The following is a 56,644-nucleotide window of genomic DNA, read 5'->3' on the forward strand; positions in this document are numbered from 1 at the left end:
GCCACTGCTTGAAGGGGCACCAGTATGTGAGATGGAGATTATAGGCAGTCTGAATGGGTCTGGAGATATTTCTCAGAATAAGAGACTTATTTGTCTCCCCCCTTATTTACAGACCAATGTGCCTTTGGGGGAATAGTAAAGTGCAACATTTTGTGTGTATTTTATGAATAAATCTTATCTCTTCTTTACATATTTGGAACTAGCGTCAAAACGCATATCAAATGGTGTGATCATGTTTAACCTAGAAAAGTAATAAATAAATCGTAAATTTACCCGCTTGACTGTGTCACAGCTCTTTCTTAATTCTACTTTGGTATTATTTGGGATTATGTGCTAACTATTATTGAGAAATAGTTACAAAATACCTACAACCAGAAAAATTACTAAGCTTTTGTCTATATGCTAAAGCTGTATAGACTGAAGAAACAAGAGATGGGGGAAGGGGTTGGAAAAATAGATAGACTATAAAACACTCTGATAGCAAGAACGAAGCTGTTGGACACGCCCTCAGTGTGGGGTGTTTACTCTTGTACTTAATTCGAATTTACTAAGGTTATGACTGTTTGCACTGCAAACGGGGGTACAATTAGAGAGATAAGTCGTCAAACGGAGGGTAATAGGAGATGTTGTAGAAAATTAGCATTGGCGTCACATCATATCTATCGGTGAGAGGTTGTAAGTTTTCCCAACTGGTGCTAGAACTCATACATGAGGAATTATTTTGGATCTTTAGAGTGATGCTACCCGGTGTTTGTGAGCACCTTCAAAACACAAGTATTTATTGGGGACATTCGTGAAAAAGAAAACTAAAAGGATATAATGTAAAAACTTTTACTGATGAAAAACTCGAACGATGAATGACATATGCGAAGCACTCTAAAATATAAGAAAACAATTGTAAAAAGTCCATTCTTTTGGGGAAGAAGTAATGATAATGCTGACACAGTAGAACTCCTGTGCTTATGCGTAAGGAGAACAATGATAAATGTGAAGGCTCAGTGCTCAGTAGAAAATAACTATCATCAAGTATTTCCTCGTAGTGCATTTGAAACTCTTTTTTTAGACCAGAAGCATTCAGACTCAAAAAACAGATCATATTGTGCAGATGGATGGAGCCTAGTTTGCAGTTATGAAAATGACTGCAGCTGCTTTCAATACGTTGACGGTTACGTTCGCTACGAAATTGCTGAACAGATTTGTAACGGTTTCGGAGGAGATCTTCCTTCAATCCATTGAGAAGACAATAACAGGTTCCTTTACGTGTTTCCAGACGACTTACGGCGCGGTGCCTGGATAGGACTGAGAAGAATTAATAATATATCTAAATGGGTTGATGAAAGCGATTTTGACTATACCAGCTGGAACGATGGTGCACCCACAAATGGAGCCAATTCCAGTGACTGTGTTCATTATATGGGATACGAAGACGAGGGCTATACCGTGCCCTTCAAATGGCGTGATAGTCCTTGTACTGAATTGCCACCAATCCTCTGTGAGATGCCGCTTTCTATACCAACAACTACAGTTCCACCAACAACAACACTACAACCCGATCCATGTCCTCAAAACTATACAGAAAAATGCTTCCAAAATAATGTCTGCTATTGCTATTCAGTGAAATCGAGTATGTATTGGGGAGATGGTGTAGCCGCTTGTAGAAGTGAAGGTGCTGATATGGTCTCAATCCATTCTAGTGAAGAAAATAACTTTATCCGAGAAATTATACCAAGCAGAGCTTGGATTGGCTGCTTGTATAACTCAATTTATTGAATAGATGGTACCTATATGAATTATGAGAACTGGTATAGTTCCTATTATAGCTACTCCTTAGGTTATATTGACTCTAGTGGATATTGGCAGGCTAGTTCGTCTACTAGTAACAGTTATATTGTTTTATGCAAGGTGCCAAAGTATAGTGATGTAAAAATAATCCTGCATCATTAAAATAAGAATTGGAATTCCTACGTTTACCTTAGAACAACTCTTTAGCCGAAAACCGTTTAAAAAAGAGCTAGATGTTAAGTGTTTATCTTTTAATACTTTTTGTGTTGTTAAGTTTGCAAGGGTATGTCATTTTCAGCAAAAAATAAAACATTCATGGCTCATGGCTTATTACAGCCTTTTGCTTCTAATCAACAAATACAAAGGAAATGAGAAAAAGATTTAGACTTAATAGTATTATTGATAGAGGAAAGATAATTTTGTCCCATCCCTCCAAAAACCAAAGTCACCGTGCCTACTCCTCCCCTATCCCTGAAATATTGTGCCTGAGAGTTTCATCTCGATCTCATAGCCGTGAGAAAAAACAGGATAGAGACACAACAACCAGTACTTTGGATATGCTCATTGTGTTGCGAGAGCAACACTTTGGTTTTGTCCCGTTTTTTTTGTTTTTTTTTTTACCTATGCCGCCGATCTCACTTATTCCTGGAAACTGGTAAGGGTCTAACTTGCGCGGTTCTAAAGGAAAGTGTGGACCTCAGGTCGGATTGATGAATACGAAATTACATTTTGGAAAGCTCCGCAGAACTCTTTCCTGGGGCCAAAAAGTATGGTTTTTGCATGTCCACGAGCCAGAGCCTATGGTGTGCAAAGTGAAGTGGAGTTATATAGACTATGTCAGAGAGGAGTATCCGAACTTGTGCAGCCAAGCTTATGTTTCATCAAACCATGTTTCTGCTTTCGAGTGGAAAGCCTCGTTCTAGCAGGCAGGCACCAGTTTCAAATTGAAGATGGACTAAAATCTATAAATGCTAAATATCTGCAGCAGTTATCCGGCACCACAGCCAATATATCTTCTTTGAGTGATAAATAGAAATATTTACACAAGCAAAAATGTGACATTTTCCCATGGGTCCAAAAGTGCTGCCATTTATTTTTCAACCCATTTCTGTTTGTGATTTCAGCTGAGTTTATCATTCGGTTTTTCGGACTTGGGATTGCGGTAGAGAAATGGTATCAGATGTGCCTAATAAACTTTAAAACTTCTCTCACTGCTAAAGAAATTGGAGCTTATCCTTTGCTCCTTTCTAAGTGGTGACGTTAGAAAGTTAGCCTACGGCAAAAAAAAAAATCAACTTTTGAACCAAGACAGATAGACTATTTTTTCGATGGCAGTCGATAGCTTTTGATGAGCTGATCCAAGTATATGACATCCGTTTTTTGTAAAAAAAATTCCTTCATGAGGTATACCAGTTTGAAAGTTTTAAGGGGTTGACAACTTCAGTAGTAAGGTACACACTGAAACGAAATCCAGGCCGATACAAATAGAGGATACAGACGTATAGAGGACTTTTAAGCAACAGTCGGCTGTTAGGTAATAATCACCCTGGGCAATGAGGGGTTAGCAATTTTTGCTAGTTGGTGTATCAATTATTTGTTTCCAGTGTATTTGATGGTAAAACCAATTTGGTTCCAGTATTAAGACATGTAGGGGACTTGTAAGTAATAATCTGCTATTAGGCAACAGTCAACTTCAGCGATGAGGGGTTTGCAACTATGCTAGTTGGTATACCCATTTATTCGTTTCCGCTGAACTTGCTAATATAACGAACACCAAAGATGGTTCATCGAATTTTTCGACCAAACTAAAGTAAAATTTTCGGCACAACGACATACTACAAACCATCTGGTATTTTTTTTTTTTTTGTAATCCTGTGGTCTAAGGTCTATGGCAAAGAAAAGCGCACGCAAGATATTTGAATTTCAAGACATGTGGTGGTGGGTTGGATTGGATTGGTGAAGATGATTGTTCGATGAAATTTTGAGATTTAGAGGGGTCTCATGTTTTTTTTGTTGGTGGTGAACGGTGAGAGAATTTTTCTGTGCAATTAGGCCTGGCCCTCTCAACCATAGGCAATGGTTCATGGTTCAAGAACTGGTTGATAGCTACTAAACACCAGCTAGACGCCAAACCGAAACTCCAAAAAATTTTGTGAAAAGCTTATGCTGATCAGATATTGTTTTCTAATCTACCAAAATCTATAACTGGTGGCTAGTTACAGCTAGGGATTCTAGTTTTTGGTAGACACTTCATGAATTGCAAGCCTTTCCCCAAAGACAAAGGCTAGCTTAAAGGATGCTCAGTGCCACTAGGGAAACATCCCTGTTTTGGCAATCTCTGGATGGCTGTCAGCCAGTTCTTCAAACTTGTGTTACTCTGAGAGAATGACTATCTTAAATTTTGTAATTTGTCCTTGGAGTGTATGGTCAGCCTGCTGCTGACCATTACCTCGGTGAGGTAAAGGTGGAGCCCCAGCACAACATCAACATCACAGGAGATAATAAAGATAAAATTGGAAACCTTTTCATGAGCTGAACACAGTCTCTGGAAACGAACCTGTGGTGAGAGCTACATTACCTTCCATGAGGATACATCTCTCAGGGAACTCTGTTCAGATTGTATTCTTTTTTTTTTCTCCAAACCGGAGGTAGGCTCAGGGTTCCTTCTGTGAGGATATTGGGGCGTTCCGTGTCAGTTCAACACTGCTCACCAGTGCATTGCGAGACGTCTCGATCTTTGGAGTGCTCTTGTTTTTCGTACTAGCTTCAGCAGAAGACCGCCAAGTTGCTGCAGACAAAATCTTGTTAAAAATGAAAAACCCGTTCACGAAAGAATATTTGCTTTTTCTTAAGTATGCTCTCAACGACTTCAACTCCTTCAACGCCTTGTTCCAATCGGCAAAGATTCTAACCGGAGATTTGCAGTCTGAGTGTGAAAAGTTCATCAAGACTCTATGTAGCAGCTTCATCCAAAGAAGGTTTCCAAGAGACTCTACAAAGATCAATCCGTCAAACCCAAGTCATTTCTGATCATTAGAAGATGTCTTTTTAGAAGGTGAGTGTGCTCAATATCTTTTGACATCAGTTCAGAGTGGTAAAATAGCCCCTGAGGACGTGAGCACTTTTTGAAAAAGGTGTTTAGGTTTCTGATTACCGCAGCGACACAGACGCTCAAGCGATTCCCGCACGGTGATCCTTATTTGAAGTCCCTTCAGTTTGTAAATCCCAAGATCGCCCTGGGAACTGAAAGAACCAGTATTCCGTCAGTAGGTATCGTAGTGAACCGATTCCAAGTCTCATGCCAAAACTCATAGATATTGACTCCCAGTGGCCCAAGCTGCCATATGCTTTTAGTGACTCCGAAAAGATGAGCAAAATTACTACAGACTTGATGTGGAGAAAAACACGCGAAATGAGAAACTTTACAGACGAAAGAGTTTTTCCGGATCTGGCAGAACTCGCCGAGAGGGTGCTCTCCCTACCACATTCGAACGCATACTCAGGAAGAATTTTTTCTTGGATCAGTGATGTCAAGACAAAAAAGCGGAATAGGTTGAAGAAAGAAAGTATTGAAGCCGTGCTTGTCACAAAATCGCGACTAAGAACAAAAGATATAGTTTGCTAAAAATATGTCCCTACAGACAATCAGATCAAGCTCCACAATTCCGAGAACCTCTACGTAGCCACCCCACCCCCTGGACAAGAAGTCGAATCCGAAAGCGAAGATGAAGAAGATCACTGAATATGAACCGCATTTTTTCCTTCTTTTTTAAATGTATCTGAAGTAAAATTTTGATGATCATGTAAGACACTATGTTTTCCAAATGCCACCAACCGCTTCGAGAAGAAAGACGACTTGGGAAAAAAGACGAAAAACGTGAACCAAATTGTGAACCAAGATCCTTCCCCTGGACCAAAAAAACCTTTTTACTTATTTTACCTTTTACCTTAATTTTACCTTTAACCTATTTTACCTTTTTCTTTGCCTTCTTTGTTTATACCCCGCTTTTGTTCCCTTAGCGGCTTAAGAATAAATTATTAGGCTATTATTATCAGATTATATTATATTCAGAACCTTTATTAAGATAAGATAGAATTCGACTTGTCTTAACTGATCAACTTTTTCGTGAAACCTGGGAAAATATAGAAGCGTAGCATAAATCTGTCCAAAAAAGCATAATTTTTTGCTCAAGGAAGCATAATCCTCTCCCTCCGATCTGGCAACACTCAGGATATCACCTTTTTTGTACGGAAGATATTGATTTCTCTAATACATCTTAAAAAGATGTTTAAGGGCTTATTTGAAAGCTACTTTTTAAATATATGGGTTTTTTATAAGGAACAAAACATAATTTTGAAGAGGTTTCTTTTCTTTGTGTTATTTATATCTTCTCTTTAAGTAGCCTAAGCTGTATCCTATTTTTTTCAAATTGGAATACTGAGATTTTCTGCCCTAAAAAAAGCGATCTAGATAGGTCCCAAGTTTGTGAAAATTTGTTTAGGGCCTTAATATTGGATATTTGCATCATTCGTCCCAGTGGTGACCGTACGATATATGTTATCTATGATGTACGTGAAACTATACAGAATGACGAACAGCTGAAGCAAAAGGCAAGGAACAAGGAACAGCGAGCCTTTGGTGTCTATTATGCATGCAAGGTTATGCAAGATTAAACTGAAAAAAAAACACATCAAAAATTACATATTTACAAGGCGGATGAGAGTTAAAATCCTGAAAACCTCCCCCCGTGGAAACAGCCTTATTCTGAGGTAGTTAGAATTACCTTCGGAAAGTTAAGTGTCTGAGACAATTTGAATTATTTTCGAAGTTGGGGATATAGACCCTCAGCAATATAATTCCCTGTACTCCACATCACATCGGCTATTTTGGGGTCATGGAGGACGCCTTCAGTTTTTGTTTTTATGGCATTCGTAATGGATATACGATGTAATTTTGTATTGAGAGATAGCGAGCGTCTCTCAAAATCACATAAGTTCACAGGGGACGCCTTGCAACATCTAACAGCCTCCATAAGAAGATGCTCCATAAGGAGCATCTTGAAACATTTTTGTGCTTATATAGCTAGGAATCCCTATGCCATCATGTTATTTATTTACTCTTAACACAGACTCAAGCCTTAAAAAAATTTTGTAGACAGGTCATATTGCCTATTTTATTCCGCTTACGTTCGTAAAATAGCCTTTGTTTGATAAACTAAACGAAAACTTACCAATTTTGAAGTTGGATTATAATTCTACTCCAAAGGAGGAGAGCCAGCGTAGCTGAGCGTTCAACTGAGCTGGACGCACGCATTTGCCTCGATTGACCAAAAGCAATACATATAGTTTAAACTCATTGTAGTAATGATGGTTAAGCTCATGATGAAACACTGAGATTTCAACAGGAAGGGAAACTGGGAGACCAGTTGAAATCTCAGCTTCACTGGCGCTTCGTCTTTGGAGTAGAATTACGGTCAAACTTGGTGAGTTTTCGTTTAATTTATCAATTCTTCCCCAAAAGGAGTGCATTTGCTCCGCTTCGAGTTAAAATGAGATTTTAAAGTTCAGCATGAGCTAAACCAACATTAATGATCAATAATAGCGGTATTCATAATTATCATATCATAATTATCACATTATCATATAATATCATGACCTTTAATGACTTTTAATTGGTTTATTATAGAGTTTTATAACGCCGCCCAAACGTATTATAACGTTTTAGCATCTGTCGAGCCTGTATATCTTACGATTTGATCCACATCGACTCCTCTTGCTCTAAGGTGGGAGGTTGAGGCAGACAGTGCGCTATGAACACCATAAACACTGATATCTACACCTGCAATAAAAAGTACTTCTTTTTATTGCAGGTGTAATAATCCATGGGAAAATAGATAACTTGGGAAAATAACCTAGCTAGATGCATCACTGGACATAGGGAAGACTCTTGAAAAGGCCAAAAATTTAACTACTAATTTGTGGTTACCCGGTTTAGTTGTTTTTAACAACACATTGGTTTGAAAATCGAAACTTCCCACGTCATTATGTATCATATTACTCAGTGAGAAACCGGCCAAAATCAAAACTCTTTCATAAGCTGATAGAATCAATAAAACTGCGAATTGTTGTGCTATGTCTCCGGTATCCCATGCTGGCAATCTCAAGAGATCGAATATACGTTTTAAATTCCAAATGCTAGAAATCTTGGATACATTAGGCCTTCTATTAAAAACTCCTGTCATAAACTTTTTAGTGACGTGATTACTGCCTAACTGAAGGCTTGGTGATATTGCTGATAAAGCACTCCTCGTATTATTAATCGCAGTGTATTCAACACCTGAGTGAAAAGGTTCCAAAAGAGAAGTCAAAGTCTCTGGTAGAGCTGCTTCCAAGGCCTGGATTGTGTTTTGTTCCTATGTTCCACCTGTGAATATATATATATATATATATATATATATATATATATATATATATATATATATATATATATATATATATATATATATATATATATATATATATATATACGGTCTTCTGCTGAAGCTAGCACGAAAAACAAGAGCACTCCAAAGATCAAGAAGTCTCGCAATGCACTGGTGAGCAGTGTTGAACTGACACGGAACGCCCCAATATCCTCACAGAAGGGACCCTGAGCCTACCTCTGGTTTGGAGAAAAGAAAATAAGAATACAATCTGAACAGAGTTCCCTGAGAGATGTATCCTCATGGAAGGTAATTTAGCTCTCACCACAGGTTCGTTTCCAGAGACTGTGTTCAGCTCATGAAAAGGTTTCCAATTTTATCTTTATTATTTCCTGTGATGTTCATGTTGTGCTGGGGCTCCACCTTTACCTCACCGAGGTAATGGTCAGCAGCAGGTTGACCATACACTCCAAGGACAAATTACAGAATTTAAGATAGTCATTCTCTCAGAGTAACACAAGTTGGAGGAACTGGCTGACAGCCATCCAGAGATTGCCAAAACAGGGATGTTTCCCTAGTGGCACTGAGCATCCTTTAAGCTAGCCTTTGTCTTTGGGGAAAGGCTTGCAATTCATGAAGTGTCTACCAAAAACTAGAATCCCTAGCTGTAACTAGCCACCAGTGATAGATTTTGGTAGATTAGAAAAAAATATCTGATCAGCATAAGCTTTTCACAAAATTTTTCGGAGTTTCGGTGATAGTTTGGCGTCTAGCTGGTGTGTAGTAGCTATCAACCAGTTCTTGAACCATGAATCATTGCCTATGGTTGAGAGGGCTAGGCCTAATTGCACAGCAAAATTCTCTCACCGTTCACCACCAACAAAAACAACATGAGACCCCTCTAAATCTCAAAATTTCATCGAACAATCATCTTCACCAATCCAATCCAACCCACCACCACATGTCTTGAAATTCAAATATCTTGCGTGATTTTCTTTGCCATAGACCATAGACCACAGGATTAGAACAAAAAAATACCAGATGGTTCGTAGTATGTCGTTGTGCCGAAAATTTTACTTTAGTTTGGTCGAAAAATTCGATGGACCATCTTTGGTGTTCGTTATATAAATATAATGTTATGAGTTGTTCTACATCATCTTAGATTATGCTACAATTATGCTATCTTAAGGAGGATTATGCTTGGATGATTTTGGTTCCTAATTATGCTACATTCCGCATAATTATGCTACATCTGGCAACACTGGATATCCTTTGTCATTCAATATAGGACATTCACAATTCTCTTACATCGAGGTTTTCGGCTCGGAGGATTTCATTGGCGTGAATTCCATTGTGATTCAACATAATTTTTGCTTTAGGCTATTTTTCGAGACTCTCATAGATTGGTTTTTATGGCACCTGGTATTAACCAAGTGACATATAGCAATCGCCAATTCTGTCGGTCTGTCTGTCTGTCGGTCTGTCTGTCGGTGCCGGTTTTGCTACTTTAGGCACTTCCAGGTAAGCTAGGACGATGAAATTTGGCAAGCGTATCAGGGACCAGACCAGATTAAATTAGAAATAGTCGTTTTTTCGATTTGACCATCTGGGGGGAGGAGTGGGGGGCCGGTTAATTCGCAAAAAATAGAAAAAATGAAGTATTTTTAACTTATGAGCGGGTGATTGGATCTTAATGGAATTTGATTTTTGGAATGATATTGTGTTTCAGAGCTCTTATTTTAAATCCCGACCAGATCTGATGACATTGGGGGGAGTTGGAGGGGGGAAAACCTAAAGTCCCGGTTTTGCTACTTTAGGCACTTCCAGGTAGGCTAGGACGATGAAATTTGGCAAGAGTATCAGGGACCAGACAAGATTAAATTACAAATAGTCGTTTTTCCGATTTGACCATCTGGAGGGGGAGTAGGGGTCGGTCAATTCGGAAAAAATAGAAAAAATGAAGTATTTTTAACTTATGAGCGGGTGATTGGATCTTAATGAAATTTGATGTTTGGAATGATATTGTGTCTTAGAGCTCTTATTTTAAATCCCGACCGGATCTGATGACATTGGGGGGAGTTGGAGGGGGGAAACCTAAAATCTTGGAAAACACTTAGAGTGGAGGGATCGGGATGAAACTTGATGGGAAAAATAAGCGCAAGTCCCAGATTCATGATTGACATAATCGGAACTGATTCACTCTCTTTGGGGTAGTTGGGGGGGGGGAGTAATTCTTAGAAATTAGAAAAAATGTGGTATTTTCAACTTACGAACGGGTGATCGGATCTCAATGAAATTATATGTTTAGAAGGATATCGTGTCTTAGACCTTTTATTTTAAATCTCGACCGGATCTGGTGATGGGGGCGGGGAGTTGGGAGGGGGAAACCTAAAACTTGGAAAACACTTAGAGTGGAGGGATCGGGATGAAACATTGTGGGAAAACTAAACACAAGTCCTAGATAGATGATTGACATAGCCAGAACGGATCCGCTCTCTTTGGGGTAGTTTTGGGGGGAGGGGTTAATTCTGAAAAATTAAAAAAAATGAGGTATTTTTAACTTACGAACGGGTGATTGGATCTCCATGAAATTTGATATTTAGAAGGATATCGTGTCTCAAAGCTCTTATTTTAAATCCCGACCGGATCTGGTGACATTGGGGGAAGTTTGGGGTGGGGAAACCTATAATGATGGAAAACGCTTAGATTGGAGGGATTGGGATGAAACTTGGCTGGAAAAATAAGCAGAAGTCTTGCATACATGATTTACATAATTGGAACGGATCCGCTCAATTGCGGGGGGGGGGGGTTAACTTACGAATGAGAGATCGGATCTTCATGAAACTTCATATTTAGAAGGACCCCGTAACTCATATATCTTATTTTAAATCTCAACCGGATCAAGCGTAATTGGAGGGGGGGGCAGTTGGGGGGGACTGGAAATCTTAGAAAATACTTAAAGCGGTGAGATCAGGATGAAACTGGATGGGAAGAATAGAAACCTGTCTAAGATACGTGACTGACATAACTGGACCGTATCTGCTCTCTTTGGTGGAATTGGGGGGGGGGGGGTAATTTTGAAAATTGAGGTATTTGTAACTTACGAAAGGGTGACCAAATCTTAATGAAATTTGATATTTAGAAGGATCTTGTGCTTTAAAGTTCTAATTTCAAATTCCGACCAGATCCTGTGACATTCGGGGGAGTTGGAGGGGGAAACCAGAATTCTTGGAAAACATGAAAATTGGGGTAGGGGAGACCGGCCCACATTCGCCACTTTTTTCGGTCTTTATTTATTGTAACCACAGTTTTCGACTTAAAATAATTCTGAAAATCCTGGAATATAGGCTAATCTATGGGGTATCTAGGAAAAAAATCCCCAGCAGTCAATCTTTTTCGATGCAGCAAAAAAAGAGCCACAGTGAGATTCTCCAAAGATGGCTAACCTGGGCCAACCTGGTTCACGTTCGCCATACATTAGCCCACGTCCGCCACCGTCTTGCATCATGGTTATTAAAGCATCTATTGCTCTAAATATAGCGCTAGAATAGATGTTTATGTATAGTTATTTCAGATATTTATTTGTCACGCAGCTACAAAAGGAATTAGGTATAGGATAATTCACTTAACCCATCTTGTATACTGAAAGGTCCACGCCAAACTTCTGCCGTTCAGCAAGTCTTGAAGTTCCACCTGATATTGAGGGTTTTCCTAATCTGGTTACAACCTCGGACTTCAAGACGCAAGATTCCTCTTCAGTCAGCACAAACTTGCTCATTTCTACACACTTCAAGAACTTAACACCAAGCTCATCTGAATATTCCTTTAAAACTTTCGCAGCATAAAAATGCTTGCCACTCTTTTTACCTGCAAGACCAACTAAGATAAAGTCGCCTAATTCTATTGGCCTGCTTCCCAAATCCTCTTCATCTTCTCCTAGATTCAGACTTTTGTCACTATCATCATCCAACTCCATCTCAACATGATCGGATTCACTCTCACTCTCAAAAAATAGTTGCTTGCCTGCTTCTTGTAATTTGGCTTTCTTTGCATTCTCCTTTCCCTGGGTCTTTTTCTGTTCTTTCTTCTTCTTCCTGCCAGCTTTCAGTTCTTCTTCCTGTCGGATCCTTTCCTTCACTGGGGTGTCAGTCAAGATTTCGGTAGATTTTTTTTTTCACTGCAAGTCTGATTTGTTTTCTCGGAGAACCTTTTGGGAATGGAGATATGTCAACTAGTTCAGAGAAGCTTTTGTCAGCCAATAGGTCTACATCTGAAGGTAAGCCAAAAGAGATTGGGTAGCGTTGTCACAGTCAGTAAACTGGCTAGCGGCATCATCTTCACGGGAACCAGGAACTGGTGATGGAGGTACTAAGACATCCTGGTCCAAAGGATATGGTCGATCAGAGACATATGAGCTGAGATACTCGTGATCTTGGAAAACATTGGGATTGAAAGGGAAAATCCCAGAGCTACGAAAACTGCTTATTATGTTTTCTGGAGTCAGTGCGTTGGGATACGCCTTTCCGCAAAACTCGGATACATTGTACATGGAAATATTCTAGCATTTGTGCTGTGTCATAAAAGTCGCAGATTCCCTGTTGTAGAATGCCTTCAAAGGATACATAACCTATCTGTCAAGTGGTTGTAACTTATGCGTTATGTGTGGAGGCACTGTCAGCATGACAACTCCATTCTCTTTCGGTAACTCAAGCAATTCACTACTGTAACGACTAATGTGATTGTCAAGAATTAGAAGCACAGGATTAACTTTGCTTGTTCTTGCCTGACTGATGAAATGGTTCATCCAAACAAGAAAGAGTTCATTGCACATCCGACCCGATGCCGTTTCTGAACCGTTAGCAATGGTACCTGGTGGTGCTCCTTTCAGCAGAATTTCAGGGCATTTCTTGCGAGGGAAAATGAGCATTGGAGGGACGCTATTACCCATGGCACTGACACAAACACACATAGTAACATTCTGTCCTCTTTCTGCAGCAGTAACCTTGCCAACCTGTCTCTGTCCTTTTGCTGCAACAATTTTTCCCGGCTTGTGGACAGTTGATAGTCCAGTTTCATCGACATTCCAAATATTTTGGGCAGTAAATCTGTGGCGCCTGTACACTTCACCAAGTTTCTCAAAAAATTTTCCAACTGTCACACGATTGAAAGCAGTTGCACAACCAATACTTGTTGCTTCAGGCGCTCTGACAGCTAGGTGCGGGTGTCGTGTCATAAAACCCCGATACCAGTGTTCCCCGGCGGCATTTTGATTTTCGTTGCAAGACTATAACTCTGGAATAGCATTTTCTTTCGCGAGAGCGTATCTGTAGGCAAGTTGCCACACTTCAAGCGGCGTTAAGCCATAATGCATCTGGCAAACAAGTTTCAAGTACCTGGCAAGGGCATTTTCCTGTTCTTCTGTGAAAACTTTTCTTGTGACGTAAACTGGAAAAAAAATGAGAGAGGTAGAAGCTCAATTTCCATGTTCTGTTTCTCAGCTTTTGTGACATATCCCTTTAGGGTTTCCCGTGGTATTCCATACTTTTTCTCAGATGTAAGCGTTTTTTGCTTTTTACTATCATATCAATGACAGCTGCTTGAACCAGTTCAGGATCCACAGCACCCTTTTTCCTTTCTTTAACTGGCTTAGTTTTTCACACCATTTTACCTGAAAAAAGTAAGCTGAATGATTAAATTTTTCTTTTTTCCCACTAAACTATTTGATTTCCCGAGAACTAAGGGAGAGAACTCCAGGCTGAATTACATGAGATACTCCCTTGTTTGTCTAGTGTAGTCTAACAAGGAAGAACTAGGGTATATTTATATATATATATATATATATATATATATATATATATATATATATATATATATATATATATATATATATATATATATATATTTATGTATTTTTGTGTGTATAAAATTTTCAGACATTCAGCAGCATTATTTTTATAAGCCATCATCTAACTACCCTTTCCTTTGACATTGTGATGATTTTCTCCTAATGTGATATATAAACAGATTAATCTAGGTTGAATTTTGGCTTTATATCCCATAGAGGAAGCAAGAGAAAGAAGCAATGAATCTCTGGTTTGAACAAAAATCGGTAAATAACTGAGAAGAAACACTATTTTCTTTTGTCTCCTTGCTCACAAAAAAGTGAAGAATCGTGTTTTTACATATCTAAGGAATCCCCTTGGTGTACGAATCACGTCTGGTTTTATAAAAAGATAGGTTTGAGCAGAATACTGGTGGTTAGTGTTTCTCTAATCATCAGTGCAGCAATAGTTACAGCCTAGTAAAGAGTGAAACACGACTTATTTTCCACGTAATCTTAAAATGTATGTTGTAAGAACCGTATTAAATATTTCCGAATGAATACTGATACAAAATAATAGCTCTTATTTGATTTTAAAGAACAATAAATTGTCGTTATTGAGACACATTTTTGAGAATTTCAAAAGAAGCCAGAAACACCTCAAAAAGTGTATCAAATCGAAATAAAACACCATTGAAATCGAAATTCTAAAAATCCTCGATTGAGGACTTACAGTCCCACACATTGAACCAAAAGGAAAAGCAAAACTTGGAACGATCAGTTTTTTTTCTTGGTTGGTGCTTCCATCACAACCACCATTAGCAGCCAAAAACTTAAAATATGTTTGTGAAAACAGCTGCCAAGGGAGGAGGAATCGTCATCTGAAGCTGATTCAGGAATATCAACTATTGTATTTTTTCTCGGGGTTGATCGTACCGACTGTTGGTCACAAAGTATAAAAAGAAGAAAGGTCATTTGAACATAAATCACAACATTAACTTCCCGGTTAGGTAAAAAAAGAAGATAGACTTAGTCGGTTTATTGCGAGAATTTGACCGTCCAGGTTCGCCAGGCCATGGTTCGCCATTCCTATTAATGGCGAACCAGGGCTGGTTTTTTATGGCGAACGTGGGCTTGCTCTCTCTTTTGAGAAAAAAAAAAGTGTTGATCAGTTATTACCATAGATAACGTAAAATATGCACCCATCATTGTTGCTAAGTTGCAGATGATCATGTTGAGATAATGAGTCTTCTCATACCTTTATGTTAAGGATTGACTTTTTCCATTTTCCATCATGGCAAAATCTAGTTTTAAAGCACCAAAAACAACTTATCGCATAGAATTTACAAAAAAGGGTTTTAACATGTTTCTTAATCTACTTAAACTTTCGCTACTAGATGGCAGTTCAAACGCTAGATTATGGGATTTTCTCCATGGATGGATTGCAAGTAAAACGAAAAAGGTTAACCTGGGCTGTGGCGAAGTTGGGCTGGTCTCCCCTATTTATATCTTACGAATATATGATCGGATCGTAATGAAATTCGATTTTTAGGAGGAATTCATGTCTCAGAGCTCTTATTTCAAATCCCGACCAGATCTTTCGACATTGGGGGGAGTTGGAGGGGGAAATCTTGGAAAAACACTTGGAGTGGAGGAATCGGGATGAAGCTTGGTGGATAGAATAAACAAATGTCCTTGATACGTGATTGACAGAATCGTACTGGATTCGTTCTCTTTGGGGGAGTTGGGGGGAGGGGTTCAGTGATTTGGCGAGTTCGGTGCTTCTGGACGTGCTAGGGCGATGAAAATTGGTAGGCGTGTCAGGGAGCTGCACAATTTGACTTGATAAAGGTCGTTTCCCAGATTCGACCATCTGGGGGGCAAAAGGGAGAGGAAAAATTAGAAAAAATTAGGTAATTATAACTTACGAGTGGGTGATCGGATCTTAATGAATTTTGATATTTAGAAGGACTTTGTGACTCAGAGCTCTTATTTTAAATCTTGACCGGCATTAAGCCTCTGATTTTCCTTTTTAAATCAATCTATTGATTCATAGAATTTTGTTAGAGCTCATACCATATGATCTCTTGGCTCTTAGCTCTTCTCGCCTCGTCACAAGTGCCATTGAGCTCTTAGCTCTTGTTGTAATAGCCTTCTACTGTCAATGTTAACCGAAATAATAGCTACCATTCTTTACGTCAGATGCCAATGGTAATTTTCCCTTTCTTGACATATTTTTTTCAAACCCTGTTTTTTCAATTTTGGTTACTATTAGCTAACTTTCATTCTTTACTAGAATGTGGTCTGGTGCCACAACCAAGTTTCCTCGATTGCTGAGTCTAAAGCATACGAGACATAACAATACAAGAATGAAACCGAAATTGCTTATGGATAAACAAACTACGGTGCAATTGAGTTAGGAACTGACGGAACCCTTGTAACGAACGAGCAAAGAAAGAGTCTCTCCTCTGGCTCAGACTTTATTCCAGTACTCAATGTTGCTAGCTCAGAAATTTCAATTCCGTCAAAAATAAGGGATGAGGGCTATAAATCTTTTTAGGTCACATGATTTACAAACACCCACTTTTTGTGGAAAATTACAATATTTTTATTGCTGATAGCTCATTCGCAGTTAAGATTTTACGCCTTAAAAAAAAACTGAATTGATTAGGAACGTGCTATCGTATTTTTTAATTTTACTTTCGCAAATGGATCGACTTTCTACTCAATAGATTCCTCCGTTGGCTATGTACCTGTTTTATCAGCTCCAACCATGGATCCCGTAATTCCATCATCAAATTGGTTTACGTGTTACGATTACTCCTAAAATGGCTCTTCTCGCTTAAACAGGTTTATTTTTTTATTACTATTACTTTTTGCTAATAAGATTTAGTTGTGAATTTGCTTGTCCAAGAACTCAAATTCAATATTCCTTAATGAGTCAATTCCTACGATCTCAAGGAAAAATATACATGTAGATATTTTTCAGACCATTTCTCCTCATAAAAAGGTCACCCTCAAATGTAAATTAAATTTCTGTTGGAAGAGTTTACTCTTCTTTTAACTGTATATTTTTTTAATTTATATTGTCCATAAGCATATTTATAATCCCCACCAAATGCCATAAATTATATCGTATCGGAAGGCAAAGCTTTTCAATCTAATAGCAATTAAGTCAATCTAAATGTGTACGATTTAAACTCTTCTGAAAGTACCGATGAAAATGCAAAAAACATGAATTTCTTTGGCGACACATCGCTAATGTGATCGAAATGGTATCAAACTTTAATGTAAATAGTTATCATCTTTCATTTGGGTTGTTTTTTTTTCTTTTATCATGGAGGGGAGGGGACAACTCGTTATAAAACTTATTCATGAACTTTTTTCATCAACACAATCAGAAGCGATCAAAACAACCATTAACCTTTTCAGCAGCAAATGATAAGAAACACAATGATAAGATAAAACTTAAACACAATGTTTCATTTTGGCTCCCAGAATACCATGAACAACAGGTTATTTGTTTGATTGAGAGCAATTAGCCCTAGGACTCTGTGGGTAGTATCAACCCTGGAGCTATACTTAATAGAATTTTCAACGTTTTAAAAAAAATTACCCCCTCAAAAATTTGATTTAATATCTCTGGGCTACTGGATGGCGAGCAACATAAAAAGACAACGCATGAAGGCTATTGGCCCTTAATGGGTTTTGGCTCTTAAAGAAAGAGCAAAATTTTTAATTCTGCATTCGGATGAGTTCCTTCCTATATTCTTACAACCACCCGGTCAATACAAAGTGACCGAGGATAAAAGTCATTTGGGCAATTTCTGGCATTTGTCTGGGCCATGTTTTCGAAGAACCAGTATTTTTTTCTTTTTTTTTCTTCTGAATTGGATTCCCCTTAGCCCAAGAATGTCAGGATATAAGTCCAAATTTATCTGGGAAAAAATTCTATGGCAATTTCTGACGCGTTTTTTGTGTGCGTGGAGGGATGTACCCAGGAACATTTCTTAGATTAAGTTCCTCTTTGCCTCTGATAAGGGTCCAAAATGAATTGGACTGTCTCAATGCCTCCTCTTCCCTCAAAGCAAAATATTAAACTTCCTAGCCCATAGAAAGGTCTCTCAAGGATTAGAGCCAATTTTACACCCCACATCAAACAAGTACTCCAATTTTTTCACCCTGGGGTGATCGTGGTGACCTAATAGTCGTGGAAGCTTTGCAGGGGGGATTGGGAAATTCATTTGATGGGAAATTGAAAGTGCCCTTATTAAGGCTCACAAGTAGTTGGCGTAGATAATTTCGAAAACACACTGCCTTTCCATGACAATAAATAAAATTTCAAATAGGGATACAATATTTAGTATTTCTTGTCAAATTTTAAACTGTCTACTTAAAGTATCTTATCTCTTTTTGAACCTTTATTTATTGACAAGTAATTGAAGGGCAGTCAGTCCCTCTCCTATGCCCATTTTCTCTATCAAAAACATCAATGATTGAAAAGTCCTCTAAATATACTTTCGAAGATGAATCACCACTCTTCTTTCCACGAGGAAGGGACTACAAGCTACAAATATGGTCTAAGACCACAGTGGTTATACATGACAATGGACAAAAATGAAAAGATTATCAAAATACACATTTCATTAAAAAACAAGCAAAAAACGAGGATGATTTCCAGTGGAATAAACGAAGTTAAAGGCAAAAATAGATATAATGGCAAAGACCTCTGCCTCAGTTAAAAAAATAACCTCTTTAATTGAACACTAACGATGTAGAAAAAGTGGTAAAAGTGTTTCAATTATCATTTCTTTCCGTGTTTTTGGGTATTTGGAATTAATTTTTTTTTATATTTGTGTTTTTTTCAAATGATGTAAGTTATGCAAGTTCACCTTTACTTACATATACTGCTAAAGCTACTAATAACTGACACACAATAGCACTTAGCTACCTGAAGCCACTGAAACACACGCTTCTCCACCATCCTAATATAATCCTCCCTTCATTCTCTACCCCCCCCCAATAAGTTCCTGTCAGATTTCCTTAATCCTTTCCCTAAGACATCCTCCCACCCCCTTCGGGAGCGACCTATTTTTTGTTTGGTCCTAGACGGTTGGCCGATAAGGACAATTTGTGACAAATCTGTCTTCCTTCATCCTCAGAACGTGTCACTACCACTTCATCTTTTCTCTCATTATAGCCCTAGAAAGTGGAATCAAACCACATTTATCCTACAGGTTACTATTTGAGATACAGCGAGTCAGTTTTTTTTTACCAAAACAATCAAAAGGCAATTTCTCCAGAATTTTTTTTTAGCAAATTCTATTCTTTTTTTTGGAACCCCCACGTTTCAGAACCATACTTGACCAATTTTATCACGTAGCTTTAAATATTATAATGTTAGCTCGCAGACTTTATCTTTCAATTCTTTTAAGCTTTTTTTCAATTGTGAAAAACACCCTAGGATTTTGGGATTTTGCTTTTACACCTTCCTTGCACCCGCTGTCTTTACTAATACTAACTAGGTAAGCATAGCTTTTGACTTGATTGATCTTCTCACTATCCAGTCTTACCTCTTCCCTTTTACTTATCCCTTGTCTTAAGGACTTAGTCTTCTTGATACTAATTTTTGACCCTACTCTTGTACCCTGATCTCACAAAACCGATTTGGCTACCATTTTCATCTAAGATGCTTAAATCATTAGCATAATCTAAGTCTAGGAGACTTTTACTTCCCAATTTGATTCCATGTTTCTCATTGCTTTTGCTGTTTTATTTAGGACAAAGCCATTGAAATTGATACTACCAATATTTCTAAAATAGAATAAACGCAGTATCTTAGGAATGGAATTGGTTATTAAGGTGAAACTTTCAGAGAATGTTGATGGATGTAGATTCACCATATGCATGTAGATTCTAACACGAGTGTAAAAGAGACCTCTCAGGAACGACAGAGGGTATTGGGTTGAAACTCTTAGGGTTTCTACTATTAGTAATCAGTACTACTACTGCTACTACTACTGCTACCACTGCTACTACTGCTACCACTGCTACTACTGCTACCACTGCTACTACTAGTACTACTGCTTCTACTACTACTATGGAACCAAATAAAAGGGCTTACGGGTTCCAGGTTCTCAGAATGGCTTAACCACGCAATAGCTCAGGCTGAGCATAGGGTATTAAGTTTTACATTTCCTGAAAAGTGGATGGAGGTGAAAAAAGAAATCAAAAGACGATAGGCGCATCACGTTGTCGAAAGAGTGTATAAGTAATATCTCTGGAACAACTGGAAGAATGGGGTTGAAAATTTCAGGGCAGCTAGTACTACTATTTCTACTACTGCTGCCGCTACTTCTACAACTGCTGCTATGAAACTAAATCATAATTGAAAGGTGCATCCGGGTTGTCAAAATGACGTCGATATAATATCTAACGAATATAAAAGGGTATTATGTTGAAACATTCTGGGAAAGCTTATGAGGATAGAAAAACTAACTTAAGAGGAATTATGTGCATATAGGTTGTCAAAATAGAATATCTGCAATATTTTGGGTACAGTTGAGAGTGTTGAATCGAAACTCTCAGAGCTACTACTACTGCTGCTATTACTAAAACTACTACTATTAAACTAAAACAAAAGAGTTTCAGTGCATTCGGGTTTCAAGTTGATACTTAAAGAGAATCTGAGAGGCTCTAGACGGTACTATGGTACTAATGATGACGGTAATAGACTCTAAAGGTCCGAACTAGTAGCGCTGATCTATGTTTCATGGCCCTAAAGCCAGGAAATGCAATGGGTGGCTGGGACAACCATCCGGTACTTTTGCACACCCTTCGTGCTTAAATTCCCGAGATTTCTCCATGTATCCATTTAGAGCTGGGCAACTGTGGCTGAGCTTTGATAGTCACGCTACTGACCCCCATCCTAAACCAAATAATCGGCCACACCAGGAATCAAACTCGTGTCGCTTAGACAAAGGATTCTCAGCCCAGAGAGCAAGCCACTTAGCCAGGATGGGTTTTGATGACACACCAAACATATTAAATAAAGTTTGTTTGAATAGTGCCATATCTACTCCAATCGTAAAAAAAAAAATATGAATATAAAGGAGAATTATGAACCTAAAGGAAAATTTGTTTTCTGAATTTGCGATTCATCACTAAATTTGTATAGTTTACAGAACCACTAAAACATAATTTTTTACATTAATTCTTTACATTTAAATCAGGTTTTAAGAGGTGTTCCACAACAGGTGTAAGTGGATGAAAATTTGGATCACATATTTCAAGTCAACGTACAAGTTCTTTTAGAACAATGCAATGAAGAAGATAAAATTACTTGGGCCTTAACCTGGGTTTCCCATTGCTATTCGACGAAGCTGATTCATCTTGAACTATTTTTCATTCAAGGATAGGACATACAAAACTAGGGTACAATAAGATCAAAAGAAGAACAAATTACAAAAAACAACCTGCTACAACAGTTCTTTCCTATCTTGCTTTATATGATCCTAAAGTATGATCCATAGGTTAAGTTAGATGATACTTGAAATCCTAAGGACCCTTAACTATAGAGAAATCCCGTTTATTTGTATAAATTAATAACGTAAATAATTAAACCCAACTAACAGGACCTGCTAGTGCAGAAGGTAGATCACCAGACTCTCCATTTCGGGGTTATGGGCGTGAGTCGGACCTATTCCATTTAGGATGAAAGTTGCTTCTGTGGAGGAAAAATCATTATTAGGAATAGATAGTTATAGACGCATAAATAATTCGGGAATACGAGGGGAATCTTTCCGCTTCTTAAACTAGACCTACGTTCCCCGGGCAACATGAAGTGTTGTGACAACCTTTGTCCGGCTTCGCCGACTAAAGTGTTGCGAGAGCAACACTTTGGCTTTGTTTCTTCGCTATTGGTCAGTAATCACATAATCAAAAGCTATTCCTCAGCGTTGAAAAAACAACAAAAAAATAATATCGAAAGAAGGAGCTAAATTGACTTTGCAGCCAGTTGAACTTTATCCTTTTCAAATGTAGACATCGTGACGGATGAAAACTCGGAACAATATCTTATATAATTAGTTGGTATTATAAAGCTATCCCTAGCTTTTCAGGATCAAAATACTATAGATGACATTCTATTAATTATTACTATCTCATTGTATATTAATATTAAGACTATCTCATTGTTTTACATTCTTGATTTTGCTTGTTTCTTCACTATCGGCTAAATGATGAAGTTGTCAGCCTATCGAAGTTTTTAAAACGGTATGTTCAAACAAGAACGAAATAAGTTATCACATGACCAAAGGCTATTCCTCAGCGTTGAAAAAACAACACCGAGAAAATAATATCTAAAGAAGGGACAAAATTGACTTTGCAGCAAGTTGAACTTTATCCTGTTCAATCGTAGACATCGTGACGGATGAAAACTCGGAACAATATCTTATATAATCTAGTTGGTATTATAAAGCTATCCGTAACTTTTCAGGATTAAATTACCACAGGTTACACTAGTTATTACGAAACTACCTCATTGTTTTACATTATCGTTTGTACCTGTTGCGTAAACACATAATTCTGTCAGATCTAAAGAGATAGAATACAATGTGCACCAATTTGCACAAATTTCTAGCCCAAAGTGAACAGATTCTAACTTACAAGTCCCTCTCTCGTGATAGACATCAAGTTCACCGGAAACAAACACATGGGTACACCAACTAGCAAAAGTTGCAAACCCCTCATCGCTGAAGATGATTGTAGCCCAACAGCTGATTATTACTTTCAAATCTGCTACATGTCTTACCACTGGAACCAAATTGGTTTAACCATCAAATACACCGGAAACACATGAGAGGTACACCAACTAGCAAAAGTACCAAACTCCTCATTGCCGATAATGATTATGAGCTAACAGCCGTTTCTCGTCCAAAGTGAACCGATTCTTACTTATAAGTCCCTCTCCCGTGATAGGCATCAAGTTCAGCGGAAACGAATAAATGGGTACACAAACTAGCATAGTTGCAAACCCCTCATCGCTGAAGTTGACTCTAGCCTAATAGCAGATTATTACTTACATGTCTTAATACTGGGACCAAATTGGTTTTACCATCAAATACACTGGAAACAAATAATAGATACACCAACTAGCAAAAGTTGCTAACCCCTCATTTCCCAAGGTGATTATTACCTAACAGCCGACTGTTGCTTAAAAGTCCTCTATATGTCTCACAATTTGTATCGGCCTGGATTTCGTTTCAGTGTGTACCTTACTATTGAAGTTGTCAACCCCTTAAGACTTTCAAACTGGTATACCTCACGAAGGAATTTTTGTACCAAAACATGGATGTCATATACTTGGATCAGCTCATCAAAAGCTATCGACTGCCATTGAAAAAAAGTCTATCTGTCTTGGTTCAAAAGTTGATTTTTTTTTGCCGTAGGCTAACTATCTAACGACACCACTTAGAAAGGAGCAAAGGATAAGCTCCAATTTCTTTAGCAATGAGAGAACTTTTAAAGTTTATTAGGCACATCAGATACCATTTCTCTACCGCAATCCTAAGTCCGAAAAACCGAATGATAAACTCGCTGAAATCACAAACAGAAATGGATTGAAACAATAGATGGCAGCACTTTTGGACCCGTGGGAAAATGTCATATTTTTACTTGTGTAAATATTTCTATTTGTCACTCAAAGAAGATATATTGGCTGTGGTGCCGGATAACTGCTGCAGATATTTAACACTTATAGATTTTAGTCCATCTTCAATTTGAAACTGGCGCCTGCCTGCTAGAACGAGGCTTTCCACTCGAAAGCAGAAACATGGTTTGATGAAACGAAAGCTTGGCTGCACAACTTCGGATACTCCTCTCTGACATAGTCTATATAACTCCACTTCACTTCGCACACCATAGGCTCTGGCTTGTGAACAAGCAAAAACCATACTTTTCGGCCCCAGGAAAGAGTTCCGTGGAGCTTTCCAAAATGTAATTTCATATTCATCAATCCGACCCGAGGTCCACACTTTCCTTTAGAACCGCGCAAGTTAGACCCTTACCAGTTTCCAGGAATAAGTGAGATCGGTGGCATTGGTAAAAAAAAAAAAAAAAAATACGGGACAAAACCAAAGTGTTGCTCTCGCAACACAATGAGCATATCCAAAGTACTGGTTGTTGTGCCTCTATCCTGTTTTTTCTCACGGCTATGAGATCGAGATGAAACTCTCAGGCAAAATATTTCAGGGATAGGGGAGGAGTAGGCACGGTGACTTTGGTTTTTGGAGGGATGGGACAAAATTATCTTTCCTGTATCAATAATACTATTAAGTCTAAATCTTTTTCTCATTTCCTTTGTATTTGTTGAATTAGAAGCAAAAGGCTGTAATATTATTCCATGAATGTTTTATTTTTTGCTGAAAATAACACATCCTTGCAAACTTAACCACACAAAAAGTATTAAAACAAAAACACTTAGCATCTAGCTATTTTTTAATCGGTTATAGTCTAGAGAGTTGTTCTAAGGTAAACGTAGGAATTCCAATTCTTATTTTAATGATGTAGGATTATTTTTACATCACTATACGTTGGCACCTTGCATACAACAATTAAACTGCTACTAGTAGAAGAACTAGCCTGCCAATATCCACTAGAATCAATATAACCTAAGGAGTAGCTATTATAGGAACTATACCAGTTCTCATAATTCATATAGGTACCATCTACCCAATAAATTGAACTATACAAGCAGCCAATCCAAGCTGTGCTTGGTATAATTTCTCGAATAAAGTTATTTTCTTCACTAGAATGGATTGAGACCATATCAGCACCTTCACTTCTACAAGCGGCAACACCATCTCCCCAATACATACTCGATTTCACTGAATAGCAATAGCAGGCATTATTTTGGAAGCATTTTTCTGTATAGTTTTGAGGACATGGATCGGGTTGTAGTGTTGTTGTTGGTGGAACTGTAGTTGTTGGTATAGAAAGCGGCATCTCACAGAGGATTGGTCGCAATTCAGTACAAGGACTATCACGCCATTTGAAGGGCACGGTATAGCCCTCGTCTTCGTATCCCATATAATGAACACAGTCACTGGAATTGGCTCCATTTGTGGGTGCATCATCGTTCCAGCTGGTATAGTCCAAATCGCTTTCATCAACCCATTTAAATGTATTATTAATTCTTCTCAGTCCTATCCAGGCACCGCGTCGTAAGTCGTTTGGAAACACGTAAAGGAACTTGTTATTTTCTTCTGAATGGATTGAAGGAAGATTTCCTCCGAAACCGTTACAAATCTGTTCAGCAATTTCGTAGCGAACGTAACCGTCAACGTATTGAAAGCAGCTGCAGTCATTTTCATTACTGCAAACTAGGCTCCATCCATCTGCACAATATGCTCTGTTTTTTGAGTCTGAATGCTTCTGGTCTAAAAAAAAAAGTTTAAAATCCACTACGAGGAAATACTTGATGATAGTTATTTTCTACTGAGCACTGAACCTTCACATTTATCATTGTTCTCCTTTCGCAGAAGCACAGGAGTTCTACTGTGTCAGCATTATCATTACTTCTTCCCCAAAAGAATGGACTTTTTACAATTGTTTTCTTATATTTTAGAGTGCTTCGCTTATGTCATTCATCGTTCGAGTTTTTCATCAGTAAAAGTTTTTACATTATATCCTTTTAGTTTTCTTTTTCACGAATGCCCCCAATATATACTTGTGTTTTGCAGGTGCTCACAAACACCGGGTAGCATCACTCTAAAGATCCAAAATAATTCCTCATGTATGAGTTCTAGCACCAGTTGGGAAAACTTACAACCTCTCACCGATAGATATGATGTGGCGCCAATGCTAATTTTCTACAACATCTCCTATTACCCTCCGTTTGATGACTTATCTCTCTAATAGTACCTCCGTTTGCATGGCAAACAGTCATAACCTTAGTAAATTCGAACTAAGCACAAGAGTAAACGCCCCACACTGAGGGCGTGTCCAACAGCTCTGTTCTTGCTATCAGAGTGTTTTAAGTCCATCTATTTTTCCAGCCCCTTCCCCCATCTCTTGTTTCTTCAGGCTATACAGCTTTAGCGTATAGACAAAAATTTAGTAATTTTTCTGGTTGTAGGTATTTTGTAACTATTTCTCAATAATAGTTAGCACATAATCTCAAATAATACCAAAGTAGAATTAAGAAAGAGCTGTGACACAGTCAAGCGGGTAAATTTACGATTTATTAAGTACTTTTCTAGGTTAAACATGATCACACCATTTGATATGCGTTTTGACGCTAGTTCCAAATATGTAAAGAAGAGATAAGATTTATTCATAAAATACACACAAAATGTTGCACTTTACTTTTCCCCCAAAGGCACATTGGTCTGTAAATAAGGGGGGAGACAAATAAGTCTCTTATTCTGAGAAAAATCTCCAGACCCCTTCAGACTGCCTATAATCTCCATCTCAGATACTGGTGCCCCCTCAAGCAGTGGCACTTCTTTAGACAATTGCGATACCCTTATAGCTGATAATAGCTGATATGGCTAATCTATAGACAATAATACAGAATTTGACTCTTAAAAAAAAACGAGTTGGATAAATTGGGAATCATACCTATGCCTACAAATGGTGACTGTTTATTGGGCAACTTCTGCTCCCCCTAACAGATAACCCATCTATAGATAATAATGCAGAATTTGACCCTTTAATCGACAAAGAATTGGAAAAATTTGAATTCATACCGATGGCTAAGAACAGCGACCCTTTATTAGACAATTTCTTTGCCCCTTCATGTGCCTTCATGAGCTGGGGAAATCTCGACTCACATCGATGCCAAGAAACACTGACTACATTCACATTTTTTAAGCATATCATTTGGTGACGTAATATTACTTTGGAATTAAGGGAAAAAATAACCTGAAGTATTTCTTAACATCTTAACGCTTAGGTCTACTCTAGAAAATGCAAATAAAATGCCGTTTCTATATATATAAAAATGTAGCGTCAGTCCGTCTGTCTGTTACACTATCTTTACCGTTACACGTTATTACCGTTACATGAACTCAAAAAATTGAGGCTCTTTTTAAATTTTATTAAATTGCTTAAAATGTAAAAAACTGGTGATTGCACAAATATTCAATATTTTTTGACAATGGATTAAAGCAATTCGAATACCTTATAACAGAAAACCAAAAGGTTGAAGTTTAGTAGAAATTGTTGAAGTTTAGAATGCTTGCTGCTCAAAGAAAATTTGGCAAAGTGTCAATTAACATAAAAAAGAAGTTATTATTAATTTGCTTAAAATGTAAAAAACTGGTGATTGCACAAATATTTCTATAAATTTCGACAATGGATTAAAGCAATTCGAAAGCCTCAAAACAGAAAACTAAACCAATTTACGCTACCAATTCGATCCAAAAATGACATAGCGTTGCCGGGACCCAGAATATAAGGGAAAATGAGAATCCATATATAGAAGCCTGCCAAGTGCCATGCTGGGGTCCGCAGGGACCGGTGGCAAAGCTGCAAGGACCCAGCACTGTCTGTGGTTAGAACACAATGGACAATGAGAATCCATATATAGAAGCCTGTCGCATGCCATGATGGGGCCCGGTGGCGAAGCCGCAGGGACCCAGCACTATCTGCGGTTAGAACGCAAGGGAAAATGAGAATCCGTATACAGAAACCTGCCGCGTGCCATGCTGGGGCCCACGGGGACCGGTGGCAAAGCCGCCGGGACCCAGCACTGTCTGATGTTAGATCACAAGGGACAATGAGAATCCATATATAGAAGTCTGCCGCGTGCCAAGCTTGTCACGGTGGCGAAGCCACCGGAACCCAGCTAGTATATATATATATATATATATATATATATATATATATATATATATATATATATATATATATATATATATATATATATATATATATATATATATATAGCACAGGAAGCCCAGCGGCTTCGCCGCCGGGCCCCGACATATATATAACGACAGTTTAGAAGACTAACTGTCGTTAGTCTTCTAAACGCAGACAATTTGAGCCTTTTCTTGATGCCATGACGTCCAAATGGACCTTAGATTAGAAGTAGTTGCTTTCTAAATTACGTTTTTTTGTTGTTTTTTTTTATTAGACCTTTAACTTTTGCCTCAGACTGTTTTTTTTTATCATTATGAAAGCCATATTGCCGAACTTTTGTTTCTTTTAATTGTTAACGTGGTCGGACAAAGCTTCTTTTTTCCAACGATTTATCTAGTCCGGGTTTTTGATTTTCAAAGGTATGTTAGGCAAAAATAACCTCATTCAATTCAAAATCAAAACAAAGTCATCATCGCTATCATTTTCAATTTTATTAGTTAGTTTTACCTCGGCTTGCCATTCGTCATTATGAAATACATATTGCCGAATCTTTTAACAAGAAAATGGTCGGCATTAATGACCTTATCCATGTCAAACTCCCAAACCCAATCATCGTCGCTATCATTTTCAATTTTGACATGTTGTTATTCCCTCTGTCCGGGTTGATTTTCATTTACTCACTCACATGCTCGGTGTCACATGTCTTCTAACCGCGTGTGTCTTGGCTCTTCATTTTCATTTTTGACTTGCTCACATGCTCAGTATTACATGTTTTCTAACCCCATGTGTCTTTACTTTTCATTTTTGACACGCCGCCGCTGTTCTTGTAACTGCGTCTTTATTTGCTTTTGATTTTCATATTTGACTCGCTCACTTTCTCAGTGTTGCATGTCATCTAAAAGACTGTTAACAAATTTTCTAATACTTTTGACCTATGTAGATCAATTTTTTTTACGCGAGAAAATCCCAAGATACCAACTTTCCCACAAAAATATAGAGCCGTCTTTGAGAAAAAAACATATATATATATATATATATATATATATATATATATATATATATATATATATATATATATATATATATATATATATATATATATATATATATATCAAACAGTTCGTGGTAACGAACTGTAGTAAGGAGCGACCCGGCTCAATAGTAACCAAAACTCTAAAAAATGGAATTTTGATACCAATAGCTACATCAAAAGAATCGCATTTTAATGTTGGTTTTAAATATATAAGTTTCATCAAGTTTAGTCTTACCCATCAAAAGTTAAGAGCCTGAGAAAATTTGCGTTATTTTAGAAAATAGGGGGAAACACCCCCTAAAAGTGATAGAATCTTAACGAAAATCACACCATCAGATTTAGCGTATCAGAGAACCCTACTGTAGAAGTTTCGAGCTCCTATGTACAAAAATGTGGAATTTTGCATTTTTTGCCAGAAGGCAGATCACGGATGCGTGTTTATTTGTTTTTTTTCCCAGGGGTGATCGTATCGACCCAGTTGTCCCAGAATGTTGCAAGAGGGCTCATTCTAACGGAAATGAAAAGTTCTAGTGCCCTTTTTAAGTGACCAAAAAAATTGGAGGGCACCTAGGCCCCCTCCTACGCTAATTATTTTCCCAAAGTCAACGGATCAAAATTCTGAGATAGCCATTTTATTCAGCGTAGTCGAAAAACCTTATAACTATGTCTTTGGGGACGACTTACTCCCCCACAGTCCCCGTGGGAGGGGCAACAAGTTACAAACTTTGACCTGTGCTCACATATAGTAATGGTTATTGGGAAGTATACAGGCGTTTTCAGGAGGATTTTTTTGGTTTGGGGGAGGGGTTGAGAAGAGGGGGATATGCTGGGGGAACTTTCCTTCGAGAATTTGTAATGGGAGAAGAAAATTTCCATGAAGGGAGAGCAGGATTTACTAGCAAAATTAAAAAAAAAAAAAACAATTAAAAAATAAAAGTGAAAAAGCTTTTTCAGCTGGGAGTAAGGAACAGCAATAAAACTTAAAACAAACAGAAATTATTACCCATATAAGGGGCTCACCTCCTTCTAATACCTCGCTCTTTACGCTAAAGTATTTTCAGTAATTTCAACTACTTATTCTACGGCTTTTGTGATTCAGGGGGTCATTCTTAATGAATTGGGATAAAATTTAAGCTTTAGTGTAAAGAGCGAGGAACTGACGATGGGGCGAATCCCCTCATATATGTAATAAAAACATGAGACTACAAAAGTTCTTTACGTAAGCTAATTTATAAGTTACGTAAATCTTTTACCAATAAAAAGATTCGTAAAAAATTAAAAGTTCTAGTTGCCTTTTTAATTAGCCAAAAAATCGGGGGGCAACTAGGCTTCGTCCCTCGCTCTTTTTTTCTCAAAATCATTCGATCAAAATTATGAGAAAGCCATTGAGCCAAAAAAAATATGCAAATTTCGTTTTGATTATTCCTCTGCGGAGAGCCAAAATCAAAACATGCATTGATTCAAAAACGTTCAGAAATTAAATAAAAGAAAACAAGTTTTTTTAACTGAAAGTAAGGAGCGACATTAAAACTTAAAACTCACAGAAATTACTTCGTATATGAAAGAGGCTGCTTCCTCATCAACGCCGCGCTCTTTACGCTAAAGTTATTTACTGTTTTAAAAAGAAGAATTGAGAGAAAGAGTCAAACTTTAGCGTAAAGAGCGGGGCGTTGATGAGGAAGCAGCCTCTTTCATATACGAAGTAATTTCTGTGCGTTTTAAGTTTTAAAGTCGCTCCTTACTTTCAGTTAAAAAAACTTGTTTTTTTTTTATTTAATATATATATATATATATATATATATATATATATATATATATATATATATATATATATATATATATATATATATATATATATATATATATATATATATATATACTAGCTGTTGGGGTGGCGCTTCGCGCCACCCCAACACCTAGTTGGTGGGGCGCTTCGCGCCCCCCCGCGCGCGTAAGTCGTTACGCGCCATATTAGTTACGCGCCATTGTAGTTGTGTCCCTGTGTCCCACCTGTGAATAGAGATAGATATAAATATATGTTTTTAACTACGTAAAACATGCAAATATACAACATTCTTCGCTGTCCCATTGTCTGTGCATATAAATAGATTGTCAGGTCTACTGACTCTTGAACATGCAACATATAATTGTCCATGGGAAAAACAATCCGTATTCAGATCTATATCTCATTATTCTAATGATGTGTCCCTGTGTCCCGGTCGTCATTTATATTCCCTGTGTCCCGGTCGTCATTTGTGTCCCGGTGTCCCAGTTTGTAATTTCTCTTTGAGTGTCCCGGTCGTCATTTATATTCCCTGTGTCCCGGTCGTCATTTGTGTCCCGGTGTCCCGGTCTGTAATTTCTATTCGAACAATCCCTGTGTCCCGGTCGTCATTTATATATCCCGCCTGTGCCCCCGGCGTCCCCGTTGTAGTTGTGTCCCTGTGTCCCGGTCGTCATTTATATTCCCTGTGTCCCGGTCGTGATTTGTGTCCGGGTGTCCCAGTCTGTAATTTCTCTTTGAGGTTCCCGGTCGTCACTTATATTCCCTCTGTCTCGGTCGTCATTTGTGTCGTGAACAAATGTCTTAAATACCGTTAATGACGTCACCGTCAAAGCAAAAATGACGACAACTAATTTCATGACGTCAGTCAACACAGAAACATGACGTCACCTGATCCACAGACAGACAGACAACTTATTTTTATATATATATATATATATGTATATATATAATTATTTATATATAACCCTCCCCTTTCCCTCGACTAAGGCTATCTTAATGTCTAAATACTTTTCGCGTTGACTAAAACTAGAAGCCCCTGAACACAAATGCATGAAAGTCGCTTGTGTTCACATTTTTATATTTCCTGGATATTAGTAATCTGACAATACCCGACGGGCTTATTAGTAATCATCCCCTTATTTTCAATTAATTTAAAAATGCAGTCTTCGCTTTACATGAGGGAAAAATGTTCCATTAGGGATTTGTCTGGGGGGGAGGATATTCCACTCGAGGCTGATAGAAATATTTGAGGGCATTTCACAAATGTTGGGGTAATTTTTTTCGCAAGTCGGAATTTTCTGTAGGGGAATTTTTTAAGCGGGGGAAGGAATTTCCATGGGGTGGGGGGTTTTCGAAGGTCAATTTTCTGTAAGAGGCTTTTTCAAATACTTTGAAAATTAAGCAACCGCTAATAATACGCAGGTGGGGGAGTTTGCATGACAAAGAAATTTTCAGGGGGATATCCTTTGGATATCCTTGATTTTGAGATTGCATTATGTCCGTGGAATAAGCTAGATAAAAAAAGCATTAGTTTAAGTTAATAAAGTTTAAGTTGAAGAGAACAATGAAAGAAAGAGATAAAAAAATGTTGTGAAAAAAAATTGTAATCCAACCGAAAAATATCTTATCAGTCATGTTATAGTAGTTGTAAAAGAAGCAAAATAAAATAAACTTAAACAGTCACCAACACGATTTTAAGGATATTAGTTACCACTACTTACTGTCTCATCTACTGTAGCAAATACTAACGGATTTACGACAAAGCACTGTTAACACGAAAAAAATAGTTGACAGAATAGTATAATAAAATCTCAAGATACCTGCCCAGGATGAGCTGAGAAAGACAAGCAAGTAAAGAAACATTGAAATCATCTTGAAAGATTGATTTGAAAACTATTAGGAGACACAGATTTGTACTGTATTTTTATCTAAAACAAACATTGACATCAGAGTAATTTATAGGGATGATTTCATGGATCCAAGATCAAATCGATAAATCATCAACCTTATCCAAATAACAAACAAATGAGAACATTTTCCAAGATTTACTATAACTAAAAGGTTCTTTTTAACTGTCCATAACACATTCAGGAATTATGCTGCGTATTATCTAACAAATCTGGTTCGCCTCTCTGGAATCGGTTATGATTTGCTTACTTTTAGTGAGAAAAACTACGATGCAGTTATATATTAATAAAATATTTAACATTTTAATGGGATTGGGGGTAAGGTTAGGTTTTAATCTAATGCAGTCTGCGCGACCTGCTTTTCATAATTCCTTGCCGCAGCTTTCGCATTTTTTTTTCTATATTGTCATCATATTTGGTATATTTCATCGTAATTAACCTAACTTCACTTCTTAAGTGTGTTCTGGATTGTTAATAGATACCAATTAGAATTTTACAAACGCTGTAGGTAGCTATGTGACCTGAGGCCAACATAGCTACGTACGCTTCAACACCTCCCAACTCTATTCAAAGCCTCCCTTTTTACACCCTCCCAGTAGGTTCATATTACCTTTAAATCTTTCTTCACTAAATCCTCCCACCCCAACCACGGACGTTCTCCAGTCACTGTTGGCCGAAAAGGACAATTTATGGTAATCATTCATCCGCAGAACGTGCCCTAGCCACCTCAACCTTCCTCTAATTGTAACGCTAGAAAGCAGGATTGAACCACACTTTTCGTACAGCCTATTGTTTGAAATACGGGGTGCCGTACAGTGCACAGAGTCAGTGGTGCACCCACTCAAAACAATGTGTAGACAATTACAAATATGCAACCTACATTTAAGTGTGTGTTTTTTTACGTTCAACAAATTTTATCTTTGTTTTCAACTCTTTATTTAAACAACAAATATGCCTCGTCACTTCAAGAGCCCTTTATTAGTGGAAGGATAATATCCTGCTCAAATTTTTTCGCAAGACTCTGGATAAAAGCCTTTCTTTTATTGATTTTTTTATCCTTATTTTCAATCCTATTTTATATCTCTAAGTTTCAATTCTAAGACTTTAAACTTTGATGTTTCAGAAACAAAACTCCCCATAAATTTTCAGATATCTGCAATTACACTCTTCAAAATTCAGCGAATTAAACTTTTAATCAATTTTTGACAACAATTCTATTTACGATAATAAAATTCTTTACATTTAAAAAGTTAAATTCTTTTTTAAGGCTTCTAAGATTTTAAGTTTTCAGATTTATTCATCTAAACTCTATAAAATTCTATCAATTCAGCTCATGTATCATTTATCGTATTCAACTATCGTTCTAGTTTTCTCTTAATTTTAATTTTGATTAATATTAATAGGTTGCTGAAAATACTCATCAGTATTTTATTCTTCCCATTACAAATGTAGGAGTACCTAAATTAGTAGGCTGCCTCCCTATTTTGCACCCTGAAGGGCACGACCGTATGCAGAAGAATCTGCTTACTTTGTAGTTGAAGTGATCTTCATTGAGACGTTTTATGGTATCGTATATTGTTAAGCACCTAGTGTGGCAGATGTAGGCACTAAAAAGGAATAAAAGTTAAAAATACCACCCATACTCAATATTGTCTTCCCCAGTTCAAACTTTCTCACTACCATCGATACTTTCTTCACATACATTTTCAACTCCATCAAAAATATCACTATCCTTATAAAGCTCTATTCTAAACATCAAGCAATAAAATGACAAACTTCTCTTCAATTTATTATTAAATATGAAATATGAAGAAAGAATGGGTTTTGTCACTTTTTCAATCTTCCAAATGAAAATATCCAGAAATAATATTTTTTAATCAAATGCCCCCAACAAAGATATTTTTCAATATTAGGTAGGAGGGGGGAAGTAAAAAGCTAAGAAGGGGGAGAATTCCCTAATTAGTATCACTACGTAGGAGGCAAATTGTAAGGCCACAAAACCATATATAATTCACCGTAGATTGACTGATCTTGAACACAGCAAAAATTAACCTGATTACGGTGAACAAAAGGTAGGCAAATTGAGCAAAATAGTTAATTATTTTAATTCCATTTTACATCCAGCTGGACAGAGGTATCATTATGTAGAGTAAGGGAGGACAAACACCCTCTAGATTTCAAACAATGAGTTTTTTGGGGATGTTTAATTGAAAAATACATTTTTGTTCGAATTTTCAGCGTAAAAATTGAAAGAATACTTCAATTATGTTCCACCCCTCCTCTAGACTTAGAAATTTAAACTATTATATCTCTAAATATTCATAAATTACCGCCATTGCAGCTAAAATCAGTTTCATACCATGTTTACACACATGCATCTTCCCCTATTAGGTCAACAAAGCATGCTCTGTAGAGACGCATGTTCTGACTGGTGCACTTCATCCCAAAATCTCAAGATTCTTATGATTCAATCTAAAATTTCTGGCATTTGTCATATAGTGGCAATAATTTTTTTTTTTAATTACTTCCCCTACTCCTCAATTCCTTCCTAAGAATACCCGCAAATGAGCCTGAACTGGAGCCTAAGAACACAAAGCCTTTGAGCACATAGGCCTACTTTTAGGCAAATGGTTTAAAAACAACAGTGATAAATGCAGTGACCTATAGATTGTGATCATGCGTAATTATTTTAACTTTCTCAACGGTTTCTGTCTTTCCCTCTTTCGTGACTGAAATAATAGTATTTTCTCGCAAAGTCGCACAATTTTTTTCATGAATAAAGGAGTTGAAAACTTTCTACATATGGGGCTTTCTTTTCTCTTCTGGCCCAGTCTGATCTTCAGACATTTGAACGCATAAATAATTTCTAAGACCACACTGCTCTTCCATTTACGAAAAATTGAGCAAAGAAAAACGGGTTTAATTTCGATAAAGCAGTGAACAAAAATAAAATATAAAAATACAAACTAACTTAACTAAAAAAAAATAAAACAACAGCCTTTCTCAACAGATTTTTGTTTTACAACCGACAATTTAAGAATTTTTTTAGACATCACAAGCAAACAAAAAACCACGACAAATAAAACACAAAGAAAATATATATATATATATATATATATATATACTAGCTGTTGGGGTGGCGCTTCGCGCCACCCCAACACCTAGTTGGTGGGGCGCTTCGCGCCCCCCCCCCAAGCCCCCCCGCGCGCGTAAGTCGTTACGCGCCATATTAGTTACGCGCCATTGTAGTTGTGTCCCTGTGTCCCACCTGTGAATATAGATAGATTTATATATGTGTTTCAAACTACGTAAAAATTGCGAATATACAACATTCTTGGCTTTCCCATTGTCTGTCCATATACAAAGCCGTATGTACTAATAATGACGTCATATGCAAACGCTCTTTTTACAAACAAACAAACATGCATACTGCATCTCGCAAATGAATGTATTGTTCAGAGCGGAGCTTGGTCTGATTCAGGCGGATATATAGCAAACGTTCTGATTCAATTTTAGCATACATATCAACGACAAATTGGTGAAACAATTCACGGCATTTTAAAATATAATTTTCTTCATCCTGCCGAATCATTAGCCTATAGGAATAATAATGCATTGCACTGCATTTTTTTATTCATTTCTTTGTTAGTGGCTGGATTCATCAATTTAATATTAAAGTGATAGCCGTCGGCTCCATCCAAAAAATGATAGGATATTGTAGGGCATCGTAGCATCGATGAGTTTCAGCAATTCTTAACAACTGAGCGTTTCGCTTATGTAGAATAATATCTCGAGGTAAAAACTGATCACCGACCATAACGATTGCCACTTCGTCGATAGTCGGAGCATTGTATCTACGCACATGTTGGCCAGGAGGGCGTTTTGTCAGCGGAAATAACAATTTTATGAGTATCAGTAGGCATCAAATCGATGGCTGTTTTGAACAGACGCACTAACTTATTATTTTCGTGGAAAAGATGTTGCAATTGGGAAACGATTGTCCTTTCAACGTTGGGAGAAATTTCGCAACGTGCATTCAATTCAGAATTTCTATCACTGATGAAGTACAATTGTAAAAATTTATGATTCTCGCCTGAGAATGGTAGAAGGGACCCTGCTTTATGATAAATTTGCCCTTTTACTTTGAAAGTAGACATAAATTGATCTGGATTTTCGATTTGGGCTCCAAACGACGTCATTTGGAAACATGAGTTGTATTGTCTGATTTTTGACAAAAAACGCTTAGATTCTGACGTAGTTCCAGTAAGGAAAGTCTTCAATGGCTCTGGTGGTGCAGCCAATAGAGGAAGTTTAACTTTTCCTGAGGCGCAACACATTCCCATTGTTTCACCATTGAATTTCAAGGCCTTGCAATAGGGACAAATTTTAGACATTGTCCGATTTGAACACATCTACTCAAGCTATAATCATCGACTGGGTTGTACCTGAATGCCAGGCGATAACTTTCAGATTGCTCTGATTCCTCGGCACGCTTTCTTTTCTTACTTTCTCTATCAGCAGCAAGCCTGTTTCCCTGCTGGTCTTTTGATTCCTCGGCACGCCTTCTTTTTTCACTTTCTCTTTTAGCAGCAAGTCTGCTTCTGCGTTGCTCTGGTAGTTCCTCGGCACGCCTTCTTTTTTCACTTTCTCTTTTAGCAGCAAGTCTGCTTCTGCGTTGCTCTGGTAGTTCCTCGGCATGCTTTCTGTTCTTTCTTTCTCTATCAGCCTCAAGCCTGTTTCCCTGCTGGTCTTTTGATTCCTCGGCACGCCTTCTTTTTTCACTTTCTCTTTTAGCAGCAAGTCTGCTTTCGCGTTGCTCTGGTAGTTCCTCGGCACGCTTTCTTTTCTGACTTTCTCTATCAGCAGCAAGTTTTTTGGCATAGACTCTTTGAGCATCTTCATCAGTCATTGTAAACTTAAACATTAATAGAATTCTACGCGAACATATGTCTTATATAACTTGAATGGCGTCACCTTCAAAGCAAAAATGATGGCAACTAATTTCATGACGTCAGCCGAAACATGACGTCACCTGATCCACAGATCCACACACAGACAACTTATTTTTATATATATAGATATATCTATATATATAAAAATAAGTTGTCTGTCTGTGGATGTGTGGATGGATGTGTGGATGGATGTGTCAGGTGACGTCACCTGAAAAAACTGGATAGGTGACGTCAAAACTGAAAAAACTAAAAAAAGGCAAAAAAAAACTACAAAAAAAACTAAAAACTAATAAAAAAAATAAAAAAGCTAAAAAACTAAAAAAACTATAAAGGTAAAAACCAATAAAAACTAAAAAAAACTGAAAAAACTAAAAAAAGGCAAAAAACTACAAAAAAAAACTAAAAACTAATAAAAAAAGTAAAAAAGCTAAAAAACTAAAAAAACTAAAAAAACTAAAAAAAGGTAAAAAACTAAAAAAAATAAAAAATAAAAAAAAACTAAAAAAAAGGAAAAAACTGAAAAATAAGCTAAAATAAAGGTAAAAACCAATAAAAAACTAAAAAAAAAAAGGAAAAAACTAATAAATGACGACACTCAAAGAGAAAGCGACCAGGACAAAAAACTAAAAAAAAGGCAAAAACTACAAAAAAACTAAAAACTAATAAAAAAAATAAAAAAGCTAAAAAACTAAAAAAACTAAAAAAAGGTAAAAAACTAAAAAAACTAAAAACTAAAAAAAACTAAAAAAGGTAAAAACTAAAAGAACTAAAAAAGAAAAAAATAAATGACGACACTCAAAGAGAAAGCGACCAGGACAAAAGGAATGTTCGATTAGCAATCAACAAAGCACCGGGACACAGGGAGTATAAATGACGACCAGGACACAAGTAAAAAAAAAAATTAACAAAACTAAAAAGAAGGTAAAAACTACAAAAAAACTAAAAAGAAAAAAAAACTAAAAACTAATAAAAAAACTAAAAATCTAAAAATCTAAATAAACTAAAAAAGAAAAAAAAAGGAAAAAAATAAAGGAGAAAAACAAAACTAAAAAACGAATGTATATACAGACCGGTACACCGGGATACAAATGACGACCGGGACACAGGGAATATAAATAACGACCGGGACACAGGGACACAACTACAACGGGGACACCGGGGGAACAGGGGGATATAAATGACGACCGGGACAAAAAAACTAAAAAGAAATAAAAACTAAAAACTAATAAAAAAAACTAAAAAATCTAAAAATCTAAATAAGCTAAAAAGAAAAAAAGGAAAAAAATAAAGGAGAAAAACAAAACTAAAAAACGAATGTATATACAGACCGGGACACCGGGATACAAATGATGACCGGGACCCGGGACACAGGGAATATAAATGACGACCGGACACAGGGACACAACTACAACGGGGACACCGGGGGAAACAGGGGGATAACCTGACAATCTATTTATATGCAAAGACAATGGGACAGCAAAGAATGTTGTATATTCGCAAGTTTTACGTAGTTAAAACCATATATATATATATATATCTATATTCACAGGTGGGACATAGGGACACAACTACAATGGCGCGTAACTATTATGGCGCGTAACGACTTACGCGCGCGGGGGGGCTTGGGGGGGGCGCGAAGCGCCCCCACCAACTAGGTGTTGGGGTGGCGCGAAGCGCCACCCCAACAGCTAGTATATATATATATAATATATATATATATATATATATATATATATATATATATATATATATATATATATATAAACAAGGTCAATGCTGTGAGAAGTCAACGGACTGCAGCTACACTAGCAAATGAAAAAATCCATTCAATTTATCTAAATAAATAAAAATGTACTGTCCTTCTGTCCGTCTGTCTGTCACTAAGTATGACGTCAATATTTATATATATAAGAAAGCTTTCATTTTAATACATGAAAATAAAAAGAAAAAAAAACTAAAAAAAAGAAAAAACTAAAAAACAAAAAAAAACTAAAAAACAAAATCTAAAAAATAAAATAATTAAAAAAAGAAAAAGCTAAAAAAATAATCAAAATATAAAAAAAAAGAAAACTAAAAAGAAAAAAACTTAAAAAGAAAAAAAAATCAAAGAAAAAAACTCTATCTATCTATATAAATAAAAATATACTGTCTGTCTGTCCGTTACACTATCTTCTAAAAAAAAAGCAAAAGAAAACTAAAAAATAAAGAAGAAAAAGAAAACTAAATAAAGAAGAAAAAACTAAAAAACTAAGAAAAAGGAAAAAACTGAAAAAAACTAAAAAGAAAAAAAGTAAAAAAGCTAATAACAAAAAAACTAAAAAATCAAAAACTAAAAAAGAAAATAACTAAAAAAGAATACAAAAAAATAAATAAAAAACTAGAATGAAGAAAAAAACTAAAAAAAAACTAAAAAAAACTATCTACCTATCTATATAAATAAAAATGTACTGTCTGTTTGTCCGTTACACTGTCTTCTATAAAAAAAGGGAAAAAACAAAAAAATATAAAAGAAAGAGAAAGCAAAAAAAAGAAAGAAAAGAACAAAAATAAAAACCAAAAAAAGAAAAACTAAAAAAGAAAGAAAAAGAAAAAAAAACTAAAAAGAAAAAAATAGAAAAAAAGAAAAAAATGGGCTTCCACCACATGTGCTACAACTAAAAATAGGTGCAACAACAATCATGTTGAGAAAAATTAACCCATCAAAGCTTTTCAACGGCACGCGACTTGCCGTAAGAAAAAACAAACAATGGGAAACGTAATAGAGGCAACAATCTTGACAGGGCCTTCAAGGGTGAGGCTGTTCTTATTCCTCGCTTTCCCATGATTCCAGCGGATCTCCCTTTTCAATTTAAAGGTTGCAATTCCCAATTCGATTAACATTTGCACCATCAGCAAAACTTTATATATATATATATATATATATATATATATATATATATATATATATATATATATATATATATATATATATATATATATTATTATATATATATATATATATATATATAATATATATATATATATATATATATATATATAAGCGTTAATTATTCCTTAACACATGAAAACAAAAAGAAAAAAAGAAAAAGCTAAAAAAAAAAAATTATAATAATAATAATATTTAAAAAAATAAAATTTAAAAAACGGGGATTGCAAGAGTTCAAAAACCTTGAAAAAGAAAATCAAACTATGAAACTTAGTAGATATCATTGTTAGAAATTGGAATTGCTTTAATAATCAAATATCTGAAAAAACTGCAATATGAAAAGACAGCAAACTCTCTGCAGTTAGAAGACAAGAGACAATAACAATCCATATATAGAAAACTGCCATGTGCCGAGCTGGGGCCTGGCGGCGAAGCCGCCGAGACCCAGCTAGTAATTCATAACTTTGTTTCATTAACCTGTAAGATTCTTTTTGGATCTGGGGTTGGGTGATTTTCTTTTGTTTTGTTTATGTAAATATAATTTTCATTTTTAATAGATTCCAATTTATACACCGATTGTTGGAAAGGAACCCACAGTTTTATTATAAACATTGGCTTTGGTTTTGTTCTAAAGTTATTACCATCAGTGCTGGGAGTTTTGTTTAATAATGTGAGTTGTTCTTATTTATTTTATTGTTTATATATATATATATATATATATATATATATATATATATATATATATATATATATATATATATATATATTATATATATATATATATATATATATATATATATTTTCGTTGTGTTTTAGTTGTTGTGTTTTTTTTGTGATGTATTAAAAAAGTCTTAAATTGCCGGTTGTATTTTTGTTCCGTTGAGAAAGGCTACCAGACGTAGGGCCGAAATATTCGGAGTATTTTTATTATTTTTTTAGTTAAAGTATATTTTTATATTTTATTTTGTTCACTTCTTTGTCGAAATTAAACCCGTTTTTTCTTTGCTCAATTTTTCACTTGTACGCATGATAAGCGCATTCTATCTTTTCGATCGGATTCAAATTTTCCTCCGCTCTTTTTGCCATTTCTCGCTCAGCCTTTCCGTTTTCAATTAGATAGTCATGTAAGGTTTTTTCAAGAGAAATGCCGATTTCTTTTTCATATTTTATAAAGATTAATTAGGAATTGTTCAAACCCAAAGCCGGAGAGAATTCTTGGACCTTTGAGTGGCCCAACCCAGTAATAATTGCACCAACGACTACTTCTTCTTTTACATTCTTTTTACCTGTCTCTATTTTATCCTTCTTTTTTCAAATTTTCAAACTGATTTTCGTTTTTATCGTTTGATGCTGGTAACTGGTCCTAGGGGGAGGGGGGGCACTTTGGCTTCTTCTCTTGCTTATGCTGAGTTTGCCTCACAGTTTCAACGTTTCTTACTCATATTTTTTTTTCTTTTTTTTTCAATAGGTTTTTCGGTATGAGTACTAATTTTTTTCCCTACATGACTCGCATTTGAAAATAAAGCGTCCCCGAAAGGCTGCTCTATATATTTTCTGTCGAATATCGTATTTGAAACATGCTTGACGTACTTGCACTTGTAAAAACAAATAAGCTGGAAATTTTCTCGAGAGTTCAAGGAGACATGTTTGAAAGTTTGGCCAGTGTTCACTCCCATGGAAAATACCGCTACGCGAAAACTACCCCAATTTATCTCTATTTACCCGGCGTTTACTTCCATGTTTAAGCATACTAATTTGGAACTTTCAGGGAATGGTAAAGGAGATGATCAATTGATTGAAAATTTGGACTAAATGATTAACTATTTTCCAAAATTTTATTTACAATCCAAATATTTTAATTCTCAAATAGAAAACTAGAAAAGTAAGAAGCTACCAACCTATTGACAACTATAGGTACAGACACTGACAGCAATGAATAATTTTAAACTCCCTTTCTAATGAGCATCTGGAATTATCCAGGAGAAATACGAATTACCCAGAGTCGGGAAGATTTTTCGCAAGGAGGAAAACACCAGGGGGAATATACCTACACCCACAACATACATAGCTTACGAATAAATTCATTAATTTTCACCATTCGAGACTTTTCCAATGTATGGAGTGTATAAACACTCCACATGGGGTGAATGTATATTATAGTGATATATATTTTCTTTGAAGACTGACGTGCAGTTTTATTTATTATTCGATCTTGTTTACAGATGATTCTCAGACTGCCCTATTAAGTTGTCTTATTTCGTCCCCAGGTTACGGTAGTCAAACTCCAATGTAAAAATGTCCTCTATATGACACTTGAATTAGAGAGCTCGAACACAAAAAGTCGTCAAACCCCAAACGAATAATTACCTTTTTTCATTTGCCGCTTTGAGCCCAACCTCCATGGCTAAGTTCTAGGCCTTGTATCCAGAAGACGAGGGGACGCATAATCTTTTTTTCAACTAGTCTGTCAGTCAAGGCGGGTGACAGCACAGAAACTCCCAATGCGGCAAGATCATTCAAATGATAAATCCTTTGAATTTGATTTTCATAGTTTTTTTAGTAGGTAGGCTAAAATATTTTGAATGATTGATTATTTCCGGAAATTATATTAGACAATTCTGCTTCGATTAATAAAAAAGAGAAAAAAAAATAGAATCCCAATTACTGATTAAGTAAGTCTTGAAACTGAATCTGGGATATTCTGTGTCGACTTTTAGTTTTCTCTCGTTTATTCAAATCTATTATCCAAGTTTGACAAGTTACACCAAGGCCATCAACTTAATTCTAAATAAAACATTTATAATAGACGAGTTAGTGCAATTCTTTGAAGTGTCGATGAGCCTTAATTAAACTAAAAAAATATTATCTTGAAGGTATTTCAAATGAGAAATCTTCTAATCAAGGATTTAAAATTTTGAGGCAAAGTAGGCTTGTTGAAACGCGAAAATTTTAAAGCCAGACGTTCGAAAAGCCGAAACATGGAAACGAGGAAACCTATAAATTTGGAATCCTATAGTGCGAGAAAACAAGAATAGGCCTGCATAGTCGAAATATTAGGTATCATTGGCATGGGGGTAAAAAATAAATTTCGAATTTGTTTTAAACCATTCAATGCTTATAGTGTACTTCGCACTCATGGGCTCTAGGTACTAAATGAAAAAATAGTACTTCAGTTTCATATTACCCAGCACCATCTTTTCCATCCTTGCATCAACTTTCAACCCTAAAAAATTTTTTGTTGCTCTATAAAATTATATCTTTAATATCAATGTATCAGATGTTGAATTTTAGCACTTAGTTCTAGAAACCAATCTCTCATAAGCTCCTCCACCATTGTCAAAGAATTCACTGTCGATTCTGAACACGAATAACCTTAATTTGAGCTTATAAAAACAATTCTTTGTATGTTCTATTACATTAAGGAGTAAGTTATATTTTTCTCTATTTTTGTTATAGGCTTTCTCCCTTTCTCCTGCCATTACTATGCCCTGATATAGATAGATAAATAGACAAGTGTATTTCAAAAGCCCATGGACCATAACCACACAAAAATATAAATAAATAACAAACAAGCAAGGAAATTAATCAACAGTATGAATTACAAACACGCACAGAAACAGAATACACTGCGAAAATGCCTAATCTAACAACAAAAGGAATTAATCATTTAACACGTTTTCTTCTTATTAAGGATTTATCTATATAAACTGCCACTCGAAATATTGGGGTTGGGCTACTATTTCGCCGAATACCCTGAAGCATGAAATTAATCCCCGATATAAGCTTGGTGGGTTGGAGCAAGATAGACCATTCACCCAGTCATTGCCTTAGTAATTTCAAACCCAAGTCCAGCCCTTAATAAGAAAACAAGGATCAGAGGCAACACTAAAGCGTTGCCTCTAGTAAAAGTAATAAGGCTTCAATATTTTATCATCTGTTTATTTTTTCCCAGAGGTGCTTCATATGAGGTTCGGTCACATAAACTTCAGAGGGACTTCATTCGATTGGAAATGGAAAAAATACAGTGGCCTTTTTAAGAGTCATCAGTGATTGGAGGGCAACTATTCCCCCTTCCCATCCTTTTTTCCAAAAAGGTGCCTGAAAAAAATTTAAGATGGCCATTTTGTTAAAATTAATTCAAAGATCAAACAGAAAAACGCCGAGGTCCTCCAGAGCCCAGGGAGAGGTGTAGTAAGTTATGCCTAGGGGACATAAGGTTTTTTTTAGAAGGGTTTTTAAAATATTTCAATGATTGGACAAAAAACTAAAAAAAAACTTATTAAAGACGTTTTTCCAAAACTAAAGGGAGCTGATCAATTTCCCTCCATGACCTGACCCCCCAAAAAACGTATTTACGATATTGTATTCCTAACTTATGGGATCTGACCCCTGGAAATTCACTGCCCGACCCCCCCCCAAAAAAAAAATATTAAAGATAATTTATTTTTAAAAAACAATGAGAACTGAACCCTGGCCTCCAAGGCCCGACCCCCTAAACAAAAAAAAAATAATTATTGATAACTTCTTTTAAGACTTACGCGGGTTGACCCCTGGCCCTCCAAGGCCCAATCCTCCCCATTAAGAATTTGTTATGAACGAAATTTCATCACAAACTTAGAGGAGCTGACCCCTGGCCCTCAATGACCTGACCCCCCCCAAAGAAAAAAACAGTCTATAAAGTAAGTTTTGTCCCCAAACCTAGGAGAGATGACCTCTGTCCCTTAATCCCCCAAAATATTAAGAAAGTTTTATCAAAAAACTTATGAAAACTGCTCCTGGCCCTCCATGTACCCTCCCCCGCCAAAAAAAAGATTTTTATTACAAACAATATGGGACCCAGTCCTTAGGCTGAGTCTCCCATTCCCACCAAGATTTTATTCCAAAAGTAACGGAGGGCTGAACACTTATCCTCCATGTCCTGACACCCCCCCCCAAAAAAAAAAACTATTAACGATAAATAATTCTAGAACTGAAGGGGCCTGACCCATTGCCATCCATTGTTTGACATCCCTGGAAAATTAACAAAAATATTTGATTAAAAACTTAAGTGAGCTGTCTCCTTCTTCTCCATAACCCAACAGCCCCCCCCCCTTAAAAAAACATTAACGTTATTTTATTTCAAAATAAATTTAAGCCTCTCCCCTAATTGCCCTCACACTGTATGGTCCGACATCCCCACCCAAAATAAACTTTGAGGAGATGACACCTGGTTCTCCACGGCCCGACTTCCCCCCCCCCAAAAAAAAAAATATGGATTACTTTTTCCAAAACATATTAGATCTGACCCAGGGCCTGAGCCCCCCCCCCCCTCAATAAAAATACAATCTATGAACGACGCTTTACTTCAAACCTTATGAACACTGCCCCTGGCCCTCTGTTGGCTGACACCCCTTAGAAAAAACTAGGGATATTTTACTCTAAAATATATGGCACCTAATCTAAGGCTCTCCATGGCCCGAGCCCTGGCCCACCCAAAAAAGGTTATTTTCTATATATTATTCAAAACTTATTGGGAACTGACCCCTTTCCCTCCATGGCCCCAACCCTTTCCAAAAAATTTAAGCTTTCTTATTCCAAAACTTATACAAGTTTTGGAATAAACCCCCATTAAAAAATTTTGACGGTATTTTAGTGAAAACGTAAGGTACCTGACCCCTTACCCTCATTAGTCCGGACCACCCCCTCCCTCCTAAAAAATATTAGTAATTTTATATTCAAAAACTTATTTGAACTGACCTCTGGCGCTCCAGGTCCAAACACCTTCCACAAAAAAACACTTACAATATTTTATTCCCAAACTTATGAGACCCAGTCCCTGAACCTTCTTGGCCCGACAACAGCCCCAAAAAAATAATTATGCAGGCCGGCCCCTGGCCTTCCATGGCCCGGCCCCTTCCCCTTTCCCAACAAAAATAACACTATTTTATTCCAAACTTGTGGGAGATGGCCCCCTCCCAAAAAATTAATTTTCGATTATTTATTCGTTAAGTTACTAGAACTTACCCATCACCCTCTATGGCCCAACCCCCCTCTAAAAAAGCTTTTTAAAGGATCTTTTATTACAAGACTTATAAGAGCCGCTCCTAGTCCTCCTTGGACCGACACCTCTTCCACTAATAAATAATGAACGATATTTTATTCTAAATATATTGGAAATAAAAAAAAATATTATCTATGTTTTATTTCCAACCTTAAGGGGGACAAGCCGCTTTCTCTTCATGGGCATGACAACACCCAACCAACCCCCCCCCCCTCTATAAAATAACGATGTTTAATTCCAAAACTTAAGTGAGCTCTCCATGGCCTGACTCTCCATGGCCTGATGTCCTCGCCATCGAAAAAATTATTAATGATATTATAAACAATCTTTGGGGGTCTTATATTTAATCGCGTTATAACAAAAATAAATCACAGCAGTCACAAAGCCAACTATAGAATAATGGTAAATTGTCCGCGTGCACAAGAGCAATAAATAGGATTACTAAGCTTCTTATAGCTTCTAAGCCCCTCTATATCACCATCATTCAATCAGATTTTACAAATTGGCCAATTTCAATCATATCTATTTTGTCGAGTAATGGAAAAATTGGTTTTAGAGCGAATTCACAAGTTCTTCTATGACAATAGTCTTTGGAGTCCTGCTAAACAAGGTTTTCGAAAACGAAGATCTTGCAATACCCAACTTCTTGAGGTAATTTTTGAATTTCGGGGCTTTGCAGACCTAGGTATACCATTTGATTGTGTTTATATTGACTTTTGAAAGGTTTTCAATAAGATATCGATAACCTTACTTCTTGGAAAATTTGCTGTATATAACCTAGGATCAAGAACAGTTTTATTCATAGCTGATTATCTAAAGGAGTGTAGTTAACAGGTAGTTTCGGAGAGGTTATATCATCTCCAATTGAAGTAATGAAAGGAGTCCCTCAGGGCAGTTGCCTAGGATCTGTTTTATTCTGTTTATTTTTACTGACTTGCCCTCTTCTATTCATCATTAATTTTAGTTGTTTTGCCGACGACGTGAAAGTCTCCTTACCCATAAAAGATCTAACAGATGTGGAACATATGCAACAGGACCAGGACTCCCTGACTCAGTAGTGCGGATTCAATTCCATGTTTATAAATCCGTTTAAGTGTTTTTTTTTTAATTATTGGCGTAGGATACCTCCCAATGACATGTATCTTTATTCTGGCACAAATGTCCCCTCTGATGAAATGGGGCGGTACCTTGGTATCCATTTTAGTACCCAACTAAATTTTGATAAGCAAGTTTCAGCAATCGTAAGAAATGAGAACCACCGTTAATCATCTTTGAAGAGACGTTTCAGAAAATTCAATTTCAAATTTCCTTTTGCTTTACAAGTCTCTTGTTCACCCACTTCTCGAGTATAAGACTTACGTCTTGTTTTCTTTAAATATAATGGCTGAGTTTCGCAAAGAAAAGATACAAAGGAGGGTGTCAAGGATGAGTCCTTACCTTAAGCATCTTCCCTACAAAGAGCGACTCCCTTGGCTTGGTATTCGGTCATTACATTTCAGACGGCGTCGTGGTGACCCTGTCAACATGTTCCATATTATCAAAGGTATAAACGACGTAGATTTTGATTCATTTTTCAAAAACAGTTACTATCATGCAACCCATCAACACCATTACAAACTGTACCCTCAAAAATCAAGTAAGAAAATAGAGTAATGTTCATTTTCCATTATAGTCGTCTCACCTTAGAATAGTCAACCAATTGAAGTCGTGGAAGCTGGAAATGTACAGATATTTAAACGTCCTATTTCTTGTTTTGAAATAGCTTATTTAAATAGCTAAACCTTATTTTTTGTTTTGTGTCTATAGCGACAAGCATTATTTGTTTATTATTTGACGTATTAATAAATAAATGAATAGAAAAGTTTTTTAATTAATTTCTGTTCGTTATATATTTATATGGTCTTTTTCAAGGAAAAAAAAATAGTTTAAATCTTTTCAACTTTTCTTTAAAAATTTATAATTTGGCTTGCTATTTGTATGCTGGAGAAACTTTTTTAACAGTTTTTAACAACATGCAACGTTTTAAATATCTGGACACAAATAGTAGTATTTAATTTAGCCACCTAGTTCCTCTAGGTGGACCACAAGGTTCCGACCACAAGACAAATCCTGGGAAAATTTGGACAGGGTCACAGATGCGAGAATGGGCAGAGGTTGGTAAACTATGCCTTGATGAACCACCTCGTTATCACCAATACCATATTTCAACACAAACCTAGCCACCTCTTAACTTGGCATTCAAATGACAGTGTCACTAAGGCCCAAATTGACTTCTTTCTCGTACGCCAGCGCTGGAGAAGCTCCGTGCAGGACTCTCGCTCTTACAACAGCGCGGAAACAGGCTCACAGTCTGGATCTGACCACAGGCTCGTCGCAGCAAAAATTTTGCTACGTCTTGCAATTCGAAGAAAAAACAAGTCCAAGGTCGGCTTCGATACCGAGAAACTTCAAGACAAAGAAGGGCGGCAGGCCCTCAACTTGGAACTAACTAACCGGTTTGACGCCCTCAGCTCTGATGAAAACCTAACCCCCGATAAGAGATGGGAGACCTTTAAAACCGTGATGACAGAGACTGCCGATGTGATCCTAGGCCGAGCAAAAATCAAACGACAACACTGGATAACCGCTAGAACCCTGTCAATAGTCGGTGAGCGAAGACAAAAGATGGGAGGCCTTAAAGAAGAAACAAAGGAGTTCCGCAGACAGGTAAAACGCTCTGTTCGTCTGGACCGCCACCAAATGTGAGAAGATGCTGCCGAGTCATTAGAGAAAGCAGCACGCTTACATGACACCCGCAAGCTTTACCAGATCCTGAAGGGAGATCAAAAACAGATCAGGAAAAATCGTTAGTTGTCAGAAGGAGCGTTCAGCAAGATGGAAGGATCACTTTCAGCTCCTCCTGAACCCATCCCCTTCATCTGCTCATGATGCCTTCCCACATTCCGTCTCTAAAGAGCCTTACGATATCGAGCTCGATACACCGACCACAGCCGAAATACTAAAAGCGATCAAAACCCTAAAAAACCACAAAGCCCCAGGTGAAGACGGCCTCCCCCCAGAACTATACAAACAATGCCCTTAGGTCACTGCTGAACAGCTCCATGGCATTCTCGAACAAGTGTGGAGGACCAACACTTTTCCAAAAGTTTGGAAGACATCAGTCATCCTCCCTTTCTATAAGAAAGGAGACAAAACCGAATGCAAAAATTTTCCCAGAATAAGTCTCATAGACATTGCCGTCAAAATATTCGGGATCATACTCTTGAACCGCTTCAAAGGGGCAAGGGAGGAAAGAACTCGAGGAAATCCAGCCGGCTTTCGACCAGGTAGAAGCTGTACTGATAATATCTTCGCCTTTCGCCTCATTATCCAGCAGTTTGAAAGGTACAACTTACCCCTGATCTTGATGTTCCTGGACTTCATTGCCGCCGTCGACTCTGTCACTCGCCAGAAACTTTGGAAGATCCTAGAGAATGACGGAATACCGCTGAAGTTTGTTGAACTGATGAAGGCATACTATGACGCTTCAGTGAGCCGAGTTAGAATCTATGGCGAAGAAACCGAAGAATTTCTGGTTAAGTTCGGAGTAAAACAAGGATGTGTCCTCTCTCCGACTCTGTTAATTATTGCATCGATTGGGTGCTTGAAAATGCTCTATCGTCTTATCCAGGAGCGCAGGTTGGACAGAATCTCTCACTGACTGACCTCGATTATGCGGATGATGTTGGCCTCCTGTCAGACCCTGTAGAAGCCCAAAACATGCTTGACAGCGTTGTGGCCTGGGCAGACCTGATCGGCTTGAAAGTCAGCACAGAGAAAACAAAATGCATGGCTATTAACCACGACACAGGACCATTCTCACTAACTGTCAACCAAGTTCAGCTGGAAAAAGTCAACCGTTTCACATACCTATGCTCCCAGCTTTGTACTGACGGATCTTCTGACGCTGATATCCAACAGAGAATACAGAAAGCGCAGACAGTCTTTGCCTCCCTTCGGAAACCCTTATGGAATCGCCGTGAAATCAGTGTCCAAACGAAAGTTCGAATTTACATGGCACTAGTCCGCACCGTTCTCCTTTACGGGTGCGAAACAAGGTCGGCAAAACTACAACAAGAGAATGCACTTAAGGTGTTTGAGCATACTTGTCTACGAAGAATTCTCAGAGTACAGCTACGTGACCGTATCTCCAACGTGAATATACGTCGAATGCGCAATATTCAGAGAGATATTGTGCTCACTATTAAAGAACGCCGTTTGAAATGGTTGGTCCATGCATTACGGAAACCGCCAGAGTACCTGCCTCGCCAAATACTTCTAGTTGAGCCTATTAGCTACTGGAAGAAACGCCAAGGAGGACAGAGGAAGAACTGGTGGAACCTGGCCAAGTCAGACCTTGAACCAACCGGAGATTTCAGAAAATTAGGTCACATATGGTCGACACAGTGGCTCGCCTTTGCAGAGCAGCTGGCACAAGATCGATCAACATGGTCCAAGAAGGTCTCTAAGATCATCGATGCCGGGCGAGGTGGAAACGCCTGATTCCCGCCACAAGTATAAGTAAATTACAAGTACCTAGTTCCTCTCAATGACCTGAAAAATAAAACTGGATATCATTTGCAAAACATTCAATCTATGCTCTTTGATGGCGTGGATACACTTACACTCTTTTAGTTTAGTTAAATGTTAAGAGAAGAAATAGTAATAGAAGCAACCCTGAAAGTTTGAACATAATACACTCGGTTGTTCTTGGAATATTACCGAGATCTTAATGACAATAATTATGTATATTTTGCGTTTTAATTTACTTATTTAGTATTGTTTTGTTTAGTTTTGTTTTAGGCAACATATAGTTGTGAAAATAAATCAACTTAATGTCCTTATTGTCATTAGCTAAAGCAACCATAGAAGTAATACTAAAAGTATGCACATAGAGCTTTTTGGCTAGTTCAAAATTTGTTACAACTAAGTCTGAAAGGACTAACCTTTTGACAATCTATATGATCAGAGTTCGTTTTGAGTTCAGCATCTGCCTAAATATTCATTGAAAACTTCTCTTTATTGACCTAAGCTTATGTAGTAGCAATAGTTGTAGAAGCAGTAGTAGAATTAGTAGCAGTATGTCCATAGCACCTTTGTTTTTTTTCACATGATGAAATTTTCAACTTAATATCATCAACTGATCCTACGGAAACCGCCAGTTGTATCAGCATCGATATGCTGATACAACCTCTTGACAGTATGTGTATAGATGAATTTCATTGCAATTTCAATAGTTTCCAACATTTTTGCCTTAAAACCCTTCGGTGAATTAGCAGTAGTAGTAGCACCAGTAGTTATAATAGTAGCAGTAGGATTAGAGTTAAAGCCTTAGAGTCTTACCTTTATTAGTACTAGTAGTAGTAGCAATAATAATAATAGTAGCAATAGTAGTTGTTGTATGAGTAAATGTAGTTGTGTTATGATACACATATTGTCCTTTGGTTAGTTCAACATCCTCAACAACAACCATTGTAAGTTTTAATTTGACACAAGCAACTGTTCCTAGGATATTGTTCATATGCTTTTTGACAACCTGCATACGGGTGAAATGTTTTCATACGTACAAGAGAAATTTTCAGAAATATTCTCTGAAAGTTTCACCTTTATACCCTAACGTATAGTTTTGATAGTAGTCACAGTAATAGTATTACTTCTCAACCTATTACAATTAACAATTGCTATGAAACTATCGATATGCCCTTTTAATTACCTGTATATATTCATATACTTCTTGAAATCGTTTTTTGTCTTAATGATCTTAATCTTATAAGTAGAAGTGATAGAAGTAGTAGTTGGAGCAACAGTAATAGTAGCAGTAGAACTAGTAAATGTTGCAGTGGTAATAGTCTTAGTGTGCAAATATTGCCCCTTTGTCAACGGATCTTTCCCTTTAAGCATGATCTGAGAGTTACAACCTAATACACAAATCAATTTTTAAGATACACTAGATACGCAGAAGGAGTAATGGCAGTAGCAAAGAATATTTCAACTCAATACCCTCATTCAATTGGGGGATATTGCTGAGATGTCTTACCGATCTCAGATATTACTGAGATGTATTGCTGAGATGGTAACCAGCATACGAACAGAACCGTTTGATTTCACTTTTAATTCTTAAAAAGGCCACTGAAAGTTTTAATTTCTAATCGAATTAATTCCTTTAAATGTTTCAATATAGCCTTTTGAAAACCTGCATACACACAGTTTTTATTGTTCAATTGAAACTCTCCCTAAACGTTTCTTAAGGTTTCACCTTAATATACTAAGCGTCAATAATTAGAGTAATCGTACTAGTAGTATTAAAATTATACACTTAGTGCCTTCTGGCTGGTTAAAAATTCCCCAAAACTTACCCTGAAAAGCCTAACTTAATAATGTAAGCCTTTCTTGGGATATTGCTTTTTCACCCTTTTGTCAATCTACATACTCGTAGTTTGTTTTGATGCGGCTCATTATCCGCTTAAATATTCTTTGATAACTTCACTTTACAACCCTTAGCTTGCAGAGTAGTAATAATTATAATTGCAGTAGCAGCATTAGTAGCAGTGTGCGCATCAGAGGCGCCATTTGGGCCAAATCTTGGGATAGGCATGGGGCATTTGACAGAACTTGAGACTTTTATTATGAATCTAACCTACGTTCAAAGTTTACAATGATTAATAGCAAATAGCGTAATTACCCCAAGGGTTGTCAGGTAATTACGCTCTTTGGCTAATAGGCGTGCAGTTAGTTCAAATCATCCGAAGAGAATAGACTATGTTCGACATAATGGATAATTATGGCCGGAAAAGGGCCCTTTGTGGTGGAAACTTGGGCCCCCTGGAAAATCTTGGCTGGGCATTTGCCCGACCCTGACCCCCCCCCCAAATGGCGCCTCTGGTGCGCATAGCACCTTAAGTTTTCTTCAACAGACACAGATAGTTTCAGCTTAAAATTAAGTAAAACAAAACAAGTGTTTCAACTAAAAGTAAGGAGCAACGCTAAAGCATAAACGAACGGAAATTAGTGCGTGTAAGTGGGGGCTTCCCCCTCCCTCTTCAATACCTTTCTCTGTATACTAAAGTTCAAATTTTGTTTTGAACCAATTCTTTAAGAATGACCCCTGAATCAAAAATAGTCATTTAATTAGAACAAATAGCTCTTTTGAATGTACTAAAAACCTTTAGCACAATTAGCAGGGTATTGAAGAGGGGGGGGGTCAAAACCCCTAATGAGTGAATGAATGAATGATCTTTGTCACAGGGGCACAATAGGCTTTATAAATCATGCACAAACCGTGGCGGTTGTAACGGCTTTTGTTTGGGGTTTTTTCCCGTAAGTGACGCATAGGTTTTTCACGGCTTGATGAGTTAGGGATGAACAGGAGGTGGAAAGTATTGGACCGAAACACAGACCAAGCAAACTAACTAAAGAAGAATATGGCTGAACTGAAGACCCAGCAATGAATGGAGCGACAGCACAAGGGCTATGAAAACCAATAAACGCGCATTTAGACGCATTAACTGACAGTGCAATCCTAGGCAGTTCATTGGTTAATTGATATTAATCATTGGCCATTCCAGGGAAGCAATCCACGGCGAGACCAGGCAACAAGAAGAATGTTGTCAGTATATGCAACGGAAGACAAACCAACGTTACCGTAAGAAACAGAACTTTTAAGGGGACTCATGCACGATGCAAACACACATTTAAATATACTAGGAGACAACACGGCCCCTTGCCGAACTCCTTTATTAATTTTTAACTGGTCAGATATTTGGCCATTCCAGGAAACTTGAATTTTAGACTTTGAATACCAAGAAGACAATAAACATAGTACTGAAGGATTAACACCTGAAGACACAAGGGAAAATAGAGCCTGAAAATGCACAATGATTGTCGAAAGCCCCAGAAATGTCAACAGTAAGACAGTATAAAGCCATTTTAGTTTTATGGCATCTTTCATGAGTCGGCTTAAAACATGATGTGCATGGGAGCAGCCGAAACTCATCCGAAAATCGAACTGAAAAGGCATAAAATCACTTCAATTTCTGGTAGTAATAAATGTTCAAGCAACTTACTTAAAAGCTTAAAAAACACGATACTGTAATGGGACAATAATTTGCACATGACGTGGGGTCGTAGCCTCGCTTTTGAATAGACGCTACACAGCCACAAAGGAAACTATCAGGAACAAGTGACTGTGCTAAGCAAGACTGGAAAAATATTTGCAGATGGTTAAGTAGAGCAGGACAATCATAAGCGAAAAATCGGTAAGAAAGGCCGTCACCATCAAGGCTATTTGAACGTTTGATTTTTCTTAAAGCTCGGCGAATTTCAGATACTGCTACAGCCTGGACATAAGCCTGCATGAGACGGTATAGTAATAGCGGTTTAAGCAACATATATTAAAAAGACTAAAGAAAACTATTAAATACACTGAACACACGCTTATAATGATCAACAAAATTAGCTAGCTGGAGACAAGATAGGGTGGATAGGGAACATTTCTCACTATTAATAACTTTATTCCAGGAGGCCTTATCGGTGGGGCCTGGCCATGCATTCAAGTGTGCCCTCTTCAAACTGGCCTTATATTCAAGTTTACACTTTTGTTTCACAGAGAACAAAGCTTCGAACGATGGTCGGTCACATGATATCCACATACGTAGCCAAAATTAGGTTTTTAGCTTAGCACGTTTTACTTCAGGATCAACGTTCCAATTAGGCGTCCAAGTACCAATCCGAACTTAATCCACAGGCAATACAGCTTTGGAAGCTGATTTAAGGCAATGGACAATTTTGATAATAATAGCAATTTAGGTCAACTCCACTTGAGGGCGAGGAAACCGAAGTTTGTTGCTAGTGTTATGGCACTTTTATGGTCGAAAGTAAAGCATTTAGCGTAGCAAGGGGACATTTAGTACGATCTCAGTTCAACTTCCTATGCCACTTCGGCTGAAGTGGCATAGGAAGATGACACTTTTGTCAGCTATCTGACAAAAGTGTTTTGTCAGATAGCTCACGGGACAAATTACAGCTAAGATTAAGGTGATTGTCATAAATCTTCTCTTCGTCCACCCTGACAATCGATGATAATAAGCTGGAACGGGAAATGATCACGTGATCCAAGTTCGATTTTGAACCCGATTTTGAGCCTCTGTTATGAATATACGTGAATGGGAGGCTCTTATCTGGGACGTGATGTCTGCTAGGAAATGATTCTAGCAAGAGTGTTAACCTATCGGAGGTACCAAGAATGTCATAGTTAAGGTCACTAGCTAAAACCCAATTTAGGTCTTTTAAACGTAGACTTTCGAGTAGAGACTTTAATAATTCGTTAACTAACAAGTCTTTGTCTTTTGTGCCGTTAATATTGAGAGAAGCGAAACTTAAAATTGTTGCTTGGTTCATTTTGGAGCAGAGTTCAGAGCGTGTTTGATCACTGGGCAATTCATACTATAGGAAACATGAGCTTCGCCGGAGTTGGCATATTTCGGAACCTCCAAGCAAGGATTGTATATAGTATTGGAATGGCATCCAGAACATTTAGAGCACTTCATCTTGTTCGCAGCTCATGGGCAGTGAGCTAACGAATGATGGATACTATGGAATCTAAGACACCATCTGCATAGTTCCTTGCATTCTGATATTTTAAAACACTTGTAACCCAAGCACAGATCTGTGGTGATAGCGGATTTTAGTGCAGCGGAATCAAGGAACTCTAAACGGAATGTATGAGAAGAGCTGATCTGGGTTTCCTCAACAAGACCAAGAATAGCGGTGATGAGTATACTGATAGAAACACTATTGGGAAGTCCCCTAATTCCTCCAAGAGGTTAGCGATTGATCACTTTAGCAAGAATATTTGGATAGCTCACAACAGCAGAGGCGGCAAGAGAATTGGCATAAACTTTATCCCGCGTGATAACAACCCATGTTTTCCTTACCGGATCGGACTTTACCGACATAATTCCGTCATGTCCGGCAAAAGAATCAAGCTTTTTCTTGCGAGAAACGGGGTCTCTTAGTTCTGGAGAGGGATATTTAAGAACGACGGCGTACAAGGGTTTGCGATTTGTAGCCTT

General features: G+C 37.2%; 3 protein-coding genes across 3 annotated transcripts; 1 reads left to right on the plus strand and 2 right to left on the minus strand.

Moving 5' to 3' along the window:
- Positions 1-11,778: 11,778 nt before the first annotated feature.
- Positions 11,779-13,973, minus strand: LOC136025647 (uncharacterized). The gene has a single exon (XM_065701632.1). The coding sequence runs from the start codon at positions 13,435-13,437 to the stop codon at positions 12,832-12,834; it is 606 nt and encodes a 201-aa protein (XP_065557704.1). The 5' UTR covers positions 13,438-13,973; the 3' UTR covers positions 11,779-12,831.
- A 10,445-nt stretch (positions 13,974-24,418) lies between these two features.
- Positions 24,419-32,671, minus strand: LOC136026320 (macrophage mannose receptor 1-like). The gene is made up of 2 exons (XM_065702743.1): positions 32,531-32,671; positions 24,419-25,463 (listed from the first exon to the last, which is right to left on the minus strand). Exons 1-2 carry the CDS (start codon positions 32,580-32,582, stop codon positions 24,583-24,585), a joined length of 933 nt encoding a protein of 310 aa, XP_065558815.1. The 5' UTR covers positions 32,583-32,671; the 3' UTR covers positions 24,419-24,582.
- Positions 32,672-50,132: 17,461 nt separating this feature from the next.
- Positions 50,133-51,077, plus strand: LOC136025754 (uncharacterized). Its single transcript, XM_065701740.1, has one exon. It carries the CDS (start codon positions 50,133-50,135, stop codon positions 51,075-51,077), a length of 945 nt encoding a protein of 314 aa, XP_065557812.1.
- The last annotated feature ends 5,567 nt before the right edge of the window (positions 51,078-56,644 follow it).

Source organism: Artemia franciscana, chromosome 4 (genome assembly GCF_032884065.1).
Source record: "Artemia franciscana chromosome 4, ASM3288406v1, whole genome shotgun sequence".
Classification (NCBI taxonomy): Eukaryota; Metazoa; Arthropoda; class Branchiopoda; order Anostraca; family Artemiidae; genus Artemia; species Artemia franciscana.

Bases quoted from the DNA above. Each gene is read 5' to 3' on its own strand.
- LOC136025647 (XM_065701632.1), bottom strand. From the start codon at position 13,437: ATGACACGACACCCGCACCTAGCTGTCAGAGCGCCTGAAGCAACAAGT.
- LOC136026320 (XM_065702743.1), bottom strand. From the start codon at position 32,582: ATGATTTCAATGTTTCTTTACTTGCTTGTCTTTCTCAGCTCATCCTGG. The intron at 25,464-32,530 runs GTATCTTGAGAT...TTTTTTTTTTAG, and splicing joins TCTCAGCTCATCCTGGGCAG to ACCAGAAGCATTCAGACTCA.
- LOC136025754 (XM_065701740.1), top strand. From the start codon at position 50,133: ATGTGTCCTCTCTCCGACTCTGTTAATTATTGCATCGATTGGGTGCTT.